Source organism: Scomber scombrus, chromosome 5 (assembly GCF_963691925.1).
Source record: "Scomber scombrus chromosome 5, fScoSco1.1, whole genome shotgun sequence".
Taxonomy (NCBI): Eukaryota; Metazoa; Chordata; class Actinopteri; order Scombriformes; family Scombridae; genus Scomber; species Scomber scombrus.
The window spans coordinates 33,314,909-33,386,997 of NC_084974.1; the positions used below are offsets into that span (position 1 = coordinate 33,314,909).

Here is a 72,089-nt window from a genome sequence, read left to right on the forward strand (position 1 = left end):
GAAGGAAGGGAGGAAGGAAGGGAGGAAAGAAGAGAGGGTGGAAGAAGGAAGGAAGGAAGGATGGAAGGGAGGAAGAAGGGAGGAAGGAAGGGGGGAAAGAAGAGAGGGAGGAAGAAGGAAGGAAGGGAGGAAGGAAAGGAGGAAGAAGGAAGGAAAGAAGAGAGGAAGAAGGAAGGAAGGAAGGGAGGAAAGAAGAGAAGATGGAAGGAAGGAAGGAAATACAGAGGCCCGGGAAAAGGAAGGAAGGAGGGAAGGAAGGAAGGAAGGAAGGAAGGAAAGAAGGGAGGAAGGAAGGAAGGAAGGGAGGAAGGAAGGAAGGAAGGAAGGAAGGAAGGAAGGAAGGAAGGAAGGAAGGAAGGAAGGAAGGAAGGAAGGAAGGAAGGAAGGAAGGAAGGAAAGAAAGAAAGAAGGAAGGGAGGAAGGAAGGAAGGGGTTCACATTGTTGACGACCTCACTTCAACCACCAACACCTCGGCAGTCCTCAAAAAAGCTCAGCAGCGAGTCAAGGAAGGAAGGGAGGAAGAAGGATGAGAGGAAGGGAGGAAGGAAGGAAGGAAAGGAGGAAGAAGGAAGGGAGGAACAAGGAATGAAAGAGGAAGAAAGGGAGGAAGGGAGGAAGGGAGCAAGAAGGAAGGAAAGTAAGAAGGAAGGAAGGAAGGAAGGAAGGGAGGAAGAAGGAAGGAAGGGAGGAAGGAAGGGAGGGAGGAAGGAAGGAAGGGAGGAAGAAGGAAGGAAGGGAGGAAGGAAGGAAGGATGGAAGGATGGAAGGGAGGAAGGGAGGAAGAAGGAAGGAAGGGATGAAGAAGGAAGGAAGGGAGGAAGGAAGGGAGGAAAGAAGAGAGGGAGGAAGGAAGGAAGGAAGGAAGGATGGAAGGAAGGATGGAAGGGAGGAAAGGAGGAAGGAAGGGAGGAAGAAAGAAGGGAGGAAGAAGGAAGGAAGGAAGGAAGGAAGGAAGGAAGGAAAAAAGGAAGGAAGGAAAGGAGGGAGGAAGGAAGGTGGGAAGGAAAGAAGGAAGGAAGGAAGGAAAGGAGGAAGGAAGGGAGGAAGAAGGAAGGGAGGAAGAAAGAAGGAAGGGAGGAAGGAAGGGAGGAAGGAAAGGAGGAAGAAGGAAGGAAGGAGGAAGGAAGGGAGGAAGAAGGAAAGTTTCCCACTGTTTGTCAGATATTATTGTATTCATCTCCAATTCCCATTGTTCTTTAATATCCAGGTTATTTTCTCCCAGATCTTCTTGTAGAGCCTTATATAAAAGGGTCAATGACGTATCAGGATGTTCAACAGGTCAATTTAAAAAAAGCTAAAATGAGAATATCTATTGCAGTAGTTCAAACATTAAGAATGTTGAGTTCACATAAATTCATATTAAAATAGTAAATTAGGTGTTTTATGTGTTTTTTCATCTCGATGAATTAGAACTGATCTTAAAAAAGTCATGTGGTGCCTAACCCTAACCCATGATCTATCTTAAAATAAATGAATTTATTTAACATGCTTAAATATCTTTTTACAAGTTTTGAGTAATATAAAGTGTTTAGAAACAAATGATTTGTTTGTCTTTTGAGTTTTTGTAAATAATAATCTGATATTTATGTTCTATGATGTCACAGTTGACTTCTTAAATGTATGTAAGACTTATTTTTCCTGTAAATTGCTTAAAAATGATTTTAAGAATTAAAAAATACATTTCAGTTAATCATACTGTATCAGTGGTTAATATTAAAAGTGATATTTAATACAGTTATTGGTATTATTGGTCGCACCACATGATGAATGGTTGCACCAAATGACATAAAGACCTCATATCATTAAAAATCTATTGAAAGAAATAAAAAAACAATGACTTTAATACAAAATAGAATTAAACCAGTGGTTTTATTACAATTTCACAGAATTTTAATAAACTCAAACATTTCATGAACATTGTTTAAAACATAAGTGCAGCACGCATTCATGGCTTTGTCATGAACAAACTTTTCATTTAACTTGACGATGGAATAAGTCAGTTTTGATTATTGAATCATTCTCTTCTCCTAGCAGGGTACACTGCTCCTGCTGCAGGCTCACAATTAACACACTGCCAATGGCAAGCAGTCTTTACCTTGCATGGGAGTCATTCTGGTAAAATAGATTAGAACAGTTAGAAATAAATAATGCATTACAAATAAATGCATCATTGCCAAAGTGACATTGCATTTTAATCATGATATTAAAAAGAAATTAAACATAAACTGTTGCTTCTGAAATCTTAGAAAAAATGACTCAAATTGCATAAAAATATATTCCAAATAAAACTAAAATAAAGGAATTAATTAAATAAATCATTGACTGAATATAAACGTTTCTAATCTAGGACATATCTTTCATTGAAAACACTCTGCAATGGTTACACCACATGATATTTTCAAGTTGAGTCAACATTTACAGGCACATAATTGACCACCAAAATAAAACAAGCTAGCTTGCCACAAAAGGTCACTATGAAATTTATAATCAAAATATATATTTGTAGAATAACGTAATATTTATTGTTTTCTTGAGGTCATACCACATGATATCCAAATATGGCAACTACATACCAGCCATTGAAAAGCTTCATTTGTTCCATATTTTAGAAAGAGTTACAAATACCTCACTGCTCCTCACTGCTCCTCTCTACTCCTCTCTGCTCCTCTCTGCTCCTCTCTGCTCCTCTCTGCTCCTCTCTGCTCCTCTCTGCTCCTCACTGCTCCTCTTTACTCCTCTTTACTCCTCACTGCTCCTCACTGCTCCTCCTACAGAGACACTGAGGAACCAGACCAGACTCTAAACCCAGCACACAGAGGTTGAGTGAATGTGGTGTTGAAGGTGTGGAGGTGGATCAGTGTGTCAGAGGAGACTCTGTAGAAGGACAGAGTGCCAGCAGGGCAGTCCACATACACTGCTACTCTGTTAGAGAAAGAGGAGGAGGAGGAGGAGGAGGAGGAGGAGGAGGAGGAGGAGGAGGGGGAGGAGGAGGAGGAGATGGGTGTTTCACTTTTATTGTACCAGACAGAGTAACCACCATCAGAGCAGAACAGACTCCAGGACTGATCGTTCCATCCAAACCTACAGTCTTCACTGTATCCTTTCCTTCTGATTCTTCTGTAACTCACTGATATATTAACTCTTCCTCTCCACTCGACCTCCCAGTAACATCGACCAGTCAGAACATTTCTACACAGCAGCTGAGGCCAGTAGTCAAATCTGTCTGGATGATCAGGATATGACTGATCCTCCTTCACACGTGTCACCTTCCTGTTGTTATCAGACAGTTTGAGGTTTGTGTTCATTGTGTTTGGATCCAGTTCCAGTTCACAGGCATCTGATGGAGAGAACGAGACACAATACAGCTGCAGTTTATCATCTGTTGATTTATTAACTACTTTACTGAAACCATTCAAACTTAAACCGTCTCCATGACAACTGAGACCCTCCATCACCGAGGAAGACCATGAGATGTGACTGAAAGCTTTGGACATACAGAGTAAGTGGACCTTTAGATGAGAATGTTTTTCAAAGTGAAACTTGATTCCAGCTGCGTCTGATGGTATTATTATATATGTATATTTATATGTATGTGTATTATATGTGATTTGGTTGTGTCCAAAAATGAGTGGATGACAATGGACTTGGTCCTTTGTGTACTATTATTTGTATCACTTTGAGTTAATGGTGATAACATTTATGAAAGTGACAATGGTGGCAATGATGATGATGATGATGATGATGATGGTAATAATAATAATGACAATAACGGTAATACTACGAGTAGATAATAATGGTGATATAGACGGTAATGATAGTGATAATAATATTAATGATAATATATTTCTATATACTACACAGGAACACAGGTACAGAAATGTAAGTTGTGAATTAGAGGCAGGAATTAAATAAGTGTAAACTTCATCCTGCTCCTTTTCAGGCTCAGTTACTGACAGAAGAATGTCATTGTTTGCTTCTTTTATTTGTTTCATTCTTGGTTGATTTGCTTTTTTCCTTTTGGATTTGAAATTGTTCGTTTATGTCTGAAAATAAACATTAACACAAAAAACAAAACATAAAATTATGAAATAAAACGTATTAGCTTGTAAAATGCAGCTGTTAGTCTCTCAGCACCTGTCAGCATTCATTATAAATTGATGCCAATGAGAGTCAATGTAAACCCTTCACAAGCACGTGACCTGAGGCTGCTCTCTGATTGGCTTCCTTCAGTCTTCCAGGACACGCCCACTTTTATTGGCAGCGAATTGTTGTTTTATGTTTTTAATCTACTGTGATTGGACAGATGTATGATTATTGTACATTATAGAAAAACTGGTAAAATTGTTACAAAAAGGGTCTCAGAAGAATCTAGAGTGGTAAAGTTATTTATAATTAAATAACAGTTGTATATTGAGATGTGGTGGAAATGACATTTGTTCAACACAGGTCAGAAAAATGTACAAAATTAACAATTTGTCTTGTAATCTAAGTTTGTCCTCTTACAGATCTTAAAACTAGACAAACTATTTAAACTTATGAGACTGTGTTAGGTGAGTTTTTAATAACTTTTTATTAGGCTTTCTATTAAGGCTAAAAGTGCACCTAGTTGATGACACAATAACTAAAATATATCTGGTGGTGTCTCTTTTTAAGCACATTAACTTATTAGTAACTTTGCTTTAACTGTTGGTAACTTTAGGTGATGTGAGTGAAATGGACATTTTGTCATGTCTGATTATAATGTTTTATTCCTGTCTCTGTGGGTCAGAGATACCATACTGGGACAAGCTGAGAAGTGCTTCTCAACCATGAAAAGAATTCAAACTTTTCTCAGAAACACGATGACCCAGGAGAGGCACTGGCCATGCTGTCAATGGAAAAGAGACTGGTGACTGACTTTAACCAGAGAGTCATTGAGAAGTTATGTTAAAGTTGTACTACCGGCTGTGTTTAGGCACCATTACAGTGTGTTGTGTTGTTTTTAGATTGGCTTTCCTTTCTTTCTTTCTTTTTTAAATTTTTATTCTGCGGTATGAAGTGGTGCTACGGTTTGTTTGACACTAACCCTAGGACCACCCCACCAAACTGCGCCCCCCCCCCCCAACAAAGTATTTCACCAGCCGCCACTGATTATTTTTATCTCAAACTGTCGTCTGTTACAAACACATTTTTGTCCAAATGCTCCAAACAGCTGAAGTCAGTATGAATGAATGAACTTTATCTGCAGGAGAGACATGAGGGAAATTTTGGAGCAGGTAGCGCCACCATGTGGACATTTATAAAACATTTTTCTTTTAACTCCTGAACTGTGACAAACTGTTTCATGGATTCATTGGTTCAAGATAAATGTCAGTTTAGGCCACGCCCATTTCTGACAAAACACATTTTCCATCATTTTGAACTTTTTTCACTTCTTTTACATATTTCATCCAGTTTTTCTCAAAGTTCTCATGAATCAAACTGAAAACACACTCACACTTCCTCAGACCAGGTTTCAGTCTCTGCAGTCCACCATGGTCCATCCTGGAGGAAGAGACAAAGACACAATGAGCTTCATATCCACCATTAAAAATGAACCAGAGTCCCTCAGCTAGTCAGAGTGTCTGTCCATTTGTCCATACCTGAGAGTGTCCACCTGTCTGTCCATACGTGAGAGTGTCCACCTGTCCATACCTGAGAGTGTCCACCTGTCTGTCCATACCTGAGACTGTCCACCTGTCCATGACTGAGTGTCCACCTGTCTGTCCATACCTGAGAGTGTCCACCTGTCTGTCCATACCTGAGAGTGTCCACCTGTCTGTCCATACCTGAGAGTGTCCACCTGTCTGTCCATACCTGAGAGTGTCCAGTCTCCAGTGTGGATCCTCCAGTCCAGCAGACAGAAGCTTCTCTCCTGAGTCTCCTGGATGATTGTAGCTCAGGTCCAGCTCTCTCAGATGGGAGGGGTTGGAGCGCAGAGCTGAGGCCAGAGAAGCACAGCCTTCCTCTGTGATCAGACATCCTGACAGACTGAACACACACAACACTTCATCTAATGAGATAAACAGTATTTTGTCTATCAGGCCTTTAGGTTTACACTCAGCGCCCCCTGCTGTATGTTGGTGTCATGCAGATACATTTTAGGTTAGTAGGAGAGAAAGCACATGTTCCTGCTGGAGGCTGCATTCTGATTTATGTTGGCAGAAGAAATGCCTTTAAAGTTAAATATTGTCCCACAGAATATCTAAAGAAGATTTCAGAGAAATGTACTGATGTTTTAACTTAGTTCTTATTTTGCATTCCAACAATGTTCACTGTGTGATCACACTCATTTAATTAGGCAACTTAATGTCTTCCGTCATATTATAATTAGGGCCGGGACTCGATTAAAAAATTAATCTAATTAATTAGAGGCTTTATAATTAATTAATCGAAATTAATCGTATTTTAACCGCATATAAATATTTGACCTGAGAACAGTGAGAAGTAATTTTTTTCACATGGATTTTTAGTATACCATTGAATAATGACTGAATACATAAGCTTAAGCAACACAAATATTGTTTATTTTTGTTCAAGTCCAACAGACCAGTGCAATTTTTGCCATTAAGTGTAGCAATAGCATATTTAGAAATATAGTACATTTCAGAAATTAGCTAGCTACCACACTAGCTTCCATGCTAGCTGCTATATGTTTTGCATTGAGGTGATACTTGAGGCTCGATGTGCTGCGGTGATATGTGAATTCCTTGTTGCATAGCTTGCACACAACCATGCTCTTTTCCACACTCCCATCCACGGGGCCAACCAAAGCAGTCTCATCAGCTACTTTCATGTTCACTGTGGTTTGTTGTTGTCTGAACTACGCTTGTTAGAAAGCCCACATTGTTTTGAGTGATATTTACCTGTTTATAGTCTGTTTGCATTTTAGGTTTCATTTGTCCTACGTTATTGAATGCAGCTGAGTTTTACCGACGTTCTTGAACGCACCACACCTATGCAATTCTCCTTCTCCATGCGCTAGAGAGCTGACGTTTTTTCCCTTGCCTTTTTGCATCTTGCATCCTTATTGCCCTGATTTCCTGCTGTGTGTGAATGTATAAGGACCACAGCTGTAATAAAGCAGATAACTCCGTACATCTGTATCCGTGTTCTTTAATCGGGACACACTCATCATACCTTGCCACTCTAAACCAGTTAACTTCCTGGAGACCCCCACTATCTCCTTTAACGCTAGTTGGTGCTCCAGTATAATCGGTCTGCCTGAAACTCATCCAGTGAGAAACGTTCCGCGGTGTAAAAATAAGTGTGATTAAAATGCGTCCATTTTTTAACGCAGTAATTATTGTGTAATTAATTAATCTTAATTAACTCGTTAAAGTCCCGGCCCTAATTATAATTTAATTTTATTCAGTGTTTAAACATTTAATTTGTATGTTACACGACAAAAGAAAATCTGAAACATTTTCTGAGCAGCAGATCTGCTTTTTAGTTTCACCTGCATGTAGAGAACATGACAGTAATTCTGTGTTGTATATTTTCTGTTATTAATTCCATTATATTAGACTTTCATGAATTAATGCAAGGAAATGGAAGGAGTTTTACTTACTGTATACTTGTTGTATTGATGTTACATCACTTCAGCTCAGACAGTACACTAAATCTTTTTTATCATAAACTCTTCATTTAAACTAGAAACTGAGGAGAAGCCAAAAATATGACTTTATATAAACAGTAATAAAACTGACCTGAGAGTTTCCAGTCCACAGTGTGGACTCTCCAGTCCAGCAGAAAGCTGCTTCACTCCTGAATCCTGCAGGTTGTTGTTACTCAGGTCCAGATCTCTCAGACTAGAGGACTGGGAGCTGAGAACTGAGGACAGAGCTGCACAGCTTCTCTCTGAGAGGTTACAGTCACTCAACCTGGAGAAGAATCAGCAGAACAAAAGAATCACAAACATTACTTTTCTTCATTGAGCAAAGATGAATCTACATTAATCTGGATAGTTCTGTGTGCACCTACAGAGCTTTGTTGGAGGCTTTGACCACTGGCAGCAGCCTCAGAAGAGCCTCCTCTGAAGCAGAGTATTTCTTAAGGTCAAACACATCCAGATCTTTTTCTGATGACAGTAAGATGAAGACCAGAGCTGACCACTGAGCAGGAGACAGTTTATCTGTGGAGAGACTTCCTGATCTCAGGGACTGTTGGATTTCCTCCACTAGAGAATGATCATTCAGTTCATTCAGACAGTGGAACAGATTGATGCTTCTCTCTGCAGACAGATTCTCATTGATTTTCTTCTTGATGTACTTGACTGTTTTCTGATTGGTCTGTGAGCTACTTGCTGTCTGTGTCAGCAGACCTCGTAGGAGAGTCTGATTGGTCTGCAGTGAAAGACCCAGGAGGAAGCGGAGGAACAAGTCCAGGTGTCCATTTGGACTCTTTAAGGCGTCGTCTACAGCACTCTGGTAGAAACGTGCTGACTGGCCTCCGAACACTTCAGACCAAGATGTTGTTTGTTGTTCTGCCAGCAGATTGACTCCAGACTTGATGAATGTCAGATGGACATGAAGAGCAGCCAGAAACTCCTGAAGGCTCAGATGGATGAAGCAGAACACCTTGTCCTGGTACAGCCCTCTCTCCTCTTTAAAGACCTGTGTGAACACTCCTGAGCACACTGAAGCTGCTCTGATATCGATGCCACACTCTGTCAGGTCTGATTCATAGAAGATCAGGTTGCCTTTCTGCAGCTGCTCAAAAGCCAGTTTTCCCAGAGACTCAATCATCTTCCTGCTCTCTGGACTCCAGTGTGGATCTGTCTCAGCTCCTCCATCATACTTGACGTTCTTCAGTTTGGACTGAACCACCAGGAAGTGGATGTACATCTCAGTCAGGGTCTTGGGTAGCTCTCCTCCCTCTCTGCTTTTCAACACATCCTCCAGAACTGTAGCAGTGATCCAGCAGAAGACTGGGATGTGGCACATGATGTGGAGGCTTCGTGATGTCTTGATGTGGGAGATGATGGTGCTGGCCTGCTTCTCATCTTCGAATCTCTTCCTGAAGTACTCCTCCTTCTGTGGGTCAGTGAACCCTCTGACCTCTGTCACCATGCCGACACACTCAGGAGGGATCTGATTGGCTGCTGCAGGTCGTGTGGTTATCCAGAGGTGAGCAGAGGGAAGCAGTTTCCCCCTGATGAGGTTTGTCAGCAGCACATCCACTGAGGTGGACTCTGTAACATCAGTCAGGATCTCAGTGTTGTGGAAGTCCAGAGGAAGTCGACACTCATCCAGACCGTCAAAGATGAACACAACCTGGAACTCTTCAAACCTGCAGATTCCTGCTTCTTTGGTTTCAGTAAAGAAGTGATGAACAAGTTCCACCAAGCTGTACTTTTTCTCTTTCAGCACATTCAGCTCTCTGAAAGTGAATGGAAATGTGAAGTGTATGTCCTGGTTGGCTTTGTCTTCAGCCCAGTCCAGAGTGAACTTCTGTGTTAAGACTGTTTTCCCAATGCCAGCCACTCCCTTTGTCATCACTGTTCTGATTGGTTCATCTCTTCCAGGTGAGGCTTTAAAGAAGTCTTCTTGTCTGATTGTTGTTTCTAGTCTGTCTGGTTTCCTGGATGCTGTTTCAATCTGTCTGATCTCATGTTCATCATTGACCTCTGCAGTCCCTCCCTCTGTGATGTAGAGCGGTGTGTAGATCTGATTCAGAAGGGTTGGGTTTCCTGCTTTAGCGATCCCCTCAAACACACACTGGAACTTCTTCTCCAGGTTAGACTTGAGTTTACGTCGACACTTTGCAGTAAGAGTTCCTGAATGAACAAACAACAAATGAAATCAGTGAGTGGATCCTACAGAAAGTCTAGAAATCTGAACATGTAAGTGTGTCTGTGTAGTTTTTCCTCTTCCATCAGTTAGGGCTGGGGCTAAGCGTCAACATCATGGATTACGTTGACGCAAAAAATAAGTCGACGCAAAAACTGTGCGTCGGTGCATTGTTTGAAAAAAAAAAATGGCGGCAGCGAGTAGCGGTAGCAGCAGCAGCAACACCAGTGAGTCAGTTGACTCAGATCAATGTAAAAAACGAACTCGTAATTCAAAGGTATGGGACTATTTTTCCGTAAAAGGAGGCCATTCTGTCATTTGTCAGCTGTGTAAAATGGAGATGGCTTATCATAAAACTACGATGGCGATGCTGTTGTATTTTGGGGAAAACCCTATCCCAAGGGACAGTGACCCCCTTAAATGGTGGAAGGATAATGCAACAAGATTCCCCACACTGTCTGCTTTAGACAAATCGTATTTGGCTGTATCTGCCACATCAACACCATCTGAAAGGCTTTTTTCAGTTGCTGGAAACATTGTCACCAAAAAAATGGCAAGCCTGACAGCTGAGCATGTTGAAATGCTAACATTCCTCCACTCCAATGCATGACTACATAATGTCTTGGATTAAACACACACACTACACACAGTATTCTTGAGTGAAAAGGCAGAGTCTATGTTACTGTGAATGAAGAGCACTTTATATTTTATTTATTTTATGTTGATAACATGTTCTTGATTCTTGCACAACAGTTTTATTTATTGAAAGTATTTTATTTTATTTCATTTTATTTTTTGTCAAATGTTACCTGTGGCGTCAGATTGTACTATTGTTTTCATCAGTTGAATTTTATTTTGGAATTTGGTAATTTTTGGTAACCACAATAAAATTTGGATTGAAGTTGGAATGAAGAAATTTGTGTTTTTTTCAGTGAGATACATAAATTAGCATATATAAAATTGCTATATAAGTCAAATAATGGGAAAATAATCGAATCAAATTCGAATCGAAAAAATTAATCGTTAGATTAATCGATTACAAAAATAATCGTTTTGCCCAGCCCTATCATCAGTTTCATTCAGCTCATCAGTGGAGGACAAACAGCCTCTGATCTGATGCAGATGTGTGCAGCATATTTACAGCAGAGTTTTAAATATAAACCTCTCCCATGTTGCCTCCATTTCCTCTCCATCATGTTAAATCTGTTAAAATCCTCTTACTCTGCAGACGCTCAGCCAGCTCCTCCTGCTTCATTCTCCTCAGGTAGTGCACTGTGATCTTCAGAAATGCCTCGCTGCTGCTCCTCCTGTGCTCTTCCTCCTCACCATCCAACACCTCCTCATCCTCACTCTGACTCTCTAAGCATTCTGGGTAATCTAGATTCAGACCCCTCTGGACTCTCTTCAGCTCGTTCTTCACAAAAGTGACGATGTTCTCCTCCAGCAGCTGGAACAGAAAAATAAAGTGAACATATTTAAACTGGTAGAACACAACATGTGATTCATGTGTCAGTCTGAAGGCCTGCTGGTCTAAACAGAGCAGCATGGACACTGTTAGGACCTGAATGCTACTTTAGTATTTCATCTGTGGTTGATGGAGTTAATAGTAAAAGGTGTGTTTGTACATGTACACACCATAAATATGGAGTCCAGCTGTGTTTGATGCTGCTGTGCAGACTGATCACTGGGAACCTCTGAGCTCTGCTGCTGAACTCTGTGGAGAAAACGTCACGTTTAAGGACATTTAATGACTCAAATCTGCACTCAGCTTATTAAAGATGTTCTGTCATGATGACAAAATGAACTCCTGTAAATGCTGCTCTGATTACTGGATGTTGAATTCTTACCTTCCATCAGCAGGTTGTCCATCTTTAAAGCTAATAGGATTATCCATAGACCAGTCACTCTTCATGGACACACAGCTGGGTTCAGGAGAGTCTGCTCTCTGCTGCTGCATCCTGATATGAATAAAGAAGTGAAAATAGCATGTAGTTAACACCAAAGAACTGCTGCCCAGCTTCACTGAGTCTCTGCTGCCCAGCTTCACTGAGTCTCTGCTGCCCAGCTTCACCGAGTCCCTGCTGCCCAGCTTCACCGAGTCTCTGCTGTCCAGCTTCACTGAGTCTCTGCTCCCCGGCTTCACTGAGTCTCAGCCTGGAGGGACATTAAATAATAATAATAATGCATTTTATTTAAAGGCGCCTTTCAAAGCACTCAAGGACACCTTACAAGGCACAAAACACGACAACAGTACATCAAACAATAAAAAATTAGGTAAATATTAGTGCAAAGATAAAGAAATAAATATGAATGTGACTATAAAGTGCATCAGTGCAAAAAATAAGCAAGAACATGATTGCATAGTTAGTGTGAGACAGAGTATGCCACTCTGAATAACTGCGTTTTCAGGTGGGATTTAAAGGTGGAAACAGAGTCCGAAGTGCAAATGTCTGGTGGGAGAGAGTTCCAAAGGCGGGGGGCAGATCGGCTGAAAGCTCTTGACCCCATGGTAGTTAAGTTGGCAGATGGGGCAGAGAGCTGGTTGGCGGAGGAGGATCGGAGAGTTCGGGAGGGTATGTAGATGTGAATAAGTTCAGAGAGATATGATGGTGCCAGGTTGTGAAGGATCTTGTAAGTGAGGAGTAGAATCTTAAAGTCAATGCGGGATTTGATAGGGAGCTGCAGGGCAGGAGTGATGTGTTCAATAGAGGGAGTTCTGGTAATGATACGGGCGGCTGCGTTCTGGACCAGCTGGAGTTTGTGAAGAGATTTCCACGGAAGACCAAAGAGGAGAGCGTTACAGTAGTCCAGACGGGATGTGATCAGGGTGTTTACCAGGATAGCGGTGCAGGTTGGTGAAAGTGAGGGACGGAGGCGGTTGATGTTCCGTAGATGGAAGTATGCAGTCCGAGTAACGTTATTGATGTGGGCTTCGAAAGATAATGTGCTGTCCAGGATAACACCCAGGCTCTTTACCTGAGGGGATGTAGGAACAGTGGAATTGTCAATGGACATGGAGAAAGTGTTGAGTGTTGCTAGGGTAGATCTGGTACCAATGAGGAGGACCTCAGTTTTTTCGCCGTTGAGTTTAAGAAAGTTGAGTGAGAGCCATGATTTAATTTCCAGTAAGCAATCCGATAGGGCGATGGGTGGCAGAGTGGAAGAAGGCTTAGTGGAAAGATAGAGTTGGGTATCATCAGCGTAACAATGGAATTGAATGTCAAATTTCCTGAGAATATGACCAAGAGGCAGAAGATAAATAATGAACAGGAGGGGCCAAGGACAGAGCCCTGGGGATCACCACTAGAGACTGGGGAGGAGCCGGATCTCAGGTTCTTAAGTTGAACAAACTGTGTGCGGCCAGAGAGATATGATCGGAACCAGGCCAGAGGGATGTCAGTGATTCTAATGGAGGATAACCTGTCCAGGAGGATTTCGTGGGAGACAGTGTCAAAAGCTGCGCTCAGGTCGAGGAGAACCAGAATGGAGAGAAGTCCAGAGTCAGATGCCATCAGGAGGTCATTGGTGATTTTCACTAGTGCTGTCTCGGTGCTGTGAAGGGGACGGAAGCCAGACTGAAATTGTTCATAGAGTTTATTGTCGGATAGGTGGGTGTGGAGCTGGGCTGCAACAGTTCTTTCTAGAATTTTGGAGAGAAATGGCAGGTTTGAGATCGGTCGGAAGTTGTTCAAATGATTCGGATCAGCGCCAGGTTTCTTGAGTGTTGGTGTTATTGCAGCAGTCTTTAGTGATGCTGGGACAACACCAGTAGTCAGTGAGGAATGAATGATGTCGGTTATTAACGCGGATAGGGCAGGTAGGCAGATTTTTACCAGGTGGGTAGGTAGGGGGTCTAACTCGCAGGTAGATGGCTTGGATTTATGAATGAGACCAGTTATTTCAGAGACAGTTGGCAGTGTGAAGCTGGCGAGCGGAAAGCTAAAGGACGATGTAGGCCAAGAGTGCGGAGAGGATGCAGAGTTATTTGAAGCAGTCAGTGTCTGGTGGATATTTTCAATTTTGGCATTGAAGAAGGTCATGAAGGCATCACACTGTGCGACTGTGAGTAAGTGAGATGGCAGAGCGTCAGGAGGTTTCAGAATATTGTTGAGAGTTGAAAATAAGGCTCTAGTGTTCCCATCAGCTGTCCTGATTAAGGTTGAGTAGTATGTGGTCTTGGCTGAAGAAAGAGCATCCTTGTATTGAAGTATGTGATTATAATACATTTCTTTGTGAACTGCAAGGCCGGTTTTTGCATAGAGGCGCTCCAATCGAGGGCCTTTAGTTTTGAGCTGGCGTAGTGCTGGTGTGAACCAAGGAGCAGAGTGGGTTAAAGAAACAGATCTGGTTTTCAGAGGTGCAAGAGTATTTAGCAGTCCATGAAGTCCATCATTGTAGTGAGATACTGGTTCATCTGTGGTGGCTCCATTTTCTCTGCTAGGGAAGTCATCAATTCCATTGGAGAGGGCCGGCAAGTCAATATTCTCAATAACATTTGGGAGCTGTTCCTTGAGGGGGCGACTGTCATGATTCCTGTTTAAGCTCTGTTTGTGTTGTCCTGTCTGTTTCTGTCCCGCCTTCAGTTTCAAACCCACCTGCTCACCTGCTGCCACTGTGTAATTCCCTCATCAGCTCCTCACTACATATACTGCTCTCACTCATTTTCTTTCATTCTAGACACTAGATTATGATGTAATCACACCCTTCAAATCGCGCAGTCTGTCCCTCAGGAAAGGGATCAGAAGCGATCAGACCATCTTTGTCGTAGGCGGTGAGGAGATCCCGTTGTTGCCTGGGCCGAACTTATACAGCAGAGCTCTCTGACAGGCAGATGGGGGAGACGGTGAGGAAGAAAATTGCAAACGGCCTGGCTAAGATCAACCAGAGCCAGCTCCCCGGCAAGTAAAAGTAAAGTATGGAGTTACCTGTTCATACTGTACCCAAGGGTGATGTGGCCTCTGAAGATGAGCGACATCCCCTCCTCAGTGGCAAGCAAGATAGACGGGTTTGCAAACTTGTTCATCAGGAAGTGGCTGGGGCTGCCGAGATGCCTCTCAGATGTAGGCCTTTTTGGCAGGAACACGCTGCAACTGCCACTTCGATCCATCAGCTTGCGATACAAGCAGGAGAAGGCCCGGATGGTGCTGGAGCTGAGGGAATCCACTGACCAGCTGGTGAGAGCAGCGGGCACCCAAATAAGGAAGAGGTCGATATGGCAATCGGCAGGCTGAAGCACCTTGAGGTAGTCAGCAGATTCCAGGAGAATCGAACAGGCCTCGGGAAGGGCGAGACCCCCTTGTTCTGGTCGAAGGCATCCAAGGAGAGGCGGAAAGCCATGGTGGTGGCAGGAGTGGCAAAGACTGAGCAGGAACGCCTGAACATCAAGGTGGTGTCTCAGAGCCGGCAAGGAGGTTGGACGTCACAGACAGGCTCATGTCTTGGTCTGACCTGTGGAAGATCCCCCAAGCGAGGCTCAGTTTCCTGATCAGATCCACATACGACACCCTACCTTGTCCCCGAAACCTCCACCAATTGTTCTTTGCAGAACAAACCTGTCCCCTGTGCAACAAGATCAATGTTAGCCTCCAGCACATCCTGTCGGGATGCAGGACAGCGTAGTCCCAAGGCCGATACAGGTGGCGACACGATCTTGTGCTGAGGAAATTGGCAGAGGTGGCAGAGTCGTGCAGACAGGAGGCAAACAGCAGACCTTCTGCTCCAGTGAGACATCCCATCCTGTTCGCGAGGGCTGGAGAGAACAGTATTTCTCTGCCCCCCCCCCGGCAGAGAAATACAGCAAAACTCCTCTCACCCGGAAGTGAGTGGACCATGAGGGCCGACCTGGGGAAACAGCTGCAGTTCCCCAGGGAGATTGTTGAAACATCGCTCCGGCCGGACCTAGTCGTGTGGTCAGAGGCTCGCAGACGGTCCTGCTGGTGGAGCTCACTGTCCCGTGGGAGGAGGGTATAGAGGCTGCCAACGAGCGGAAGCGGTCCAAGTATGCAGGTCTGGTGGCGGAGTTCAGGGAGGCAGGCTGGGAGGCCATTACGTGCCCTGTCGACGTGGGGTGTCGGGGATTTGTCGACTCCTCAACTGTTCGCCTACTCCGTGACATGGGATGCACAGGAGGGGGGCATCGGAAAGCCATCAAAGAACTGGCTGAGGAGGCGGAGAAAGGCAGCTTCTGGCTGTGGCTAATGAGGAAGCATAGGAGTTGGGGGCTGGACAACACCTAGGGCATCAGCAGGGGGAGATCCCTGCCATTGCTCCGCCACCAGGAGATGTACTGGGGTTAAAGGAGCGAAACATCCATGACTGGTGGTCCCCAGCTGATGACCCGCTTAGGCCCTCAGAGGTGTTCTTAGGAGCAGACCAGCATAAAAGGCACCGGAGGAGGTGCGTCAGGCAGCAATGCCCAGCAGGTAGACCATCAACCTGTATCATGATGAGATGCTGTTCCTCTTGTTACCTGTTCCTCTTGTTACCTGTTCCTGCTGGTTTCAACCTTATTTGAACTGCTTTCCCTTTATGGTCTGTAAGCCTGTCTGTTGGTTTCTGAGCATTAAAACTGTTTCCATTGAACCTGTCTGTGGTGTTTGTGCCTGGTTCACCTGCTCCGCCCCACATAACACAGGAGGTTTATTCAGCCCAAATAGCCAACCAACCATTATTGCATTCTTACCTTCCATCAGCAGGTTGTCCATCTTTAAAGTTAATAGGACGAGGCATAGACCAGTCACTCTTCATGGACACACAGCTGGGTTCAGGAGAGTCTGCTCTCTGCTGCTGCATCCTGATACAAACAAACAACAAATCAAAGAGTTTAAAAAGATGAATTTTGAGCAGACTGTCAGCAGCTGAAGTTTTAGAAGCAGAATGAAAATCAGTAAGAAGACAGTGGATGAGAAACGTTCTCCTGTTCATCAAAATGTCATCTGATGAAAGATGCTGTCTCATCTTAGTTGATTAGTTGACTAATCAGTGGTTGAGCTCTTTGTTAACTCACAAAGTTAGTAGTTCATTCTGAGTTATTGTGACTTATTATTCAGTAGTTGAGTGTCAGATGTGACAGTGAGTGTGAATAATGATAGTGGAGTGATGTGAGTGGAGAACAGTGATGGACAGTTAGAGATCCTCATCTCACCTCTGAGCTTTGGTCTGGCTGTCATGTTCCCCACACAGAGAGCTTTTAGAGGGAGGGACTCCCTCCTCTCTGTCCTCACACTGATCCATAGCAGAGAAACACCTTCACACAAACACAACAACATGCTCATTCATTACAACCAGCAGGGTGCTGTGATGAAAATGACCCAAAAGATGATTCTAATCTTTATATTATATGGAGTACATAGAGGAGACTGGGGTAAGATGAGCCATTTTTCATATTTAGGATCACTACATCAAGGCAATCATAGTTGCATATATTTCAGGATGTTGTGCATCCGTTCAATCAGAATGAGTATAAAAATAACTGTTTCGATAATATAGCATGTCCAAAAAAAGTGGTTAAAAATTATTATTGCATATTATTGCTAAACGGCTGTTTTGTAAAAAAAACATTTAACCATGAGAATGCCTTAAAGTGCGCTTGGGAAGAGAACATTAACAGCTGTGGTCAGTTATGGACTAGTAACACATTTGAACAATCTGAACTGAAACTCTCATCCTCTCATCTTATTTCCTTTCTTCCTCTATCTATCCTCTCTTCTATCCATCTTCGTTAAACTCCTCCCTCCATCTTCCTCTTGTTCCATCTATCCCCAACCCACCGGCTCAACTTACCCCAGAGCTACCATTGTGACTTTATTAGTCCCCACAGCTAACACGGTGCACTGTTATGCTAGGTTTATGACCTCATGTTGTAGCTCATAGATACCACAATTAATTTAAAATTATCTATTTTGGTTTAAACACATGGTTCTCATGAAACTTATGATAGACTAAATTCACTTTCAAGAGTGAAAAATGTTTTTTTGGAAATAAAGATCTAACCTCTTTACCCATGTGGTTCTTACCTTCACAGACTCCATGAAATGATGCCTTCCTCCTAAATATTTGGTCACATGATCAATGTTTTTTACCGTTTCCTAGCAACAAGGGGTGGCTCAATGACTCTTTGGCTCAACTTACCCCAGTCTCCCCTACTGTATATTACATGTTCATACTCATATAACTCATTTTATAGTATTAGCAGTCAGTGAAAGTTTACATAGTGCTGTCATAGTGGAACAATGGGCAGTACAGTAGTAATATTAATATCAATGTACATTATTATTATTAATAGTGTGACAGAGTTCACATGAACAGCTAACTGCTCAGTAACACTTTAAAAACATGCAGCACTGACTAAATCACTTGATACTTGCAGCTGAAATACACAGGCAGGAATGGAGGCTCCTAATAAAGCTTTGAACACAAAAAATATAGAAAAGAAAACAGCAGTACACTCTCAGAAGATCACACATCATAAGCAAGTATCCACTGAAATACAGGCAACCAGTGTTATACTAGAAACACACAAAAAGGACAACTCTGAATTTATATGGAGCTCATAACTCCTGATGATTTAGATAGAGCTCAAGAACTGCACCAAGCCCGCTTTAAATAATGACAAGAAAAGACAAAGAAAGTGAAAGTAAAGAAAAAGGATCAGAAACAAAGGCCCGTACTCTAACCAAACTGTGACAAACTATATTCCACTTGGAGATGGTCCTATAACAATAAATATAAAATGAGGCTAGAATCAGTGAGTTTAGTGTCCTGATACCGATATGGATGCGTTTTTAAAATTTTAAATCATACCAAAAAAAGAAACAATAATACTTGTCAGTGTTGAGCCTGAACGCGTTCAATGAACCCAGTGTTAAAACGGATAAAATAATGGCTGTCTGTGGTTCTATATGAGCTGTGGCAATATCTTGTGTTTTAAATGTAGTTTAGTCAGCTGCAGCACTGTGAGAAGAGTTCTTTGTGTGTTTCTAATGTTAATCTAACAGCAGCTGTAGTGTTGTTGTAGTTACTGCAAGGCTCCAGCAGGGGGAGCGGTGGTGTAGTTACTGCAGGGCTCCAGCAGGGGGAGCGTAGAGCTGTCAGTCACACGAGACCACAGGAAAGGTTCTCTCTTCATCTTTCACATTAATACTAAATAAATACTATCTAAGTTACACTAAAATTAAATAGTGTTCAGAAGACTCATTCACCTCCTAACGTTTCTTATAATGTGAGAAAGTCACCAGTTAAACAGAAACACCGGATGGACTGATGCTGTTGTGTTAGCTGTGGTGGAGCGAGCTAGAGAGTGAATGAAGAGAGTCAGAAAGCCTGAATCAGATCAATAAAACGTTATTTTCTGATAATTTCACAGCGGTTACGTTCAACAGCACTAATAAACTTCCCCACACACCTCCACTCAACCCTGCAGCTCTCTCACACACACACACACACACACACACACACACACACACACACACACACACACACACACACACACACACACACACACACACACACACACACACACACACACACACACACACACACACACACACACACACACACACACGAACTCGTTCATATTTTGTGTGAACGTGAACTGATCGTTCTGTATTTCTGCCTGATGAACGTTATTGTGAACGCGTTCATTCTGGCGTTAGTGAACGGCTCTCTCTCACAGTTTAACTTGGTTCAAGAGAGAAAACCCGGCTAAAACACACCGTAAACAGCCTTAACATGTAGCGGGAATAAAACCCAATCTGGCAACATCAGCCAGCACAGAGTCGCACCGCCGCATGCGCCATCACAATGCGAAGCATGGAGGCAAAAACACATGAAGGCAGCAGAGCAGCTCTACCTCAGACCATTAATACAGCATCTTCGTATGATTACTGACAACTATTTACAAATCAGACGCATAGTTTCAGTGTTAAAACTGATCAAATAATTGCTGTCTGTGGTTCTATATGAGCTGTGGCAATCATTTAGAAAAATAATAGCTCGCAGCAACAGATTGGAAACAAAAGAACTATGAACTAGTTCAACATGTTGAATTATGAACTATGAACTGAACTAGTTCATTTTAAAATGTGTGAACTGAACTTTGAACTAGTTCATGTAGGAAGTGAACTTTCCATCACTGTCCGTCGCACATTTCTGCAACCAGCAGCTGAGTTTGTTCCTGTGTGTCTAACTACAGCCGGTCTCTGAACATTATATTAGATTTAATAATCTGATGAAATGATTATTTAAAGATGAACTATTAGGATGGAAACATGTATATTTAGGTATCGATCCGCCATCACTAATAACTAGCAGCCAAACCAGCGGCCTGCTTAATGTCGTGATGACTGATCATTATATCTGCAATCAGTTCTCTGGAAAGCTTCATTACAGTGTGCATATACGGAGAGATGTCTCTGCTTTCTACAGGGTTAAATACATTTCTCACTTTACATCATATTCATCATATTGTTATTAATACACTGCCTACCTCTTCCTCGCGCTGCTTCTCTTCCGTGTTTGCAGACAGGTGAAAGTAAGCACTCACCTGTATTCTACCTGAGGAAACCACCTGAGGAAGGAGGAGCTTTGATTTGAGAGAAATGACTCGTCCTTTCCTCCGCAGTGTCACGTGAACCTGATCACAGCTGGATCAGCTGCTGCGACTAGACGGAGTTTGTGTCTCCACAATGTGTGAATTGATTCTAAATTAATTTTAATTTATTTTATGTTATTTCACTTTAGATTTTTTTTTTTACTTCATTGATTCTAAATTAATTTTGATTTATTTCATGTTATTTCACTGTGTTTCTAATGTTAATCTAACAGCAGCTGTAGTGTTGTTGTAGTTACTGCAGGGCTCCAGCAGGGGGAGCGATGGTGTAGTTACTGCAGGGCTCCAGCAGGGGGAGGGGTGGTGTAGTTACTGCAGGGCTCCAGCAGGGGGAGCGGTGGTGTAGTTACTGCAGGGCTCCAGCAGAGGGAGCGGTGGTGTAGTTACTGCAGGGCTCCAGCAGGGGGAGCGGTGGTGTAGTTACTGCAGGGCTCCAGCAGGGGGAGCGGTGGTGTAGTTACTGCAGGGCTCCATCAGGAGGAGCGGTGGTGTAGTTACTGCAGGGCTCCAGCAGGGGGAGCGGTGGTGTAGTTACTGCAGGGCTCCAGCAGGGGGAGCGGTAGTGTAGTTACTGCAGGGCTCCAGCAGGGGGAGCGTGGTGTAGTTACTGCAGGGCTCCAGCAGGGGGAGTGTAGAGCTGTCAGTCACACGTGAGACAGAGCTGAGGGCGAGAGGCTAATGTTAGTCTCTGTTATAGTCTGCTGTCATTTCTCATCGCTGCTCTCCGGCCAAGAGTGAGTGGACAACAGGAGTAAATATGGGAAACACTCAGCTATTATTGTTTGTTTTTAACACTTACAGGACTCAAAGTAAAGTTCAGATCCTCCAACGGGCCTCTGGTCTGAGCCTCTTACCAGCGTAGTAGTGAAAGGAGTCTATAAGCAGGAGGCTCCTACAGGGAACCTAAACACAACCACAGTTAGCCCTCACTAACTCCAACTTCTAGCAGTTCAATATCAGCCACCTCTGTCCAGAGCTCATGGCAGCAAGAGGAAGGACCTTCAATCATCTAGCCCTGATTATGGGATGTTTAGAGGAGGGGCCAAGTATTATATTATATTTATTTTATATTATACTTTATTATATTATATATCTCTTTTGACAAACTGGAGAAGGCCAGCAGTGTGAAGTACTTGGAGGGAGGAAGGAAATGAGGGAAGGAAAGAAGGAAGGAAGGAAGGAAAGGAGGAAGGAAGGGAGGAAGAAAGAAGGGAGGAAGAAAGAAGGGAGGAAGAAGGAAGGAAGGAAGCCTTATATAAAAGGGTCAATGACGTATCAGGATTTTCAACAGGTCAATTTAAAAAAAGCTAAAATGAGAATATCTATTGCAGTAGTTCAAACATTAAGAATGTTGAGTTCACATAAATTCATATTAAAATAGTAAATTAGGTGTTTTATGTGTTTTTTCATCTCGATGAATTAGAACTGACCTTAAAAAAGTCATGTGGTGCCTAACCCTAACCCATGATCTATCTTAAAATAAATGAATTTATTTAACATGCTTAAATATCTTTTTACAAGTTTTGAGTAATTTAAAGTGTTTAGAAACAAATTATTTGTTTGTCTTTTGAGTTTTTGTAAATAATAATCTCATATTTATGTTCTATGATGTCACAGTTGACTTCTTAAATGTATGTAAGACTTATTTTTCCTGTAAATTGCTTTTAAATGATTTTAAGAATTAAAAAATACATTTCAGTTAATCATACTGTATCAGTGGTTAATATTAAAAGTGATATTTAATACAGTTATTGGTATTATTGGTCACACCACATGATGAATGGTTGCACCAAATGACATAAAGACCTCATATCATTAAAAATCGATTGAAAGAAATAAAAAAACAATGACTTTAATACAAAATAGAATTAAACCAGTGGTTTTATTACAATTTCACAGAATTTTAATAAACTCAAACATTTCATGAACATTGTTTAAAACATAAGTGCAGCACGCATTCATGGCTTTGTCATGAACAAACTTTTCATTTAACTTGACGATGGAATAAGTCAGTTTTGATTATTGAATGATTCTCTTCTCCTAGCAGGGTACACTGCTCCTGCTGCAGGCTCAGAATTAACACACTGCCAATGGCAAGCAGTCTTTACCTTGCATGGGAGTCATTCTGGTCAAATAGATTAGAACAGTTAGAAATAAATAATGCATTACTGTCAAGTTATGTGCTGTTGAAGTGTGTATTTGTTGACCACAGCTCTGCCCAAACTTGAAAACGGCTGATCAACTGCTGAAGGACACGATGGACTCAATTCTGTTCAATCTTGAGTTTTTTATTTTGGGGCAGAAGGGGATGAATGGGGTGTAACAGAATAGGTTAATAACCTAGGATAAACAGAAAGACAAAGGCATTAATAGCAAATAATTTCAGTTCACACTTCTTAATATAAAGAATAAATGAATTAATAAATGTTAATGTTACTTGATAAATGAAATGAAATTAAACTTATTCAGATTAATTCAACTCAAATCATTTCAAAAAGGTTAACAATTAAAGTAACAAGCTACACCAAAGGTCACTATTAGAGTACTAGAAACAAAGCACGAGTACCAAAGTACTTCTATAAAATCATAATAAAGTTTCCAATTTACTCAACAAAAATAACCATTGCAACCACAAACACACAATCAAAGCATTTGGGAAGCATGGCCTCCAAACTTAAACATCTACTGTTCTGTACCAGTGGTGTCTTCAATGGTCGATCAGGAGCTGTGGTTGTGAGGTGTCTCCAGGAGCAGGCAAGAGAGCTGACTGAGCCAGCTCCAAACATTTCAGACCATGCTTCCTGTATGGGTGCGCAGGTGAATGTGCTCCCTCAGGCACTTCCTTCCTCTTACCTGGGGTTCCACCACTGATGTGGTTGCCATCAGAGAATGTTATTCCCCAGGGTCCTCCAATTCTTTTGACTGGTGTGAGGCTTCTGTGGAAGGTGATTTGGTTGAGCCGTGTGTATTCCTCAAACAGGTGGATTTTATAAAATATCACAAATGTTTTTAACTTTTAGCGTTATTTAAAAAAACATTCAAATATATTTGATTGTAAAAATGATGAAATGTTTCTGTAATGTTTGAAAAATAATGAGAATATTTAAAATGTTTGTTTTGAGTTTGTTGAATAAAAACATGAAAACAACAAAGTTCAAAATAGTTTGAATTTATTTTGCTGAAAATGTAAAAACTGTAAAATGTGAAATAAAAACATTTATTAATAAAACCAGTTTCTGCTCCTCTTTACTCCTCTTTACTCCTCTTTATTCCTCTCTACTCCTCTCTGCTCCTCCTACAGAGACACTGAGGAACCAGACCACCAGACTGCAAACCCAGCACACAGAGGATCAGTGAATGTGGTGTTGAAGGTGTGGAGGTGGATCAGTGTGTCAGAGGAGACTCTGTAGAAGGACAGAGTGCCAGCAGGACAGTCCACATACACTGCTACTCTGTTAGAGACAGAGGAGGAGGAGGAGGAGGAGGAGGAGGAGGAGGAGGAGGAGGAGGAGGAGGAGGAGGAGGAGGAGGAGGAGGAGGAGGAGGAGGAGATGGATGTTTCTCTCTTATTGTGACGGACAGAGTAACCACCATCAGAGCACTCCAGACTCCAGGACTGATCATTATATCCAAACACACAGTCATCACTGCCTCCTTTCCTTCTGATTCTTCTGTAACTCACTGATATATAAACTCTTCCTCTCCACTCGACCTCCCAGTAACATCGACCAGTCAGAACATTTCTACACAGCAGCTGAGACCAGTAGTCAAATCTGTCTGGATGATCAGGATATGACTGATGCTCCTCCACATGTGTCACCTTCCTGTTGTTATCAGACAGTTTGAGGTTTGTGTTCATTGTGTTTGGATCCAGTTCCAGTTCACAGGCATCTGATGGAGAGAACGAGACACAATACAGCTGCAGTTTATCATCTGTTGATTTATTAACTACTTTACTGAAACCATTCAAACTTAAACCATCTCCATGACAACTGAGACCCTCCATCACTGAGGAAGACCATGAGATGTGACTGAAAGCTTTGGACATACAGAGTAAGTGGACCTTTAGATGAGAATGTTTTTCAAAGTGAAACTTGATTCCAGCTGCGTCTGATGTTTGTCTGAATGTAAATTCAACAGTTCAGGTCATTATATAATATAAACTGTCCAATAAAACAATATACTAAACAAATAAAACATGCTGAATGTCCATGGCTAACTAAGGGTTTAATAAATGAGTTCATAAAATATAAAACTCAAAAGTCAGAAAATAAATATAAGAAGTATAAAAATAAGTGAACTAACATGTTGAGGGCAAGAAAGAAGGAGTACTATAGGACACTATTAGAAACAAACAGGCAATATGAAGGAAATATGGAGCTTTCTGAACAGTATTATTAAAAATGGATCTCAGAAAATGAGTTATCCTCTTATTAAATACATAGGAACGTTATGGGATTAGGGGAGAAGTCTTGGTTTGGATTCAAAGTTATTAAAGTAACAGACAGCAGTTTGTGAGGTTAGGTGACAGTTGCTCTAAATGTTTGGACCTGCGGTCCCACAGGGGTCAGTATTGGGACCAACATGTTTTATGACATATGTCACATATCAAAGGTATTGAAGCTTGTTCTTTCTGCGGATCACACTCATAGTTTTTGTTCGGGTGATGATTAACTACAAGATATGGTAACCATGGAAATGATCAAACTAAAAACCTGGTTTGATAAAAATAAATTGTCACTAAATTTGAATAAAACTAAAGTAATGTTGTTTCACTGCAGAAGAAACAAACAAGTAAAAATACAGATAGATGGTGTGAATATTGAACAGGTTACTGAAAATAGATTTGTTGGGGTCATAATTGATGAAAAGCTTTGTTGGAAGGCAAACATTAAACATATACATCCCAAAAGGAGCATTGCAGTATTAAGTGAAGCCAAACAGGTCCTGGATTATAAAGCGCTTCACATTTTGTACTGTTCACTGGTCTCACCATACTTAAGTTACTGCGCTGAAGTTTGGGCCAATAATTACAAATCTAATGTACAGTCATTGTTTATTCTTCAGAAAAGAGCAATTTGCAACATCCATCATGCAGAGTACAGGGATCATTCAAATCCATTATTCTTACTGTCTCATTTACTGAAGTTTGCTGATCTGGTGGAATTTCAAATAGCTCAAACAATGTACGAAGCAAAAAACAACCAACTGCCTGCAAATATCCAAAACATGTTCAGTGTAAGAGAGGAGGGCTACAATCTAAGAGGTCAGACTTATTTCTAAACTGTTAGCGTGCGAACGATGAGGAGGAACTTTTGTATTTGTGTTTGTGGTGTGAGGCTATGCAGCAGTCTAAATGTGGAACTGAGGGAATGTCCAAACATTAAGATTTTTATAAAGAGGTACAAAGAAATGATCTTCAGTAGGTATAGGAATTAAGATGCTATTATTATATATGTATATTTATATGTATGTGTATTATATGTGATTTGGTTGTGTCCAAAAATGAGTGGATGACAATGGACTTGGTCCTTTGTGTACTATTATTTATATTACTTTGAGTTAATGGTGATAATATTTATGAAAGTGATGATGATGATGATGATGATGATGATGATGATGATGATGATGATGATGATGATGGTAATAATAATAATGATACTAGGACTAGATAATAATGGTGATATAGACGGTAATGATAGTGATAATAATATTAATAATAATATATTTCTATATACTACACAGGAACACAGGTACAGAAATGTAAGTTGTGAATTAGAGGCAGGAATTAAATAAGTGTAAACTTCATCCTGCTCCTTTTCAGGCTCAGTTACTGACAGAAGAATGTCATTGTCTGCTTCTTTTATTTGTTTCATTCTTGGTTGATTTTTTTTTTTCCTTTTGGATTTGAAATTTTTCGTTTATGTCTGAAAATAAACATTAACACAAAAGACATAACATAAAATTATGAAATAAAACATATTAGCTTGTAAAATGCAGCTGTAAGTCTCTCAGCACCTGTCAGCATTCATTATAAATTGATTCCAATGAGAGTCAATGTAAACCCTTCACAAGCACGTGACCTGAGGCTGCTCTCTTATTGGCTTACTTCAGTTTTCCAGGACACGCCCACTTTTATTGGCAGCAAATTGTTGTTTTATGTTTTTAATCTACTGTGATTGGACAGATGTATGATTATTGCACATTATAGAAAAACTGGTAAAATAGTTATAAAAAGGGTCTCAGAAGATTCTACAGTGGTAAAGTTATTTATAATTAAATAACAGTTGTATATTGAGATGTGGTGGAAATGACTTTTGTTCAACGCAGGTCAGAAAAATGTACAAAATTAACAATTTGTCTTGTAATCTAAGTTTGTCCTCTTACAGATCTTAAACACTAGACAAACTATTTAAACTTATGAGACTGTGTTAGGTGAGTTTTTTAATAACCTTTTTAATTCAAGTTCACAAGGCTAAAAGTGCACCTAGTTGATGACACAATAACTACAATATATATGGTGGTGTCTCTTTTTAAGCACATTGACTTATTGGTAACTTTACTTTAACTGTTGGTAACTTTAGGTGATGTGAGTGAAATGGACATTTTGTCATGTCTGATTATGTTTTATTCCTGTCTCTGTGGGTCAGAGATACCATACTGGGACACACCAGGGAACACTTCTCATTTATAAACTACCTAGTTAGTGCCACCTTGCTGCTGGGGGACAGGTTTGAACATTTCCTGAGGATGCACTGAGCAACACCTTGAAGGAAGAAAGAAGTCTTCTCAGAGACTGTCACTTTCCTAAAGATCCTCATCACCCATGACCACAGCGGAAGCTGAGAAGTGCTTCTCAACCATGAAAAGAATTCAAACTTTTCTCAGAAACACCATCATGACCCAGGAGAGGCACTGGCCATGCTGTCAATGGTAAAGAGACTGGTGACTGACTTTAACCAGAGAGTCATTGAGAAGTTATGTTCAAGTAGTACTACCGGCTGTGTTTAGGCACCATTACAGTGTGTTGTGTTGTTTTTAGATTGTCTTTCCTTTCCTTCTTTTTTAAATTTGATGAAGTGGTGCTACGGTTTGTTTGACACTAACTCTAGGACCCCCCTCCCCAACAAACTGCCCCCCCCAAAAAAAATGTTCACCAGCCGCCACTGATTATTTTCATCTCAAACTGTCGTCTGTTACAAACACATTTTTGTCCAAATGCTCCAAACAGCTGAAGTCAGTATGAATGAATGAACTTTATCTGCAGGAGAGACATGAGGGACATTTTGGAGCAGGTAGCGCCACCATGTGGACATTTATAAAACATTTCTCTTTTAACTCCTGAACTGTGAAGGAACAGAAGGAAATTTCTGTTTCATGGATTCATTGGTTCAAGATAAATGTCAGTTTAGGCCACGCCCATTTCTGACAAAACACATTTTCCATCATTTTGAACTTTTTTCACTTCTTTTACATATTTCATCCAGTTTTTCTCAAAGTTCTCATGAATCAAACTGAAAACACACTCACAGTTCATTCTCTGCGGTCCACCATGGTCCATCCTGGAGGAAGAGACAAAGACACAATCAGCTTCATACACCTTCACTCATATCCACCATTAAACATGAACCATAGTCCCTCAGTTAGTCAGAGTGTCTGTCCATCTGTCCATACCTGAGAGTGTCCACCTGTCTGTCCATACCTGAGAGTGTCCACCTGTCTGTCCATACCTGAGAGTGTCCAACTGTCTGTCCATACCTGAGAGTGTCCATCTGTCCATACCTGAGAGTGTCCACCTGTCTGTCCATACCTGAGAGTGTCCACCTGTCTGTCCATACCTGAGAGTGTCCACCTGTTTGTCCATACCTGAGAGTGTCCACCTGTCTGTCCATACCTGGGAGTGTCCACCTGTCTGTCCATACCTGAGAGTGTCCACCTGTCTGTCCATACCTGACAGTGTCCACCTGTCTGTCCATACCTGAGAGTGTCCAGTCTCCAGTGTGGATCCTCCAGTCCAGCAGACAGAAGCTTCTCTCCTGAGTCTCCTGGATGATTGTAGCTCAGGTCCAGCTCTCTCAGATGGGAGGGGTTGGAGCGCAGAGCTGAGGCCAGGGAAGCACAGCCTTCCTCTGTGATCAGACATCCTGACAGACTGAACACACAGAACAGTTCATCTAATGAGATAAACAGGATTTTGTCTTTCAGGCCTTTATGCTGACACTCAGCGCCCCCTGCTGTATGTTGGTGTCATGCAGATACATTTTAGGTTAGTAGTAGGAGAGAAAGCACATGTTCCTGCTGGAGGCTGCATTCTGATTTATGTTGAAGAAGAAATGTCGTTAAAGTTAAACATTGTTCCACAGAATATCTAAAGAAGATTTCAGAGAAATTTACTGATGTTTTAACTTAGTTCTTATTTTTCATTCCAACAATGTTCACTGTGTGATCACAATCATTTAATTAGGCAACTTAGTGTCTTCCATAATATTCTAACTTAATTTCATTCAGTGTTCAAACGTTTAAAAAGTTAAATGATGAGATTAAATCTTTTTATCATAAACTCTTCATGTAAACTACAAACTGAGGAGAAGCCAAAAATATGACTTTATATACACAGTAATAAAACTGACCTGAGAGTTTCCAGTCCACAGTGTGGACTCTCCAGTCCAGCTGAAAGCTGCTTCACTCCTGAATCCTGCAGGTTGTTGTGACTCAGGTCCAGATCTCTCAGACTAGAGGACTGGGAGCTGAGAACTGAGGACAGAGCTACACAGCTTCTCTCTGAGAGGTTACAGTCACTCAACCTGGAGAAGAATCAGCAGAACAAAAGAATTGCAAACATTACTTTTCTTCATTGAGCAAAGATGAAACTACATTAATCTGGATAGTTCTGTGTGCACCTACAGAGCTTTGTTGGAGGCTTTGACCACTGGCAGCAGCCTCAGAAGAGCCTCCTCTGAAGCAGAGTATTTCTTCAGGTCGAACACGTCCAGATCTTTTTCTGATGACAGTAAGATGAAGACCAGAGCTGACCACTGAGCAGGAGACAGTTTATCTGTGGAGAGACTTCCTGATCTCAGGGACTGTTGGATCTCCTCCACTAGAGAACGATCATTCAGTTCATTCAGACAGTGGAACAGATTGATGCTTCTCTCTACAGACACATTCTCACTGATCTTCTTCTTGATGTAATCAACTGTTTTCTGATTGGTCTTTGAGCTACTTCCTGTCTGTGTCAGCAGACCTCGTAGGAGAGTCTGATTGGTCTGCAGTGAAAGACCCAGGAGGAAGCGGAGGAACAAGTCCAGGTGTCCATTTGGGCTGTTTAAGGCCTCGTCCACAGCTCTCTGGTAGAAACGTGGTGATTTGCCTCCGAACACTTCAGACCAGGAAGTTGTTTGTTCTTCTTCCAGCAGATTGACTCCAGACTTGATGAATTTCAGATGGACATGAAGAGCAGCCAGAAACTCCTGAAGGCTCAGATGGACGAAGCAGAACACCTTGTCCTGGTACAGCCCTCTCTCCTCTTTAAAGACCTGTGTGAACACTCCTGAATACACTGAGGCTGCTCTGATATCGATGCCACACTCTGTCAGGTCTGATTCATAGAAGATCAGGTTGCCTTTCTGCAGCTGCTCAAAAGCCAGTTTTCCCAGAGACTTAATCATCTTCCTGCTCTTCTTACTCCAGTGTGGATCTGTCTCAGCTCCTCCATCATATTTGACGTTCTTCAGTTTGGACTGAAGCACCAGGAAGTGGATGTACATCTCAGTCAGGGTCTTGGGCAGCTCTCCTCTCTCTCTGCTTTTCAACACATCCTCCAGAACTGTAGCAGTGATCCAGCAGAAGACTGGGATGTGGCACATGATGTGGAGGCTTCGTGATGTCTTGATGTGGGAGATGATGGTGCTGGCCTGCTCCTCATCTCTGAATCTCTTCCTGAAGTACTCCTCCTTCTGTGGGTCAGTGAACCCTCTGACCTCTGTCACCATGCCGACACACTCAGGAGGGATCTGATTGGCTGCTGCAGGTCGTGTGGTTATCCAGAGGCGAGCAGAGGGAAGCAGTTTCCCCCTGATGAGGTTTGTCAGCAGCACATCCACTGAGGTGGACTCTGTAACATCAGTCAGGATCTCATTGTTGTGGAAGTCCAGAGGAAGTCGACACTCATCCAGACCGTCAAAGATGAACACAACCTGGAACTCTTCAAACCTGCAGATTCCTGCTTCTTTGGTTTCAGTAAAGAAGTGATGAACAAGTTCCACCAAGCTGTACTTTTTCTCTTTCAGCACATTCAGCTCTCTGAAAGTGAATGGAAATGTGAAGTGTATGTCCTGGTTGGCTTTGTCTTCAGCCCAGTCCAGAGTGAACTTCTGTGTTAAGACTGTTTTCCCAATGCCAGCCACTCCCTTTGTCATCACTGTTCTGATTGCTTCATCTCTTCCAGGTGAGGCTTTAAAGAAGTCTTCTTGTCTGATTGTTGTTTCTGGTCTGTCTGGTTTCCTGGATGCTGTTTCAATCTGTCTGATCTCATGTTCATCATTGACCTCTGCAGTCCCTCCCTCTGTGATGTAGAGCGGTGTGTAGATCTGATTCAGAAGGGTTGGGTTTCCTGCTTTAGCGATCCCCTCAAACAGACACTGGAACTTCTTCTCCAGGTTAGACTTGAGTTTACGTCGACACTTTGCAGCCCGAGTTCCTGAATGAACAAACAACAAATGAAATCAGTGAGTGGATCCTAAAGAAAGTCTAGAAATCTGAACATGTAAGTGTGTCTGTGTAGTTTTTCCTCCTCCATCAGTTTTATTCAGCTCATCAGTGGAGGACAAACAGCCTCTGATCTGATGCAGATGTGTGCAGCATATTTACAGCAGAGTTTGAAATATAAACCTCTCCCATGTTGCCTCCATTTCCTCTCCATCATGTTAAATCTGTTAAAATCCTCTTACTGCTCTGCAGACGCTCAGCCAGCTCCTCCTGCTTCATTCTCCTCAGGAAGTGCAGTGTGATCTTCAGAAATGCCTCTCTGCTGCTCCTCCTCTGCTCTTCCTCCTCACCGTCCAACACCTCCTCATCCTCACTCTGACTCTCTAAGCATTCTGGGTCATCTGGACTCAGACCCCTCTGGACTCTCTTCAGCTCGTTCTTCACAAAAGTGACGATGTTCTCCTCCAGCAGCTGGAACAGAAAGATAAAGTGAACATTTCATTTAAACTGGTAGAACACAACATGTGATTCATGTGTCAGTCTGAAGGCCTGCTGGTCTAAACAGAGCAGCATGGACACTGTTAGGACCTGAATGCTACTTTAGTATTTCATCTGTGGTTGATGGAGTTAATAGTAAAAGGTGTGTTTGTACATGTACACACCATAAATATGGAGTCCAGCTGTGTTTGATGCTGCTGTGCAGACTGATCACTGGGAACCTCTGAGCTCTGCTGCTGAACTCTGTGGAGAAAACATCACGTTTAAGGACATTTAATGACTCAAATCTGCACTCAGCTTATTAAAGATGTTCTGTCATGATGACTTAATGAACTCCTGTAAATGCTGCTCTGATTATTGGATGTTAAATTCTTACCTTCCATCATCAGGTTGTCCATCTTTAAAGTTAACAGGACAACCCATAGACCGGTCACTCTTTATGGACACACAGCTGGGTTCAGGAGAGTCTGCTCTCTGCTGCTGCATCCTGATATGAATAAAGAAGTGAAAAAAGCATGTAGTTAACACCAAAGAACTGCAGTCCAGCTTCACTGAGTCTCTGCTGCCTCCATAGACACCCAGCCAGCTCCCAAAACATCAGCCCCCCCCTGCTAAGTTCCTCCTGTCTCTTGGTCTGCTTTCTACGTGGTTTTGTTGACACCTTGGTCTCCAAAGTTTCTGCCCTGAGCAGATCTTTCAACCTCCAGAGTGGTCCTGCCCATCAGCCCTGCCTTCTTTCTCCTCTTTGTTTTCTCCCTCCTGACCAGCCTGGAGGGACATTTGGGAGCTGTCCCTTGAGGGGCGACTGTCATGATTCCTGTTGAAGCTCTGTTTGTGTTGTCCTGTCTGTTTCTGTCCCTGCCTTCGGTTTCAAACCCACCTGCTCACTTGCTGCCACTGTGTAATTCCATCATCAGCTCCTCACTACATATACTGCTCTCACTCATTTTCTTTCACCTGTCTGTGGTGTTTGTGCCTGGTTCACCTGTTCCGCCCCACATAACACAGGAGGTATATTCAGCCTAAACAGCCAACCAACCATTTTTAACTTCTTACCTTCCATCAGCAGGTTGTCCATCTTTAAACTTAATAGGCTCATCCATAGACCAGTCACTCTTCATGGACACACAGCTGGGTTCAGGAGAGTCTGCTCTCTGCTGCTGCATCGTGATACTATCAAACAACAAATCAAAGAGTTTAAAAAGATGAATGTTGAGCAGACTGTCAGCAGCTGAAGTTTTAGAAGCAGAATGAAAATCAGTAAGAAGACAGTGGATGAGAAACGTTCTCCTGTTCATCAAAATGTCATCTGATGAAAGATGCTGTCTCATCTTAGTTGATTAGTTGACTAATCAGTGGTTGAGCTCTTTGTTAACTCACAAAGTTTGTAGTTCATTCTGAGTTATTGTGACTTATTATTCAGTAGTTGAGTGTCAGATGTGACAGTGAGTGTGAATAATGATGGTGGAGTGATGTGAGTGGAGAACAGTGATGGACAGTTAGAGATCCTCATCTCACCTCTGAGCTTTGGTCTGGCTGTCATGTTCCCCACACAGAGAGCTTTTAGAGGGAGGGACTCCCTCCTCTCTGTCCTCACACTGATCCATAGCAGAGAAACACCTACACACAAACACAACAACATGCTCATTCATTACAACCAGCAGGGTGCTGTGATGAAAATGACCCAAAAGATGAGTCTAATCTTTATATTATATGGAGTACATAGAGGAGACTGGGGTAAGATGAGCCATTTTTCATATTTAGGATCACTACATCAAGGAAATCATAGTTTTATCGCTACATATATATCAAATAGAATGAGTGTAAACATAACTGTTTCCATAATATAGCATGTCCAAAAAAAAACACAACTTCCCCTTTGTATGGGGTAAGATGAGCCTACTAAATATTTGGTCACATGATCAATGTTTTTTTACCATTTCCTAGCAACAAGGGGTGGCTCAATGACTCTTTGGCTCAACTTACCCTAGTCTCCCCTACTGTATATTACATTCATACTCATATAAATGATTTTATAGTATTAGCAGTCAGTGAAAGTTTACATAGTGCTGTCATAGTGGAACAATGGGCAGTACAATAGCAATATTAATATCAATGTACATTATTATTAGTAATAGTGTGACAGAGTTCACACATGAACAGCTAACTGCTCAGTAACACTTTAAAAACATGCAGCACTGACTATATTACTTGATACTTGCAGCTGAAATACACAGGCAGGAATGGAGGCTCCTAATAAAGCTTTGAACCCAAAAATAGAGAAAAGAAAACAGCAGTACACTCTCAGAAGATCACACATCATAAGCAAGTATCCACTGAAATACAGGCAACCAGTGTTATACTAGAAACACACAAAAAGGACCTCTCTGAATTTATATGGAGCTCATAACTCCTGGATGATTTAGATAGAGCTCAAGAACTGCACCAAGCTTTAAATAATGACAAGAAAAAGAAAAAGGATTAGAAACAAAGGCCCGTACTCTAACCAAACTGTGACAAACTATATTCCACTTGGAGATGGTCTTATAACTTTTCTTGTCTTTTAACACTGAGATGTAATAATGTACATTGTTAGCATTGTAAGGTTATAGTTTTATCTTGTGTTTTAAATGTAGTTTAGTCAGCTGCAGCACTGTGAGAAGAGTTCTTTGTGTGTTTCTAATGTTAATCTAACAGCAGCTGTAGTGTTGTTGTAATTACTGCAAGGCTCCAGCAGGGGGAGCGGTGGTGTAGTTACTGCAGGGCTCCAGCAGGGGGAGTGTAGAGCTGTCAGTCACACGAGACCACAGGAAAGGTTCCCTCTTCATCTTTCACATTAATACTCATAAATAAATACTATCTAAGTTACACTAAAATTAAATAGTGTTCAGAAGACTCATTCACCACCTAACGTTTCTTATAATGTGAGAAAGTCACCAGTTAAACAGAAACACCGGATGGACTGATGCTGTTGTGTTAGCTGTGGTGGAGCGAGCTAGAGAGTGAATGAAGAGAGTCAGAAAGCCTGAATCAGATCAATAAAACGTTATTTTCTGATAATTTCACAGCGGTTACGTTCAACAGCACTAATAAACTTCCCCACACACCTCCACTCAACCCTGCAGCTCACACGCACACGCACACGCACACGCGCACACACACACACACACACCTCCACTCAACCCTGCAGCGCGCACACACACACACACATACACACACACATGTCTTGTTCATCTTTTAAAATGAATAGTCTTTTGTCTTTCATGTGAGCTAACTAGCTCACAACGTTTATTTACTTCCTCATCCCAGTACTGAATAACCTCTACCTCTCATTCACAATCAACAGCCCCCTCTATTGGTCACCACTGGTAATGACACATTAATATCAACACAACACACACCTCCACTCAACCCTGCAGCTCACACACACACACACACACACACACACACACACACACACACACACACACACACACACACACACACACACACACACACACACACACACACACACACACACACACACACACACACACACACACACACACTCGTTCATATTTTGTGTGAACGTGAACTGATCGTTCTGTATTTCTGCCTGATGAACGTTATTGTGAACGCGTTCATTCTGGCGTTAGTGAACGGCTCTCTCTCACAGTTTAACTTGGTTCAAGAGAGAAAACCCGGCTAAAACACACCGTAAACAGCCTTAACATGTAGCGGGAATAAAACCCAATCTGGCAACAGCAGCCAGCACAGAGTCGCACCGCCGCATGCGCCATCACAATGCGAAGCATGGAGGCAAAAACACATGAAGGCAGCAGAGCAGCTCTACCTCAGACCATTAATACAGCATCTTCGTGTGATTACTGACAACTATTTACAAATCAGACGCATAGTTTCAGTGTTAAAACTGATCTGTGGTTCTATATGAGCTGTGGCAATCATTTAGAAAAATAATAGCTCGCAGCAACAGATTGGAAAAAAAGACATATGAACTAGTTCAACATGTTGAATTATGAACTATGAACTGAACTAGTTCATTTTAAAATGTGTGAACTGAACTTTGAACTAGTTCATGTAGGAAGTGAACTTTCCATCACATGCACACGCACATTTCTGCAACCAGCAGCTGAGTTTGTTCCTGTGTGTCTAACTACAGCCGGTCTCTGAACATTATATTAGATTTAATAATCTGATGAAATGATTATTTAAAGATGAACTATTAGGATGGAAACATGTATATTTAGGTATCGATCCGCCATCACTAATAACTAGCAGCCAAACCAGCGGCCTGCTTAATGTCGTGATGACTGATCATTATATCTGCAATCAGTTCTCTGGAAAGCTTCATTACAGTGTGCATATACGGAGAGATGTCTCTGCTTTCTACAGGGTTAAATACATTTCTCACTTTACATCATATTCATCATATTGTTATTAATACACTGCCTACCTCTTCCTCGCGCTGCTTCTCTTCCGTGTTTGCAGACAGGTGAAAGTAAGCACTCACCTGTATTCTACCTGAGGAAACCACCTGAGGAAGGAGGAGCTTTGATTTGAGAGAAATGACTCGTCCTTTCCTCCGCAGTGTCACGTGAACCTGATCACAGCTGGATCAGCTGCTGCGACTAGACGGAGTTTGTGTCACACATTCACACATTGTGGAGCAATGTGTGAATTGATTCTAAATTAATTTTGATTTATTTCATGTTATTTCACTGTGTTTCTAATGTTAATCTAACAGCAGCTGTAGTGTTGTTGTAGTTACTGCAGGGCTCCAGCAGGGGGAGCGGTGGTGAAGTTACTGCAGGGCTCCAGCAGGGTGAGTGGTGGTGTAGTTACTGCAGGGCTCCAGCAGGGGGAGCGGTGGTGTAGTTACTGCAGGGCTCCAGCAGGGGGAGCGGTGGTGTAGTTACTGCAGGGCTCCAGCAGGGGGAGCGGTGGTGTAGTTACTGCAGGGCTCCAGCAGGGGGAGCGGTGGTGTAGTTACTGCAGGGCTCCAGCAGGGGGAGGGGTGGTGTAGTTACTGCAGGGCTCCAGCAGGGGGAGTGTAGAGCTGTCAGTCACACGTGAGACAGAGCAGAGGACGAGAGGCCAATATTAGTCTCTGTTATAGTCTGCTGTCATTTCTCATCGCTGCTCTCCGGCCAAGAGTGAGTGGACAACAGGAGTAAATATGGGAAACACTCAGCTATTATTGTTTGTTTTTAACACTTACAGGACTCAAAGTAAAGTTCAGATCCTCCAACGGGCCTCTGGTCTGAGCCTCTTACCAGCGTAGTAGTGAAAGGAGTCTATAAGCAGGAGGCTCCTACAGGGAACCTAAACACAACCACAGTTAGCCCTCACTAACTACAACTTCTAGCAGTTCAATATCAGCCACCTCTGTCCAGAGCTCATGGCAGCAAGAGGAAGGACCTTCAATCATCTAGCCCTGATTATGGGATGTTTAGAGGAGGGGCCAAGTATTATATTATATTTATTTTATATTATACTTTATTATATTATAAATCTCTTTTGACAAACACGTGGATAAAAAGCTGCATTCCTGCTGTGTATCTGTTTCCTGCTCACAGACTTATGAAACATTATGTTGTGATAGACTTCAGGAGGGCTGGCAAACAGGATCGTGCACCACTGCTCATCGACGGGACTGCTGTGGAGAAGACCAGCAGTGTGAAGTACTTGGGGGTTCACACTGCTGACGACCTCACTTCAACCACCAACACCACGGCAGTCCTCTAAAAAGCTCAGCAGCGAGTCAAGGAAGGAAGGGAGGGAGGAAGGAAGGGAGGAAGGAAGGGAGGGAGGAAGGAAGGGAGGGAGGAAGGAAGGAAGGGAGGGAGGAAGGAAGGAAGGAAGGAAGGGTGGAAGGATGGAAGGAATGAAGGGAGGAAGAAGGAAGGGAGGGAGGAACGATGGAAGCGAGGAAGGAAGGAAGGAAGGAAGGAAGGAAGGAAGGAGGGAGGAAGAAGGAAGGAAGGAAGGGGTTCACACTGCTGACGACCTCACTTCAACCACCAACACCACAGCAGTACTCTAAAAAGCTCAGCAGCGAGTCAAGGAAGGAAGGGAGGGAGGAAGGAAGGGAGGAAGGAAGGGAGGGAGGAAGGAAGGGAGGGAGGAAGGAAGGAAGGGAGGGAGGAAGGAAGGAAGGAAGGAAGGGTGGAAGGATGGAAGGAATGAAGGGAGGAAGAAGGAAGGGAGGGAGGAACGATGGAAGCGAGGAAGGAAGGAAGGAAGGAAGGAAGGAAGGAAGGAAGGAGGGAGGAAGAAGGAAGGAAGGAAGGGGTTCACACTGCTGACGACCTCACTTCAACCACCAACACCACAGCAGTCCTCTAAAAAGCTCAGCAGCGAGTCAAGGAAGGAAGGGAGGGAGGAAGGAAGGGAGGATGGAAGGAAGGAAGGATGGAAGGGAGGAAAGGAGGAAGGAAGGGAGGAAGAAAGAAGGGAGGGAGGAAGGAAGGAAGGAAGGGTGGAAGGATGGAAGGAAGGAAGGGAGGAAGAAGGAAGGGAGGGAGGAAGGAAGGAAGGAAGGAAGGAAGGGTGGAAGAAGGAAGGGAGGGAGGAAGGATGGAAGGAAGGAAGGATGGAAGGGAGGAAAGGAGGAAGGAAGGGAGGAAGAAAGAAGGGAGGAAGAAGGAAGGAAGGAAGGAAAGAAGGAAGGAAGGAAAGGAGGGATGAAGGAAGGAGGGAAGGAAAGAAGGAAGGAAGGAAGGAAAGGAGAATTTTTTTACAAGTTTTGAGTAATATAAAGTGTTTAGAAACAAATGATTTGTTTGTCTTTTGAGTTTTTGTAAATAATAATCTCATATTTATGTTCTATGATGTCACAGTTGACTTCTTAAATGTATGTAAGACTTATTTTTCCTGTAAATTGCTTTTAAATGATTTTAAGAATTAAAAAATACATTTCAGTTAATCATACTGTATCAGTGGTTAATATTAAAAGTGATATTTAATACAGTTATTGGTATTATTGGTCACACCACATGATGAATGGTTGCACCAAATGACATAAAGACCTCATATCATTAAAAATCTATTGAAAGAAATAAAAAAACAATGACTTTAATACAAAATAGAATTAAACCAGTGGTTTTATTACAACAAAGTTAAACATAGTTTGAATTTATTTTGCTGAAAATGTAAAAACTGTAAAATGTGAAATAAAAAACATTTATTAATAAAACCAGTTTCTGCTCCTCACTGCTCCTCTTTACTCCTCACTGCTCCTCTTTACTCCTCACTGCTCCTCTCTGCTCATCACTGCTCCTCTTTACTCCTGACTGCTCCTCTCTGCTCATCACTGCTCCTCTTTACTCCTCACTGCTCCTCACTGCTCCTCTCTGCTCCTCTTTACTCCTCTCTGCTCCTCACTGCTCCCCTCTGCTCCTCTTTGCTCCTCACTGCTCCTCTCTGCTCCTCACTGCTCCCCTCTGCTCCTCTTTGCTCCTCACTGCTCCTCTCTGCTCCTCACTTCTCCTCTCTGCTCCTCTTTACTCCTCTTTGCTCCTCTTTGCTCCTCTCTGCTCCTCACTGCTCCTCACTGCTCCTCTCTGCTCCTCGCTGCTCCTCTCTGCTCCTCACTGCTCCTCACTGCTCCTCTTTACTCCTCTTTGCTCCTCTTTGCTCCTCTCTGCTCCTCTCTGCTCCTCACTGCTCCTCACTGCTCCTCTCTGCTCCTCGCTGCTCCTCTCTGCTCCTCACTGCTCCTCTCTGCTCCTCACTGCTCCTCTCTGCTCCTCTCTGCTCCTCACTGCTCCTCTTTACTCCTCACTTCTCCACTCTGCTCCTCTTTACTCCTCACTGCTCCTCCTACAGAGACACGGAGGAACCATATGACCAGACTGCAAACCCAGCACACAGAGGATCAGTGAATGTGGTGTTGAAGGTGTGGAAGTGGATCAGTGAGTCAGAGGAGACTCTGTAGAAGGACAGAGTGCCAGCAGGACAGTCCACATACACTGCTACTCTGTTAGAGACAGAGGAGGAGGAGGAGGAGGAGGAGGAGGAGGAGGAGGAGGAGGAGGAGGAGGAGGAGGAGGAGGAGATGGGTGTTTTTATCTTATTGTGACAGACAGAGTAACCATCATCAGAGCAGTCCAGACTCCAGGACTGATCATTCCTTCCAAACACACAGTCAGCACTGTCTCCTTTCCTGCTGATTCTTCTGTAACTCACTGATATATAAACTCTTCCTCTCCACTCGACCTCCCAGTAACAGCGACCAGTCAGAACATTTCTACACAGCAGCTGATCCCAGACATCAAATCTGTCTGGATGATCAGGATATGACTGATCCTCCACATGTGTCACCTTCCTGTTGTTATCAGACAGTTTGAGGTTTGTGTTCATTGTGTTTGGATCCAGTTCCAGTTCACAGGCATCTGATGGAGAGAACGAGACACAATACAGCTGCAGTTTATCATCTGTTGATTTATTAACTACTTTACTGAAACCATTCAAACTTAAACCATCTCCATGACAACTGAGACCCTCCATCACTGAGGAAGACCATGAGATGTGACTGAAAGCTTTGGACATACAGAGTAAGTGGACCTTTAGATGAGAATGTTTTTCAAAGTGAAACTTGATTCCAGCTGCGTCTGATGTTTGTCTGAATGTAAATTCAACAGTTCAGGTCATTATATAATATAAACTGTCCAATAAAACAATATACTAAACAAATAAAACATGCTGAATGTCCATGGCTAACTAAGGGTTTAATAAATGAGAGTTCATAAAATATAAAACTCAAAAGTCAGAAAATAAATATAAGAAGTATAAAAATAAGTGAACTAACATGTTGAGGGCAAGAAAGAAGGAGTACTATAGGACACTATTAGAAACAAACAGGCAATATGAAGGAAATATGGAGCTTTCTGAACAGTATTATTAAAAATGGATCTCAGAAAATGAGTTATCCTCTTATTAAATACATAGGAACGTTATGGGATTAGGGGAGAAGTCTTGGTTTGGATTCAAAGTTATTAAAGTAACAGACAGCAGTTTGTGAGGTTAGGTGACAGTTGCTCTAAATGTTTGGACCTGCGGTCCCACAGGGGTCAGTATTGGGACCAACATGTTTTATGACATATGTCACATATCAAAGGTATTGAAGCTTGTTCTTTCTGCGGATCACACTCATAGTTTTTGTTCTGGTGATGATTAACTACAAGATATGGTAACCATGGAAATGATCAAACTAAAAACCTGGTTTGATAAAAAATAAATTGTCACTAAATTTGAATAAAACTAAAGTAATGTTGTTTCACTGCAGAAGAAACAAACAAGTAAAAATACAGATAGATGGTGTGAATATTGAACAGGTTACTGAAAATAGATTTGTTGGGGTCATAATTGATGAAAAGCTTTGTTGGAAGGCAAACATTAAACATATACATCCCAAAAGGAGCATTGCAGTATTAAGTGAAGCCAAACAGGTCCTGGATTATAAAGCGCTTCACATTTTGTACTGTTCACTGGTCTCACCATACTTAAGTTACTGCGCTGAAGTTTGGGCCAATAATTACAAATCTAATGTACAGTCATTGTTTATTCTTCAGAAAAGAGCAATTTGCAACATCCATCATGCAGAGTACAGGGATCATTCAAATCCATTATTCTTACTGTCTCATTTACTGAAGTTTGCTGATCTGGTGGAATTTCAAATAGCTCAAACAATGTACGAAGCAAAAAACAACCAACTGCCTGCAAATATCCAAAACATGTTCAGTGTAAGAGAGGAGGGCTACAATCTAAGAGGTCAGACTTATTTCTAAACTGTTAGCGTGCGAACGATGAGGAGGAACTTTTGTATTTGTGTTTGTGGTGTGAGGCTATGCAGCAGTCTAAATGTGGAACTGAGGGAATGTCCAAACATTAAGATTTTTATAAAGAGGTACAAAGAAATGATCTTCAGTAGGTATAGGAATTAAGATGCTATTATTATATATGTATATTTATATGTATGTGTATTATATGTGATTTGGTTGTGTCCAAAAATGAGTGGATGACAATGGACTTGGTCCTTTGTGTACTATTATTTATATTACTTTGAGTTAATGGTGATAATATTTATAAAAGTGTCAATGGTGGCAATGTGGTGATGATGATGACGATGACGATGATGGTAATAATAATAATGACAATAACAGTAATACTAGGACTAGATAATAATGGTGATATAGACGGTAATGATAGTGATAATAATATTAATGATAATATATTTCTATATACTACACAGGAACACAGGTACAGAAATGTAAGTTGTGAATTAGAGGCAGGAATTAAATAAGTGTAAACTTCATCCTGCTCCTTTTCAGGCTCAGTTACTGACAGAAGAATGTCATTGTTTGCTTCTTTTATTTGTTTCATTCTTGGTTGATTTGCTTTTTTCCTTTTGGATTTGAAATTGTTCGTTTCTGTCTGAAAATAAACATTAACACAAAAAACATAACATAAAATTATGAAATAAAACGTATTAGCTTGTAAAATGCAGCTGTTAGTCTCTCAGCACCTGTCAGCATTCATTATAAATTGATTCCAATGAGAGTCAATGTAAACCCTTCACAAGCACGTGACCTGAGGCTGCTCCCTGATTGGCTTCCTTCAGTTTTCCAGGACACGCCCACTTTTATTGGCAGCGAACTGTTGTAGTTTTATGTTTTTAATCTACTGTGATTGGACAGTTCTGGCTGTCATTCAAACCCTCCCGTCAGCTACTGTCACTCAAACTCCTGCTGACGGTAGTTTCAGGAGATGATGTTAAAGTGGAGCCGCAGAAATTGAAGATTATTCTGTTATTTCTCTGTAAAAACATCATTTCACAAGACTTTCACTAGAATAGAGAAAGCAGCTTGAAGTTTTTTTAGCAGGCTTAGCATTGCTGAGCTCTGTCTGCAGCTGTTTCACCACATCTGGTCACATGTGGACCATAGATTCAGTCCATATCAGTGGCTGCATCCAGAAGCTCCAACAGGACTAAACATCAGGTAGTAGCTGCATTCCTGTTATTAATATTGTAAAGGCCTAAAACGACTTTATAAAAGACATAAATATGAATAAAGTGTAGGATAAGAAATGATGGAATATGTTTACAAGTAATGTTGACTATTACAGTTGATTTGGGGAACAGTTCATTATTAAAATAACATTGGTAACTGACGCTTCCTGTCACAAACTGCGAGGGAGAACGGTCATTTTCTCAAATGGCCAGGATAAAAAATGAACTTCGGACAAAAATGACCCAGAGACGCCTTAACAGAGAGTTGGACTTCAATGACCATATCAAGGACTTTTCCTCGAAGGAGGCCAGGAAAAAGCCGGTGGTTAAGTGATTTTCACTGTGGTTTTGTGTTCTGTCATGTTGCCTTTATTACTTTCACGATTTGTTTAGTTGGTTATATTTTAATCAAGGTGTGTTTTAGTCCATAATACTGCAAGGGCTGGCTATTTGAGCTTGCTTTCTCTCCCATAATATGTATGTTGTCCTGTACATGGCAGGTGCCAAACAACACAGACCTAAAATGACATTTTGTGTGGTTGTGTGTTGTTCGGTGTTGTTATGTGCATAATGGAAAGAGCGCCTTTGCGCGCGCACTGTTTGCGTGTGTAAGCAGGGGCCCGTGGCGAGTTTGTGTCCAGGGCCCGTGGTCATGATAATCCGTCTATGACTGGGACACACCAGGGAACACTTCTCCTTTATAAACTACCTAGTTAGTGCCACCTTGCTGCTGGGAGACAGGTTTGAACATTTCCTGAGGATGCACTGAGCAACACCTTGAAGGCCGACCCGATGCTCAATGGAAGCAAGCTGAAGACAGAGTTTAGTCTCATCTACAGCAGGACGAGTTCAGAGCCTGTTGTGGTGCTGTGGATCTATTCCAGTTGTTTATGGAGAGAACAATGTTGAAGAAGTCTTCTCAGAGACTGTCACTTTCCTAAAGATCCTCATCACCCATGACCACAGCGGAAGCTGAGAAGTGCTTCTCAACCATGAAAAGAATTCAATCTTTTCTCAGAAACACCATCATGACCCAGGAGAGGCACTGGCCATGCTGTCAATGGAAAAAAGACTGGTGACTGACTTTAACCAGAGAGTCATTGAGAAGTTATGTTCAAGTAGTACTACCGGCTGTGTTTAGGCACCATTACAGTGTGTTGTGTTGTTTTTAGATTGGCTTTCCTTTCCTCCTATTTAAATTTTTTTTTGCTGCAGTATGAAGTGGTGCTACGGTTTGTTTGACAATAACCTTAGGACCCCCGCGACCCCCACCAAACTGCGCCCCCCCCCCAAAAAAAAATGTCACCAGCCGCCACTGATTATTTTAATCTCAAACTGTCGTCTGTTACAAACACATTTTTGTCCAAATGCTCCAAACAGCTGAAGTCAGTATGAATGAATGAACTTTATCTGCAGGAGAGACATGAGGGACATTTTGGAGCAGGTAGCGCCACCATGTGGACATTTATAAAACATTTCTCTTTTCACTCCTGAACTGTGACGAACAGAAGGAAATTTCTGTTTCATGGATTCATTGGTTCAAGATAAATGTCAGTTTAGGCCACGCCCATTTCTGCCAAAACGCATTTTCCATCATTTTGAACTTTTTTCACTTCTTTTACATATTTCATCCAGTTTTTCCTCAAAGTTCTCATGAATCAAACTGAAAACACACTCACAATTCATTCTGTGCGGTCCACCATGGTCCATCCTGGAGGAAGAGACAGTCACAATCAGCTTCATACACCTTCACTCATATCCACCATTAAACATGAACCAGAGTCCCTCACTTAGTCAGAGTGTCTGTCCATCTGTCCATACCTGAGAGTGTCCACCTGTCTGTCCATACCTGAGTGTCCATCTGTCTGTCCATACCTGAGAGTGTCCACCTGTCCATACCTGAGTGTCCACCTGTCTGTCCATACCTGAGAGTGTCCATCTGTCTGTCCATACCTGAGAGTGTCCATCTGTCTGTCCATACCTGAGAGTGTCCACCTGTCTGTCCATACCTGAGAGTGTCCACCTGTCTGTCCATAACTGAGAGTCTCCACCTGTCTATCCATACCTGAGAGTGTCCACCTGTCTGTCCATACCTGAGAGTGTCCAGTCTCCAGTGTGGATCCTTCAGTCCAGCAGACAGAAGCTTCTTTCCTGAGTCTCCTGGATGATTGTAGCTCAGGTCCAGCTCTCTCAGATGGGAGGGGTTGGAGCTCAGTGCTGACGCCAAAGAAGCACAGCCTTCCTCTGTGATCAGACATGCTGACAGACTGAATAGAATAGAATAGACTTCTGAACACACACAACAGTTCAGCTAATGAGTAGTATTTTGTCTTTCAGGCCTTTATGTTCACACTCAGCGCCCCCTGCTGTATGTTGGTGTCATGCAGATGCATTTTAGGTCATTAGTAGGAGAGAAAGCACATGTTCCTGCTAGAGGCTGCATTCTGATTTATGTTGGCAGAAGAAATGCCTTTAAAGTTAAATATTGTTCCACAGAATATCTAAAGAAGATTTCAGAGAAATTTACTGATGTTTTAACTTAGTTCTTATTTTTCATTCCACCAATATTAACTATTTGATCACAATCATTTAATTAGGCAACTTAATGTCTTCCATCATATTCTAATTTAATTACATTCAGTGTTCAAACGTTTAAAAAGTTAAATGATGTTACATCACTTCAGCTCAGACAGTACACTAAATCTTTTTATCATAAACTCTTCATGTAAACTAGAAACTGAGGAGAAGCCAAAAATATGACTTTATATACACAGTAATAAAACTGACCTGAGAGTTTCCAGTCCACAGTGTGGACTCTCCAGTCCAGCAGAAAGCTGCTTCACTCCTGAATCCTGTAGGTCGTTGTTACTCAGGTCCAGATCTCTCAGATTAGAGGACCGGGAGCTGAGAACTGAGGACAGAGCTGCACAGCTTCTCTCTGAGAGGTTACAGTCACTCAACCTGGAGAAGAATCAGCAGAACAAAAGAATTGCAAACATTACTTTTCTCCATTGAGCAAAGATGAAACTACATTAATCTGGATAGTTCTGTGTGCACCTACAGAGCTTTGTTGGAGGCTTTGACCACTGGCAGCAGCCTCAGAAGAGCCTCCTCTGAAGCAGAGTATTTCTTCAGGTCAAACACGTCCAGATCTTTTCCTGATGACAGTAAGATGAAGACCAGAGCTGACCACTGAGCAGGAGACAGTTCTTCTGTGGAGAGTCTTCCTGATCTCAGGGACTGTTGGATCTCCTCCACTAGAGAATGATCATTCAGTTCATTCAGACAGTGGAACAGATTGATGCTTCTCTCTGCAGACACATTCTCACTGATCTTCTTCTTGATGTACTCCACTGTTTTCTGATTGGTCTGTGAGCTACTTCCTCTCTGCTTCAGCAGACCTCGTAGGAGAGTCTGATTGGTCTGCAGTGAAAGACCCAGGAGGAAGCGGAGGAACAAGTCCAGGTGTCCATTTTGACTCTTTAAGGCCTCGTCCACAACACTCTGGTAGAAACGTGTTGATTTTTCTCTGAACACTTCAGACCAGGGTGTTTTTTGTTGTTCTGCCAGCAGATTGACTCCAGACTTGATGAATGTCAGATGGACATGAAGAGCAGCCAGAAACTCCTGAAGGCTCAGATGGACGAAGCAGAACACCTTGTCCTGGTACAGCCCTCTCTCCTCTTTAAAGACCTGTGTGAACACTCCTGAGTACACTGAGGCTGCTCTGATATCGATGCCACACTCTGTCAGGTCTGATTCATAGAAGATCAGGTTGCCTTTCTGCAGCTGCTCAAAAGCCAGTTTTCCCAGAGACTCAATTACCTTCTTGCTCTCTGGACTCCAGTGTGGATCTGTCTCAGCTCCTCCATCATACTTGACGTTCTTCAGTTTGGACTGAAGCACCAGGAAGTGGATGTACATCTCAGTCAGGGTCTTGGGCAGCTCTCCTCCCTCTCTGCTTTTCAACACATCCTCCAGAACTGTAGCAGTGATCCAGCAGAAGACTGGGATGTGGCACATGATGTGGAGGCTTCGTGATGTCTTGATGTGGGAGATGATGGTGCTGGCCTGCTCCTGATCTCTGAATCTCTTCCTGAAGTACTCCTCCTTCTGTGGGTCAGTGAACCCTCTGACCTCTGTCACCATGCCGACACACTCAGGAGGGATCTGATTGGCTGCTGCAGGTCGTGTGGTTATCCAGAGGCGAGCAGAGGGAAGCAGTTTCCCCCTGATGAGGTTTGTCAGCAGCACATCCACTGAGGTGGACTCTGTAACATCAGTCAGGATCTCAGTGTTGTGGAAGTCCAGAGGAAGTCGACACTCATCCAGACCGTCAAAGATGAACACAACCTGGAATTCTTCAAACCTGCAGATTCCTGCTTCTTTGGTTTCAGTAAAGAAGTGATGAACAAGTTCCACCAAGCTGTACTTTTTCTCTTTCAGCACATTCAGCTCTCTGAAAGTGAATGGAAATGTGAAGTGTATGTCCTGGTTGGCTTTGTCTTCAGCCCAGTCCAGAGTGAACTTCTGTGTTAAGACTGTTTTCCCAATGCCAGCCACTCCCTTTGTCATCACTGTTCTGATTGGTTCATCTCTTCCAGGTGAGGCTTTAAAGAAGTCTTCTTGTCTGATTGTTGTTTCTGGTCTGTCTAGTTTCCTGGATGCTGTTTCAATCTGTCTGATCTCATGTTCATCATTGACCTCTGCAGTCCCTCCCTCTGTGATGTAGAGCGGTGTGTAGATCTGATTCAGAAGGGTTGGGTTTCCTGCTTTAGCGATCCCCTCAAACAGACACTCGAACTTCTCCTGCAGGTTAGACTTGAGTTTACGTCGACACTTCGCAGCACGAGTTCCTGAATGAACAAACAACAAATGAAATCAGTGAGTGGATCCTACAGAAAGTCTAGAAATCTGAACATGTAAGTGTGTCTGTGTAGTTTTTCCTCCTCCATCAGTTTTATTCAGCTCATCAGTGGACGACAAACAGCCTCTGATCTGATGCAGATGTGTGCAGCATATTTACAGCAGAGTTTGAAATATAAACCTCTCCCATGTTGCCTCCATTTCCTTTCCATCATGTTAAATCTGTTAAAATCCTCTTACTGCTCTGCAGACGCTCAGCCAGCTCCTCCTGCTTCATTCTCCTCAGGAAGTGCACTGTGATCTTCAGAAATGCCTCTCTGCTGCTCTTCCTCTGCTCTTCCTCCTCACCGTCCAACACTTCCTCATCCTCACTCTGACTCTCTAAGCATTCTGGGTCATCTGGACTCAGACCCCTCTGGACTCTCTTCAGCTCGTTCTTCACAAAAGTGACGATGTTCTCCTCCAGCAGCTGGAACAGAAAGATAAAGTGAACATTTCATTTAAACTGGTAGAACACAACATGTGATTCATGTGTCAGTCTGAAGGCCTGCTGGTCTAAACAGAGCAGCATGGACACTGTTAGGACCTGAATGCTACTTTAGTATTTCATCTGTGGTTGATGGAGTTAATAGTAAAAGGTGTGTTTGTACATGTACACACCATAAATATGGAGTCCAGCTGTGTTTGATGCTGCTGTGCAGACTGATCACTGGGAACCTTTGAGCTCTGCTGCTGAACTCTGTGGACAAAACATCACGTTTAAGGACATTTAATGACTCAAATCTGCACTCAGCTTATTAAAGATGTTCTGTCATGATGACTAAATGAACTCCTGTAAATGCTGCTCTGATTACTGGATGTTAAATTCTTACCTTCCATCAGCAGGTTGTCCATCTTTAAACGTAATAGGATGAGACATAGACCAGTCACTCTTCATGGACACACAGCTGGGTTCAGGAGAGTCTGCTCTCTGCTGCTGCACCCTGATATGAATAAAGAAGTGAAAAAGCATGTAGTTAACACCAAAGAACTGCTGCCCAGCTTCACTGAGTCTCTGCTGTCCAGCTTCACTGAGTCTCTGCTGCCCAGCTTCACTGAGTCTCTGCTGTCCAGCTTCACTGAGTCTCTGCTGCCTCCACAGACACCCAACCAGCTCCCAAAACATCAGCCCCCCTGCTGAGGTCCTCCTGTCTCTTGGTCTCCTTTCTACGTGGTTTTGTTGACACCTTGGTCTCCAAAGTTTCTGTCCTGAGCAGCTCTTTCAGCCTCCAGAGTGGTCCTGCCCATCTGTCCTGCCTTCTTTCTCCTCTTTGTTTTCTCCCTCCTGACCAGCCTGGAGGGACATTTGGGAGCTGTCCCTTGAGGGGCGACTGTCATGATTCCTGTTGAAGCTCTGTTTGTGTTGTCCTGTCTGTTTCTGTCCCTGCCTTCAGTTTCAAACCCACCTGCTCACCTGCTGCCACTGTGTAATTCCCTCATCAGCTCCTCACTACATATACTGCTCTCACTCATTTTCTTTCATTCTAGACACTAGATTGTGATGCTGTTCCTGTCTGTTCCTGTTCCTCTTGTTACCTGTTCCTGCTGGTTTCAACCTTATTTGAACTGCTTTCCCTTTATGGTCTGTAAGCCTGTTTGTTGGTTTCTGAGCATTAAAGCTGTTTCCATTCAACCTGTTTGTGGTGTTTGTGCTTGGTTCACCTGGGGGGTATTCCAGGTAGGAGGTTCAACAAACTCTGAGTCTAACCCAGAACTTTGAGTTGACATACTCTGAGATGGGAAACTCTGAGTATCCGGTTCCAGAACAGCTGATCTGAATTAGGTAAATCAACTCTGAGTATGTTAACCTTGAGTTTGGCACGTGCGCGACCACTATACAAAGCCATCATCAATGGAGCCCCGATACCTTGATTCACCATGGCAACTAATGAGAAAAAAAGCTCGAGTTACGTCACCTCACTGTAACTGGAGCTCCCCCCGCAGGCCTGTGGTGAATATGATCATATATTTCACAAAAAGTAACACCGCTGCAGATACTGAGGAGAAGTAGCATGGGAGAAAACTGCTGCCCGAGTCAATTCTTAAGTTTTAATGCACCACTCCACTGACTGAAAAGTGGTGTAACGTGTTTGGAAGCAGCTAAAAATTAAATAAAAAAACAATTCAGAAAAGTAAGGCACATTTTGCTGGGCTATGATTGTACCTCGCTTTGATTTTATTCATAGTTGACGTAGGCTATTAAACAAGTAAATATTAATTCAGTGGCTATTTCAACATGTAGTAATTTAAACCTCAAACAGAAAACTGCTTAACACATATGTCCTCTCATCTAATATTCTGCTTAGTAGATAAACATTGTACACTATTTTAACACTTTTATTTAACACAATTTTACATATAATACATATTGGAGTCATTGATTTTAAGACTAACATGTGACGATGTGTACATGAATATTAAATAAAATACTTCCTAAAAATTACATTAACAAGAAGGCAGATATGGCCGGACAATGTTAAGAAATGATTGATTGTAATGAACAGTGATAAAGTTCTAACAGATATTCATCTCGGAATGAAAGCACATTGAGCCCTGAGTACATCTCCCGACATAAGGCATTGCGAATTAATTCTGCCTCGATATCTATCGGATTGCGAAGAAACGGACAACCCATGTCTGGCAGCTTGCTTCAGGTGGGAGGAGACAGGTAGAAACTCAGGGTTTCTTACAGAAAACCTGCCAGCGAGCAGGTTATGTTCACAGAGTCAGTTACCATGGTGACTGACTCAGAGTTTCAGTTACCTCTCTTTCTGGAACTGATAACACAGAGTTTCCCTCATCTCAGGGTTAATTTACTCTGAGTTTTCACATAACCCGCTATCTGGAATACCCCCCTGCTCCACCCCACATAACACAGGAGGTTTATTCAGCCCAAACAGCCAACCAACCATTTTAAATTCTTACCTTCCATCAGCAGGTTGTCCATCTTTAAACTTCATAGGAGGATCCATAGACCGGTCACTCTTCATGGACGCACAGCTGGGTTCAGGAGAGTCTGCTCTCTGCTGCTGCATCCTGATACTAACAAACAACAAATCAAAGAGTTTAAAAAGATGAATTTTGAGCAGACTGTCAGCAGCTGAAGTTTTAGAAGCAGAATGAAAATCAGTAAGAAGACAGTGGATGAGAAACGTTCTCCTGTTCATCAAAATGTCATCTGATGAAAGATGCTGTCTCATCTTAGTTGATTAGTTGACTAATCAGTGGTTGAGCTCTTTGTTAACTCACAAAGTTAGTAGTTCATTCTGAGTTATTGTGACTTATTATTCAGTAGTTGAGTGTCAGATGTGACAGTGAGTGTGAATAATGATGGAGGAGTGATGTGAGTGGAGAACAGTGATGGACAGTTAGAGATCCTCATCTCACCTCTGAGCTTTGGTCTGGCTGTCATGTTCCCCACACAGAGAGCTTTTAGAGGGAGGGACTCCCTCCTCTCTGTCCTCACACTGATCCATAGCAGAGAAACACCTTCACACAAACACAACAACATGCTCATTCATTACAACCAGCTGCACATCACACAGGTCTGCACTGCTGTCTAACATCCTGTCATTTTTCATTCCACCACCAGATGGAGCCAAAGTAACAAACTATTTAAAGACTTTCACTGAGCTTTAATGTTTAATAACTTAGTTTCTGAATGTTCCACTGACTTTTCATTTGCCTGATTAAATAACTGAATATCATGAATGAAAAGATGTTTTCAACAGTATTTCTGTCACCTTCTTTTAACACATTTCATAGTATATTATTATATGGCTTTTATTACCTGTTCATCACTAACCGTCCCACCTGTGAAATAAACTCTTTCTGTTGTAACTGTGGATTAGTTATTATAATAACTGTCATAATGTTTGTCAGGTTCAAGATGACTGAATGAGGTGACCTTTGATACGACCAATTAAATGAATCAAACACACAATTACTGACTTCAAGAAACAGTTTTACACAAACAACAGTCAATCACTTTAGTCTATTTATCTAAAGTTTAGTACAATGAATGTCATCGTACCCAAACCCTTTAACAGCCAGGTTCAGTTGTTGGGCAGGGTGCTGAACCATTTGAGAATGACCCAAAAGATGAGTCTAATCTTTATATTATATGGAGTACATACTGTATATTACATGTTCATACTCCTATTACTTATTTCATCATTATATATATATATAACTATAACTACCATCTCTACTGTTATCAGATCATTTTAACACCTGCTGACACAAACATGATGAAAACTGTCGGCTACGTTTCCTTTAGATGCTGAAAATCATCTGAATGAAGCTGATGAGTGAAGGTGAAATATATCAGCAGCTTCAACCAGCCAGCGATAGTGCCGTCAACATTTAAACAAGCAGAAGAAGAAGAAACATGTAACTCACAGCAGGAGGTTTTTAAGGTCTCATCTCTCTGTGTTCATCTTTAATCTGAAGTCTTCTTTAAGGAAATGTGATCACAGAACAGCAGCTCTGAACTTTGGAACAACTGAAGTCAAACATTAACAGACAGTATAAATCTTTATCAGCTGAATCATAAAGTCTGATCATAGTTTTATTATTTGTGTCTTTTATATTCCAACAACACAAAAAGCGGCAAGATGGTATAAAATGTGTGAAATTAGAATATCTTCATTATGAATGTTTACTATTATAACACGTGTCCTCATAAACATACTGTCCTCATTAATGCTGCTAAAACCTCACAGTCATCAAACACACTGCAGATTAACACCCCGCCCTCATTGGTCGATCTACAGTGTGACTGAAGACATCAGACATTACATCATTAGAGTCATCAGCTGCTAATAGATTTAAATGTGTAAAAACATGAGGATGAAACAAACATATTAGTGTAAATATGTGCTCACTGACTCTAAACTTGTATTGAACTAAATGACATCAGCACTGCAGCCACTAACAGCTACTAGATGCTAATAAAACCATCTTAAAAAACTTGTGTAGGATTTGTTCTAACTTTGCAGCATCGTTAGCCTTTAATATCATGTTTTACTCTCATCCAACACTCAGACCTCCAACAGTTAATAATGAAAATTAAGTTTTAAAATATGAGTTATTCAAAAACGTTTAATGTACGTGAATAAGGTAATGTTCAAATAGTCAAAAAAACGTTTAGTTTAGTTTATTGTGAGCTGTCCCACAGTGTCACCATCGTTTCCATGGATACATTAAAATTATGATTCAGTGCATGTATCAGAATTAGTTAAATACTGTAAAATAAATGATGTACTGCTACTATAAATAAGTAGTATTTGTTATGTGTTTTTAATGTGAAGCTAATGTCTGAATCTTAATGATCTTAACGAGGTTTTAATTAACGAGTTAAATTGACAGATAAAATAATAATGAAGCAGACAGTATTGATAACTGATGATTGATGTATGTGTCTATCAGAACACTGTTTTGCCCCCCGGGACTCGGGCCCCTGCCGCGCCGCCTTCTAGTACAACGCAGACACCGCCAGCTGCCTGCCGTTCCTCTACGGCGGTTGTCAGGGCAACGGCAATCGTTTTTCGCCACCGCGGACGAGTGCATGGCTAGCTGCGGCGGAGAAGGTGACGAAGCCGATTGATTTTTATAACTAACAATATTAAATACGATGATGCAAACATCTGATCATGTGACCTTCATGTTCTCCCTGCAGGATCCTTCGAGGGTCGCGGCCAAATTCGCAACCGCTGGACTGCAGGTGAGTTTACTGTCTGATAGAGAATCGTTCACGGAGTCTAACTGTGACCTCCATGATGTTTTACTGCAATGAGTCACTGATAGGGGAGTGACGATACACTCAGCTCACGAGATCGAGACGAGATTTTAACTCTATTTTTGAAATTCACAAAATGGAAATAATGTAGGTGCATTTTGAAATGTCTTAACTAATCATCTTGTAATGAATCACTTCAGTTCTACTTTCTAAATATATAATTATCATATGCAGTATGCAGCACTGTAAAAGGTTTCCCCGTATAGACATTTTATAGATGCATCATTTTGGTATTTATGGAAATAACCATAAATACAGAAGTTAGGTACAATCACAAATACCAAAATGTAAATTATAAAGATTAGAAACAATTCTAGTATATAAATATACATTAAATAAAGAATCCAATTATCACAAATTATAACATATTGCTATTAAAAAAACACACAAATCAAAGTAAATTGCAGCTGCAGCCACTAACAGCTACTAGATGCTGCTCCAACATTTAGGTGAATATCAGAGAGTCACAAAGACTGAAAATGTTTTATTGTAAATTAAACAACATAACTATTTACTAAAGGCTGTAACTCATTGGGCTCCTAAAACCAGAGTGGGGAAAAGGAAAGATGAGGTCAAGTTGTTGAGGTTCAGACTCGGACTGCGGATTAAAGAGTGGGCTGGCCCTGATCAAAAAGCATCCTGATGGGAAGTGTCAGGTTGGACAGATGGAGACAGTCAAACATGTTATCTTCAAGTGGAATATCTATTCTGAGCAAAGAAAGAAAGTGTACAGAGATCTATCAGACATTGGAGAAACTATGTTTAATATGTCAACCCTACTAACTAAAGGAGATCCAGAGAGAACAGAAAACTGTTGGACTTTCTGCATTTCACTGGTCTGTATCAGAGGATATTAGGACTAAATGAATGATGACTTCTGACTGAGGGGGGCAGCAATACACCGTTGCTGTGACAAGCCTGCCGAAGAAGAAGAAGAATAAAAAAGGAAGAAGAACCAATCGAGGGGAGAGGAGCTATGATTTTAGAGCAGTGGTCTCCAACCCTGCTCCCAGAGAGCTACTGCCCTGCATGTTTTAGGTTCCTCCCCACTCTAACACACCTGATTCTAATTATTAACTTATTAAACCTCTTAACAAGCTTCAGCTGCTTGATAACGAGTTAATAATTACAATCAGGTGTGTCAGAGTGGAGAGATACCTAAAACAGAATATGATCTGATGCCCTGCCAAGTATTTATAACCTGTGTGTCGCCATTTTCCAGTAATCTTAGAAAGTCCGGCGACAGAACATGATCCACTCACCATAGCAGGTATCCAATATGGACAGTAGATATGAAAAACATACTAACAGTAATGGATATATTTATTGTTTTAACTGCTTTTTTATTGCAATGTACTGCTCCAGTTCTGCCTTGAACATCAAGAAATGAGGCTTCTTGTTTGATAATTTGCATTTATGAATGTGAAATTTGTCAAAAAAGTAAGATCAGACTGATGACGAGAAAATGCATTATTGTCCTGTTACCTGTAATTACTGTTACCATAACAACCAAATATTACATTTCTGTAGTAAAGAACAAAGTCAGAGAAAACATTGTTAACATTAAAGTAGCCGTTGCTGCATCAAGCCTGCTGAAGAAGGAGGAGGAGGAAGAGGAAGAGAAGAAGAAGAAGAAGAAGAAGAAGAAGAAGAAGAAGAAGAAGAAGGAGAACCACTGAGGAGAGAGGAGTTATGATGTTAGTCCTTTGTTCTCCAACAGCAAACCAAACAAATGTTAGGGCCCCTAAACTTGGGACCGGTGCCCCCTACTGGCTGATAATGGCAAATACAATAATCCCCCATAAACCCTCCATACACTACAGTGCACCAACACTAACCTAATACCTCCCTTCACTGGCTCCCTGTATGTTTTAGGATTGATTTTTATATTTTACTCTTTGACTATAAATCAGTAAATCAGCTCCAACATTCCTCTCTGATGTTTTACTGGAACATGAACCATCCGGCACTCTGCTGACCAGTCGCCTGCTTTTAAATCCCTTAAAACACTTTTTTATTCTTTCTCTTTTAACTCAATATGAGAATTCGTCTTTTTTTTCAGCACTTAGTTTTAAATGTGCTTCATCAATACATTTGATTTTAAGTTTATTTCTCCTTTCAGTTCAACTGTGTAACTCAGGTATCACCAAACATCAGTATTACTTATTTACATTATGTTTCTATTATTTACTATATTTATATTACTGTTGTTTTTTATTGCTTTTGTACTTATTTGGAGTAAGTGGGTATACTCTCAATTTTTGCCCTTTTTTAAACTAAAAAAAGCTAAACAGCTGTTTTGTAAAAAAAAACATTTAAACATGACAATGCCTTAAAGTGCGCTCGGGAAGAGAACATTAACAGCTGTGGTCAGTTATGGACTAGTAACAGATTTGAACAATCTGAACTGAAACTCTCATCCTCTCATCTTATTTCCTTTCTTCCTCTATCTATCCTCTCTTCTATCCAAGTCACTTCTCTATTTTTATTTATTATACACAATTCAACAGGTACTATTATTAGCATTATTGCATTTTACTGCTAAACAGCATTTAAACATGACAATGCCTTGAAGTGCGCTTGGGAAGACAACATTAACAGCTGTGGTCAATTATGGACTAGTAACCTCTCATCATCCTTCCTTTCTTCCTCTATCTATCCTCTCTTCTATCCATCTTTGTTAAACTCCTCCCTCCATCTTCCTTTCGTTCCATCTATCCCCAACCCAGCGGCTCAACTTACCCCAGAGCTACCATTGTGACTTTATTAGTCCCTACAGCTAACATGGTGCACTTTTATGCTAGGTTTATGACCTCATGTTGTAGCTCATAGATACCACAATTGATTTATAATACAAATTTAAAATGATCTATTTTGGTCTAAACACAATTCTCATCAAACTTATGATAGACTAAATTCACTTTCAAGAGTGAAAAATGTTTATTTGGAAATACAGATCTAACCTCTTTACCCATGTGGTTCTTACCTTCACAGACTCCATGAAATGATGCCTTCCTCCTAAATATTTGGTCACATGATCAATGTTTTTTACCGTTTCCTAGCAACAAGGGGTGGCTCAATGACCCTTTGTCTCAACTTACCCCAGTCTCCCCTACTGTATATTACATGTTCATACTCATATAACTCATTTTATAGTATTAGCAGTCAGTGAAAGTTTACATAGTGCTGTCATAGAGGAACAATGGGCAGTACAGTAGTAATATTAATATCAATGTACATTATTATTAGTAATAGTGTGACAGAGTTCACACATGAACAGCTAACTGCTCAGTAACACTTTAAAAACATGCAGCACTGACTAAATCACTTGATACTTGCAGCTGAAATACACAGGCAGGAATGGAGGCTCCTAATAAAGCTTTGAACCCAAAAATAGAGAAAAGAAAACAGCAGTACACTCTCAGAAGATCACACATCATAAGCAAGTATCCACTGAAATACAGGCAACCAGTGTTATACTAGAAACATACAAAAAGGACATCTCTGAATTTATATGGAGCTCCTGGATGATTTAGATAGAGCTCAAGAACTGCACCAAGCTTTAAATAATGACAAGAAAAGAAAAAGAAAGTGAAAGTAAAGAAAAAGGATTAGAAACAAAGGCCCGTACTCTAACCAAACTGTGACAAACTATATTCCACTTGGAGATGGTCCTATAACAATAAATATAAAATGAGGCTAGAATCAGTGAGTTTAGTGTCCTGATACCGATATGGATGCGTTTCTTAAATTTTAAATCCTACCCCCCAAAAAAAGAAACAATAATACTCGTCAGTGTTGAGCCTGAACGTGTTCAATGAACCCAGTGTTAAAACTGATAAAATAATTGCTGTCTGTGGTTCTATATGAGCTGTGGCAATATCTTGTGTTTTAAATGTAGTTTAGTCAGTTGCAGCACTGTGAGAAGAGTTCTTTGTGTGTTTCTAATGTTAATCTAACAGCAGCTGTAGTGTTGTTGTAGTTACTGCAGGGCTCCAGCAGGGGGAGCGGTGGTGTAGTTACTGCAGGGCTCCAGCAGAGGGAGCAGTGGTGTAGCTACTGCAGGGCTCCAGCAGGGGGAGTGTAGAGCTGTCAGTCACACGAGACCACAGGAAAGGTTCTCTCTTCATCTTTCACATTAATACTCATAAATAAATACTATCTAAGTTACACTAAAATTAAATATTGTTCAGAAGACTCATTCACCTCCTAACGTTTCTTATAATGTGAGAAAGTCACCAGTTAAACAGAAACACCGGATGGACTGATGCTGTTGTGTTAGCTGTGGTGGAGCGAGCAAGAGAGTGAATGAAGAGAGTCAGAAAGCCTGAATCAGATCAATAAAACGTTATTTTCTGATAATTTCACAGCGGTTACGTTCAACAGCACTAATAAACTTCCCCACATACCTCCACTCAACCCTGCAGCTCTCTCACACACACACACACACACACACACACACACACACACACACACACACACACACACACACACACACACACACACACACACACACACACACATCCACTCAACCCTGACACACACACACACACACACACACACACACACACACACACACACACACACACACACACACACACACACACACACACACACACACACACACACGTTCATATTTTGTGTGAACGTGAACTGATCGTTCTGTATTTCTGCCTGATGAACGTTATTGTGAACGCGTTCATTCTGGCGTTAGTGAACGGCTCTCTCTCACAGTTTAACTTGGTTCAAGAGAGAAAACCCGGCTAAAACACACCGTAAACAGCCTTAACATGTAGCGGGAATAAAACCCAATCTGGCAACAGCAGCCAGCACAGAGTCGCACCGCCATCACAATGCGAAGAGAGATGTCTCTGCTTTCTACAGGGTTAAATACATTTCTCACTTTACATCATATTCATCATATTGTTATTAATACACTGCCTACCTCTTCCTCGCGCTGCTTCTCTTCCGTGTTTGCAGACAGGCGAAAGTAAGCACTCACCTGTATTCTACCTGAGGAAACCACCTGAGGAAGGAGGAGCTTTGATTTGAGAGAAATGACTCGTCCTTTCCTCCGCAGTGTCACGTGAACCTGATCACAGCTGGATCAGCTGCTGCGACTAGACGGAGTCTGTGTCTCCACAATGTGTGAATTGATTCTAAATTAATTTGAATTTATTTTATGTTATTTCACTTTAGATTTTTTTTTTTACTTCATTGATTCTAAATTAATTTTGATTTATTTCATGTTATTTCACTGTGTTTCTAATGTTAATCTAACAGCAGCTGTAGTGTTGTTGTAGTTACTGCAGGGCTCCAGCAGGGGGAGCGGTGGTGAAGTTACTGCAGGGCTCCAGCAGGGGGAGCGGTGGTGAAGTTACTGCAGGGCTCCAGCAGGGGGAGTGGTGGTGTAGTTACTGCAGGGCTCCAGCAGGGGGAGCGGTGGTGTAGTTACTGCAGGGCTCCAGCAGGGGGAGAGGTGGTGTAGTTACTGCAGGGGGAGCGGTGGTGTAGTTACTGCAGGGCTCCAGCAGGGGGAGAGGCGGTGTAGTTACTGCAGGGCTCCAGCAGGGGGAGAGGTGGTGTAGTTACTGCAGGGCTCCAGCAGGGGGAGAGGCGGTGTAGTTACTGCAGGGCTCCAGCAGGGGGAGCGGTGGTGTAGTTACTGCAGGGCTCCAGCAGGGGGAGGGGTGGTGTAGTTACTGCAGGGCTCCAGCAGGGGGAGCGGTGGTGTAGTTACTGCAGGGCTCCAGCAGGGGGAGAGGTGGTGTAGTTACTGCAGGGCTCCAGCAGGGGGAGCGGTGGTGTAGTTACTGCAGGGCTCCAGCAGGGGGAGTGTAGAGCTGTCAGTTACACGTGAGACAGAGCAGAGGACGAGAGGCTAATGTTAGTCTCTGTTATAGTCTGCTGTCATTTCTCATCGCTGCTCTCCGGCCAAGAGTGAGTGGACAACAGGAGTAAATATGGGAAACACTCAGCTATTATTGTTTGTTTTTAACACTTACAGGACTCAAAGTAAAGTTCAGATCCTCCAACGGGCCTCTGGTCTGAGCCTCTTACCAGCGTAGTAGTGAAAGGAGTCTATAAGCAGGAGGCTCCTACAGGGAACCTAAACACAACCACAGTTAGCCCTCACTAACTACAACTTCTAGCAGTTCAATATCAGCCACCTCTGTCCAGAGCTCATGGCAGCAAGAGGAAGGACCTTCAATCATCTAGCCCTGATTATGGGATGTTTAGAGGAGGGGCCAAGTATTATATTATATTTTATTATATTATATATCTCTTTTGACAAACACGTGGATAAAAAGCTGCATTCCTGCTGTGTATCTGTTTCCTGCTCACAGACTTATGAAACATTATGTTGTGATAGACTTCAGGAGGGCTGGCAAACAGGATCGTGCACCACTGCTCATCGACGGGACTGCTGTGGAGAAGACCAGCAGTGTGAAGTACTTGGGGGTTCACACTGCTGACGACCTCACTTCAACCACCAACACCACGGCAGTCCTCTAAAAAGCTCAGCAGCGAGTCAAGGAAGGAAGGGAGGGAGGAAGGAAGGAAGGAAGGGAGGGAGGAAGGAAGGGAGTGAGGAAGGAAGGAAGGAAGGATGGAAGGAAGGAAGGATGGAAGGGAGGAAAGGAGGAAGGAAGGGAGGAAGAAAGAAGGAAGGAAGAAGGAAGGAAGGAAGGAAAGAAGGAAGGAAGGAAAGGAGGGAGGAAGGAAGGAGGGAAGGAAAGAAGGAAGGAAGGAAGGAAAGGAGAAAGGAAGGGAGGAAGAAAGAAGGGAGGGAGGAAGGGGTTCACATTGCTGACGACCTCACTTCAAACACCAACACCACGGCAGTCCTCTAAAAAGCTCAGCAGCGAGTCAAGGAAGGAAGGGAGGGAGGAAGGAAAGAAGGGAGGGAGGAAGGAAGGAAGGATAGAAGGGAGGAAAGGAGGAAGGGAGGGAGGAAGGAAGGAAGGATGGAAGGAAGGAAGGATGGAAGGGAGGAAAGGAGGAAGGAAGGGAGGAAGAAAGAAGGGAGGAAGAAGGAAGGAAGGAAGGAAAGAAGGAAGGAAGGAAAGGAGGGAGGAAGGAGGGAAGGAAAGAAGGAAGGAAGGGAGGAAGAAGGAAGGAAGGGAGGAAGGAAGGGAGGGAGGAAGGAAGAAAGGGAATAAGAAGGAAGGGAGGGAGGAAGGAAGGAAGGAAGGAAGGATGGACGGATGGAAGGAAGGAAAGGAGGGAGGAAGGAGGGAAGGAAGGGAGGAAGAAGGAAGGAAGGGAGGAAGGAAGGAAGAAAGGGAATAAGAAGGAAGGAAGGGAGGAAGGAAGGGAGGGAGGAAGGAAGAAAGGGAATAAGAAGGGAGGGAGGGAGGAAGGAAGGAAGGAAGGAAGGAAGGATGGAAGGAAGGATGGAAGGGAGGAAGAAGGAAGGGAGGAAGGAAGGGAGGGAGGAAGGAAGAAAGGGAATAAGAAGGAAGGGAGGGAGGAAGGAAGGAAGGAAGGAAGGAAGGATGGAAGGATGGAAGGAAGGAAGGGAGGAAGGAAGGAAAGGAGAAAGGAAGGGAGGAAGGAAGGGAGGAAGAAGGAAGGGAGGGAGGAAGAAAGGAAGGATGGAAGGAAGGATGGAAGGGAGGAAAGGAGGAAGGAAGGGAGGAAGAAAAAAGGGAGGAAGAAGGAAAGAAGGAAGGAAAGAAGGAAGGAAGGAAAGGAGGTAGGAAGGAAGGAGGGAAGGAAAGAAGGAAGGAAGGAAGGAAAGGAGGAAGGGAGGAAGAAAGAAGGAAGGGAGGAAGGAAGGGAGGAAAGAAGAGGGGGAGGAAGGAAGGAAGGAAGAAGGAAGGAAGGGAAGAAAGAAGGGAGGGAGGAAGGCAGGATGGAAGGAAGGAAGGAAGGAAAGGAGGAAGAAGGAAGGAAAGGAGAAAGGAAGGGAGGAAGGAAGGGAGGAAGAAGGAAAGTTTCCCACTGTTTGTCAGATATTATTGTATTCATCTCCAATTCCCATTGTTCTTTAATATCCAAATAAATACAAATGGTTTGCACTGTTGTACAGTTCTATAAAACACTCTGGAAATCATGCCAAACAGGGCAGAACATACATTTGAATAGATTTGGAGTCATTTCAAATAAGTTTTCATAACAGCAGTCATGGCCAGACGGTCGCACCACATGACATTTAGTCACTTTAAATAACAGAAACATGACTAATAACTAGTGAGTACATATAAAGGAAAGCTACTACATATGTATGGGATTTTTTATCCATTTAAACCTTTTTCAAACTGAATAAAATGCAGTCGGACTGAAAATGTAGGCGTCACGTCATTGACCCAAATGTGATATACATGTTTGTGTCACTGTTCCCTGTATAGTTGAAATGAAAATATACTTTATTTTAGATGGTAGGGAACAAAGCAGTAAATCATTTTTAATAAAAGTTTGTGTCAATATATTTAAAATGTCTTCTTCTACTTTAAAACTTTACTTTGATAGTCTTATTTATTTAAATCTTTGGTGCAGTTATATTTATGCTTTTATATCAGACTCTTTACGCTTTGTTGACTTTAAACTTTTTATAAAATATCACAAATGTTTTTAACTTTTAGCGTTATTTAAAAAAACATTCAAATATATTTGATGGTAAAAATGATGAAATGTTTCTGTAATGTTTGAAAAATAATGAGAATATTTAAAATGTTTGTTTTGAGTTTGTTGAATAAAAACATGAAAACAACAAAGTTCAAAATAGTTTGAATTTATTTTGCTGAAAATGTAAAAACTGTAAAATGTGAAATAAAAACATTTATTAATAAAACCAGTTTCTGCTCCTCACTGCTCCTCTTTACTCCTCTCTTCTCCTCTTTACTCCTCTTTGCTCCTCTCTGCTCCTCTTTACTCCTCACTGCTCCTCTCTGCTCCTCTCTTCTCCTCTTTACTCCTCTTTGCTCCTCACTGCTCCTCTTTACTCCTCACTGCTCCTCACTGCTCCTCTTTGTTGCTCTTTACTCCTCTTTACTCCTCACTGCTCCTCTTTACTCCTCACTGCTCCTCACTGCTCCTCTTTACTCCTCTTTACTCCTCACTGCTCCTCTTTACTCCTCTTTACTCCTCACTGCTCCTCACTGCTCCTCTTTACTCCTCTTTACTCCTCACTACTCCTCACTGCTCCTCTCTTCTCCTCTTTACTCCTCACTGCTCCTCTTTACTCCTCACTGCTCCTCACTGCTCCTCTTTACTCCTCTTTACTCCTCACTGCTCCTCACTGCTCCTCTTTGTTCCTCACTGCTCCTCTCTGCTCCTCTTTACTCCTCACTGCTCCTCTCTACTCCTCACTGCTCCTCACTGCTCCTCTTTGTTCCTCACTGCTCCTCTTTACTCCTCACTGCTCCTCACTGCTCCTCTTTACTCCTCTTTACTCCTCACTGCTTCTCACTGCTCCTCTCTGCTCCTCACTGCTCCTATCTACTCCTCACTGCTCCTCTTTACTCCTCTCTGCTCCTCTCTGTTCCTCACTGCTCCTCTCTGCTCCTCTCTGCTCCTCTTTACTCCTCACTGCTCCTCACTGCTCCTCTTTACTCCTCACTGCTCCTCACTGCTCCTCTTTACTCCTCTTTACTCCTCACTGCTCCTCACTGCTCCTCTTTACTCCTCTTTACTCCTCACTGCTCCTCACTGCTCCTCTCTGCTCCTCCCTGCTCCTCTCTGCTCCTCTTTACTCCTCTCTGCTCCTCACTGCTCCTCTTTACTCCTCGCTGCTCCTCTTTACTCCTCTCTGCTCCTCGGTGCTCCTCTCTGCTCCTCTTTACTCCTCTCTGCTCCTCTCTGCTCCTCTTTACTCCTCTCTGCTCCTCGCTGCTCCTCTCTGCTCCTCGCTGCTCCTCTCTGCTCCTCTCTGTTCCTCACTGCTCCTCCCTGCTCCTCTCTACTCCTCTCTGCTCTTCTCTGCTCCTCACTGCTCCTCACTGCTCCTCTCTGCTCCTCTTTACTCCTCTCTACTCTTCTCTGCTCCTCTCTGCTCCTCTATGCTCCTCTCTGCTCCTCACTGCTCCTCTTTACTCCTCTTTACTCCTCTTAACTCCTCTCTACTCTTCTCTGCTCCTCTCTGCTCCTCTATGCTCCTCACTGCTCCTCACTGCTCCTCCTACAGAGACACTGAGGAACCAGAGCAGACCATAAACCCAGCACACAGAGGATCAGTGAATGTGGTGTTGAAGGTGTGGAGGTGGATCAGTGAGTCAGAGGAGACTCTGTAGAAGGACAGAGTGCCAGCAGGACAGTCCACATACACTGCTACTCTGTTAGAGACAGAGGAGGAGGAGGAGGAGGAGGAGGAGGAGGAGGAGGAGGAGGAGATGGGTGTTTTTATCTTATTGTGACAGACAGAGTAACCATCATCAGAGCAGTCCAGACTCCAGGACTGATCATTCCTTCCAAACAAACAGTCAGCACTGGTTCCTTTCCTTCTGATTTTTCTGTAACTCACTGATATTTCAACGTCTCCTCTCCACTCGACCTCCCAGTAACATCGACCAGTCAGAACATTTCTACACAGCAGCTGAAGATAGTAGTCAAATCTGTCTGGATGATCAGGATATGACTGATACCCCTCATGTGTCACCTTCCTGTTGTTATCAGACAGTTTGAGGTTTGTGTTCATTGTGTTTGGATCCAGTTCCAGTTCACAGGCATCTGATGGAGAGAACGAGACACAATACAGCTGCAGTTTATCATCTGTTGATTTATTAACTACTTTACTGAAACCATTCAAACTTAAACCATCTCCATGACAACTGAGACCCTCCATCACTGAGGAAGACCATGAGATGTGACTGAAAGCTTTGGACATACAGAGTAAGTGGACCTTTAGATGAGAATGTTTTTCAAAGTGAAACTTGATTCCAGCTGCGTCTGATGTTTGTCTGAATGTAAATTCAACAGTTCAGGTCATTATATAATATAAACTGTCCAATAAAACAATATACTAAACAAATAAAACATGCTGAATGTCCATGGCTAACTAAGGGTTTAATAAATGAGACTTCATAACATATAAAACTCAAAAGTCAGAAAATAAATATAAGAAGTATAAAAATAAGTGAACTAACATGTTGAGGGCAAGAAAGAAGGAGTACTATAGGACACTATTAGAAACAAACAGGCAATATGAAGGAAATATGGAGCTTTCTGAACAGTATTATTAAAAATGGATCTCAGAAAATGAGTTATCCTCTTATTAAATACATAGGAACGTTATGGGATTAGGGGAGAGGTCTTGGTTTGGATTCAAAGTTATTAAAGTAACAGACAGCAGTTTGTGAGGTTAGGTGACAGTTGCTCTAAATGTTTGGACCTGCGGTCCCACAGGGGTCAGTATTGGGACCAACATGTTTTATGACATATGTCACATATCAAAGGTATTGAAGCTTGTTCTTTCTGCGGATCACACTCATAGTTGTTGTTCGGGTGATGATTAACTACAAGATATGGTAACCATGGAAATGATCAAACTAAAAACCTGGTTTGATAAAAAATAAATTGTCACTAAATTTGAATAAAACTAAAGTAATGTTGTTTCACTGCAGAAGAAACAAACAAGTAAAAATACAGATAGATGGTGTGAATATTGAACAGGTTACTGAAAATAGATTTGTTGGGGTCATAATTGATGAAAAGCTTTGTTGGAAGGCAAACATTAAACATATACATCCCAAAAGGAGCATTGCAGTATTAAGTGAAGCCAAACAGGTCCTGGATTATAAAGCGCTTCACATTTTGTACTGTTCACTGGTCTCACCATACTTAAGTTACTGCGCTGAAGTTTGGGCCAATAATTACAAATCTAATGTACAGTCATTGTTTATTCTTCAGAAAAGAGCAATTTGCAACATCCATCATGCAGAGTACAGGGATCATTCAAATCCATTATTCTTACTGTCTCATTTACTGAAGTTTGCTGATCTGGTGGAATTTCAAATAGCTCAAACAATGTACGAAGCAAAAAACAACCAACTGCCTGCAAATATCCAAAACATGTTCAGTGTAAGAGAGGAGGGCTACAATCTAAGAGGTCAGACTTATTTCTAAACTGTTAGCGTGCGAACGATGAGGAGGAACTTTTGTATTTGTGTTTGTGGTGTGAGGCTATGCAGCAGTCTAAATGTGGAACTGAGGGAATGTCCAAACATTAAGATTTTTATAAAGAGGTACAAAGAAATGATCTTCAGTAGGTATAGGAATTAAGATGCTATTATTATATATGTATATTTATATGTATGTGTATTATATGTGATTTGGTTGTGTCCAAAAATGAGTGGATGACAATGGACTTGATCCTTTGTGTACTATTATTTATATTACTTTGAGTTAATGGTGATAATATTTATGAAAGTGATGATGATGATGATGATGATGATGATGATGATGATGATGATGGTAATAATAATAATGACAATAACAGTAATACTACGACTAGATAATAATGGTGATGAAGACGGTAATGATAGTGATAATAATATTAATGATAATATATTTCTATATACTACACAGGAACACAGGTACAGAAATGTAAGTTGTGAATTAGAGGCAGGAATTAAATAAGTGTAAACTTCATCCTGCTCCTTTTCAGGCTCAGTTACTGACAGAAGAATGTCATTGTTTGCTTCTTTTATTTGTTTCATTCTTGGTTGATTTGCTTTTTTCCTTTTGGATTTGAAATTGTTCGTTTATGTGTGAAAATAAACATTAACACAAAAAACATAAAATTATGAAATAAAACGTATTAGCTTGTAAAATGCAGCTGTTAGTCTCTCAGCACCTGTCAGCATTCATTATAAATTGATTCCAATGAGAGTCATTGGGCCAGATGCAAGAATATGTTCGTATTTTTCTTCTTAAATCTGTCATACTTTTCTCGTGAGGTGGAATTTACAAGTGTGCCACGTCGGATTCATCAAACACTCGTATCAACAGGAAACAGTCGTAAATGACATTCGTAAACATGATGAATTCCACCTGTTCTAAATGAACCCGCGTTCCCGAGAATAGTAAATTAACATGAATGACGCCCCCAAAATACCAAATAAGGTCAGACGACCGGCAGGTTGTGGAGAAGCTCCATTCATGAAAATGGCACTAAAGACTAAGAATAAGAACTTTACGAGCTCTCAGACTGAGGTCCCGCTCTCAGAAATAGATCAACAGAAACACATTTTATTATTTAGTGTTAGTGGAATTAAAGGTCCTGAGAAAGACAAAGAACGAGGAAAAATGACCCGTGCTGTGAACACTGTCTCAGCTGTTGCACCGTCACAGAAATAAAAACTAAAATGACTGAACATGAATTATGTCATCAGCCAGGGAGTTAAACTATTACTAAGATAAGCAACAGTTATTAATAAATAGTCAGTTTATATTGTGGAAAAGTAACTGTGGACAAGTCGCTTTGTAGTTTCGGCCGCTAATATTTATATTGTACGCTTGCATTATATCATAGTTTCAATTGTCAATTTAAATGACTGATATATCTACCTAAATTGTTAAATAGCCTACTTCTTTATACTAAATAGCCTAATAATTTTACAAACAATAAGTAATGTCATCATGATTATGGATTCAGAAGTGCAATTTAATGAACATAGTATACACTCCCCCCCCCCCTTCTCTACATCCCCTGTAGTTCACACCCATTACTCAGGGGTCTCTAAAATACTGACAATATAATAATCGCTCAGCCTGCGGATCGACATTATTCATTTCTCTGTTAAGTGGTAGTCAGCATACAGTGATGTTAAAAAGAAAATCCAAGTCAGTTGACTCTGAAGCTCAACTGCTGATGTTACACCTGCTGCCGGACTGCTGTCAGCACAGACCTGCTAACACCCGGGATGACAACGCAGGGCAAGCCGGCAGAAGAAGTTGGAGATGAGGGTACCCGTGTGGAGGTGTTATGTGTTCATTAAGTGATTATCATATCTTTCTTATAGTATATAAGAAAGATAATTGTCTAATTGCCATTAGACAATTAGACAGTAACAGTCATGTTTTATTGCTTTGGAGGACTGCAGGTTGGTTGTGCGTGAGAGGTACGACAGGTCTGCACCACTCGTACATTTTGTTCGTACCTAAGAGAAAATCCAAATACGAGGAAATTGGTGAATGCGGCAAATCCTCGTAAATCACTCGTACGCATGCTTTAAGAACGAATCTGTGCGTACGAGTAGTTCTTGCATCTAACCCAATGTAAACCCTTCACAAGCACGTGACCTGAAGCTGCTCTCTGATTGGCTTCCTTCAGTTTTCCAGGACACGCCCACTTTTATTGGCAGCGAATTGTTGTTTTATGTTTTTAATCTACTGTGATTGGACAGATGTATGATTATTGTATATTATAGAAAAACTGGTAAAAATATTTACAAAAAGGGTCTCAGAAGAATCTAGAGTGGTAAAGTTATTTATAATTAAATAACAGTTGTATATTGAGATGTGGTGGAAATGACATTTGTTCAACGTAGGTCAGAAAAATGTATAAAATTAACAATTTGTCTTGTAATCTAAGTTTGTCCTCTTACAGATCTTAAAACTAGACAAACTATTTAAACTTATGAGACTGTGTTAGGTGAGTTTTTAATAACTTTTTATTAGGCTTTTTATTAAGGCTACAAGTGCACCTAGTTGATGACACAATAACTAAAATATATGTGGTGGTGTCTCTTTTTAAGCACATTAACTTATTGGTAACTTTACTTTAACTGTTGGTAACTTTAGGTGATGTGAGTGAAATGGATATTTTGTCATGTCTGATTATAATGTTTTATTCCTGTCTCTGTGGGTCAGAGATACCATACTGGGACACACCAGGGAACACTTCTCCTTTATAAACTACCTAGTTAGTGCCACCTTGCTGCTGGGGGACAGGTTTGAACATTTCCTGAGGATGCACTGAGCAACACCTTGAAGGCCGACCCGATGCTCAATGGAAGCAAGCTGAAGACAGAGTTTAGTCTCATCTACAGCAGGACAAGTTCAGAGCCTGTTGTGGTGCTGTGGATCTATTCCAGTTGTTTATGGAGAGAACAATGTTGAAGAAGTCTTCTCAGAGACTGTCACTTTCCTAAAGATCCTCATCACCCATGACCACAGCGGAAGCTGAGAAGTGCTTCTCAACCATGAAAAGAATTCAAACTTTTCTCAGAAACACTATGACCCAGGAGAGGCACTGGCCATGCTGTCAATGGAAAAGAGACTGGTGACTGACTTTAACCAGAGAGTCATTGAGGAGTTATGTTCAAGTAGTACTACCGGCTGTGTTTAGGCACCATTACAGTGTGTTGTGTTGTTTTTAGATTGGCTTTCCTTTCTTTCTTTTTTAATTTGATTGTCTGATTATTTTCATCTCAAACTGTCGTCTGTTACAAACACATTTTTGTGTTTGTAACATTTTTGTCCAAATGCTCCAAACAGCTGAAGTCAGTATGAATGAATGAACTTTATCTGCAGGAGAGACATGAGGGACATTTTGGAGCAGGTAGCGCCACCATGTGGACATTTATAAACATTTATAAAACTCCTGAACTATGACGAACAAAAGGAAATTTCTGTTTCATGGATTCATTGGTTCAAAATAAATGTCAGTTTAGGCCACGCCCATTTCTGGCAAAACACATTTTCCATCATTTTGAACTTTTTTCACTTCTTTTACATATTTCATCCAGTTTTTCTCAAAGTTCTCATGAATCAAACTGAAAACACACTCACAATTCATTCTGTGCGGTCCACCATGGTCCATCCTGGAGGAAGAGACAGTCACAATCAGCTTCATACACCTTCACTCATGAACCAGAGTCCCTCAGTTAGTCAGAGTGTCTGTCCATCTGTCCATACCTGAGAGTGTCCATCTGTCCATACCTGAGAGTGTCCACCTGTCTGTCCATACCTGAGAGTGTCCACCTGTCTTTCCATACCTGAGAGTGTCCAGTCTCCAGTGTGGATCCTTCAGTCCAGCAGACAGAAGTTTCTCTCCTGAGTCTCCTGGATGATTGTAGCTCAGGTCCAGCTCTCTCAGATGGGAGGGGTTGGAGCTCAGAGCTGAGGCCAGAGAAGCACAGCCTTCCTCTGTGATCAGACATCCTGACAGACTGAATAGAATAGACTTCTGAACACACACAACAGTTCATCTAATGAGATAAACAGGATTTTGTCTTTCAGTCCTTTATGTTCACACTCAGCGCCCCCTGCTGTATGTTGGTGTCATGTAGATACATTTTAGGTTAGTAGTAGGAGAGAAAGCACATGTTCCTGCTGGAGGCTGCATTCTGATTTATGTTGGCAGAAGAAATGCCTTTAAAGTTAAATATTGTTCCACAGAATATCTAAAGAAGATTTCAGAGAAATGTACTGATGTTTTATCTTAGTTCTTATTTTTCATTCCAACAATGTTCACTGTGTGATCACAATCATTTAATTTTTCATTAATTTCATTCAGTGTTCAAACGTTTAAAAAGTTAAGTCTCTCTCTGCAGGTACAGGCACGCAGTGAGCATGATGCATTCATGTGCACAGGACAGCGTCGGACATGAGAGATTTGAGCAAATGGTGCACAGGGGGACAGCCCTCCTGTTACAGAGACTTGAACATTCAGTTGGAATCAAAGGAACTGCATTAAACTGGTTTAGGTCTATCAGATCGATTTCAGTTTGTACGTTAATAGTAAATCCTCCATGCAAACATAAATTAGACACAGTGTTCCTCAGGGTTCAGTGCTCGGACCAATACTATTCACCTTATATATGCTTCATTTACCGTCATACTATGAGAAACAATCTATACAGTTTTCATTGTTATGCAGACGATACTCAATTATATCTTTCAATAAAGGCAGATGAATGCAACTAATTAACTAAACAACAAACATGCCTTAAGGACATAAAGGCCTGGATGACCTGCAACTTCCTGCTACTAAAAACTGAAGTCATTGTGCTTGGCCTGAAACACGTAAGACATCCTGAACTCCTGTTCTCTATTCACTGATGAATGGGCTCCTTAATTAAAAATCCACAACAACCTGCATGTAGAAAACATGACAGTAATTCTGTGTTGTATATTTTCTGTTATTAATTCAATTGTATTAGATGTTCATGACTTAGTAAAAGTCTTTATTGAAGATTAAATGACAGAAACATAAATCCTGCCTCACATATTGGTGTGGAAGGAGTTTTACTTACTGTATACTTGATGATACATCACTTCAGCTCAGACAGTACATTACATCTCTTTTGTATCATAAACTCTTCATGTAAACTAGAAACTGAGGAGAAGTCAAAAATATTACTTTATATACACAGTAATAAAACTGACCTGAGAGTTTCCAGTCCACAGTGTGGACTCTCCAGTCCAGCAGAAAGCTGCTTCACCCCTGAATCCTGCAGGTTGTTGTTAGTCAGGTCCAGATCTCTCAGACTAGAGGACTGGGAGCTGAGAACTGAGGACAGAGCTGCACAGCTTCTCACTGAGAGGTTACAGTCACTCAACCTGGAGAAGAATCAGCAGGATAAAAAAATTGCAAACATTACTTTTCTTCATTGAGCAAAGATTCAACTACATTAATCTGGATAGTTCTGTGTGAACCTACAGAGCTTTGTTGGAGGCTTTGACCACTGGCAGCAGCCTCAGAAGAGCCTCCTCTGAAGCAGAGTATTTCTTCAGGTCAAACACGTCCAGATCTTTTTTTGATGACAGTAAGATGAAGCCCAGAGCTGACCACTGAGCAGGAGACAGTTTATCTGTGGAGAGACTTCCTGATCTCAGGTACTGTTGGATCTCCTCCACTAGAGAACAATCATTCAGTTCATTCAGACAGTGGAACAGATTGATGCTTCTCTCTGCAGACACATTCTCACTGATCTTCTTCTTGATGTACTCGACTGTTTTCTGACTGGTCTGTGAGCTACTTCCTGTCTGTGTCAGCAGACCTTGTAGGAGAGTCTGATTGGTCTGCAGTGAAATACCCAGGAGGAAGCGGAGGAACAAGTCCAGGTGTCCATTTGGACTCTTTAAGGCCTCGTCCACAGCACTCTGGTAGAAACGTGTTGGTTCAGGTTTGTCTTTAAAGACTTTAGACCACCAGGATGTTGCCAGCAGATTGACTCCAGACTTGATGAATGTCAGATGTACATGAAGAGCAGCCAGAAACTCCTGAACACTCAGATGGACGAAGCAGAACACCTTGTCCTGGTACAGCCCTCTCTCCTCTTTAAAGACCTGTGTGAACACTCCTGAGTACACTGAGGCTGCTCTGATATCGATGCCACACTCTGTCAGGTCTGATTCATAGAAGATCAGGTTGCCTTTCTGCAGCTGCACAAAAGCCAGCTTTCCCAGACACTCAATCACCTTCTTGCTCTCTGGACTCCAGTGTGGATCTGTCTCAGCTCCTCCATCATACTTGACCTTCTTCAGTTTGGACTGAATCACCAGGAAGTGGATGTACATCTCAGTCAGGGTCTTGGGCAGCTCTCCTCCTTCTCTGCTTTTCAACACATCCTCCAGAACTGTAGCAGTGATCCAGCAGAAGACTGGGATGTGGCACATGATGTGGAGGCTTTGTGATGTCTTGATGTGGGAGATGATGGTGCTGGCCTGCTCCTCATCTCTGAATCTCTTCCTGAAGTACTCCTCCTTCTGTGGGTCAGTGAACCCTCTGACCTCTGTCACCATGCTGACACACTCAGGAGGGATCTGATTGGCTGCTGCAGGTCGTGTGGTTATCCAGA

The 72,089-nt window shown here is 41.9% G+C and overlaps 3 protein-coding genes across 3 annotated transcripts; all 3 read right to left on the reverse strand.

Moving 5' to 3' along the window:
• Positions 1 to 2,648: 2,648 nt before the first annotated feature.
• LOC133981086 (uncharacterized) lies at positions 2,649 to 17,606 on the reverse strand. Its single transcript, XM_062419972.1, has 11 exons — positions 17,593 to 17,606; positions 15,623 to 16,004; positions 15,320 to 15,465; positions 15,047 to 15,184; positions 14,736 to 14,981; positions 11,882 to 11,964; positions 8,003 to 8,120; positions 7,729 to 7,902; positions 5,837 to 6,010; positions 5,478 to 5,524; positions 2,649 to 3,338 (listed from the first exon to the last, which is right to left on the reverse strand). Exons 1-11 carry the CDS (start codon positions 17,604 to 17,606, stop codon positions 2,770 to 2,772), a joined length of 2,091 nt encoding a protein of 696 aa, XP_062275956.1. The 3' UTR covers positions 2,649 to 2,769.
• Positions 17,607 to 23,714: 6,108 nt separating this feature from the next.
• Positions 23,715 to 29,216, reverse strand: LOC133981087 (uncharacterized; the record flags this gene model as incomplete). The annotated part of the gene is made up of 5 exons (XM_062419973.1): positions 23,715 to 23,895; positions 23,971 to 24,540; positions 27,950 to 27,981; positions 28,412 to 28,571; positions 29,050 to 29,216. Coding segments are annotated over 5 exons (1,110 nt in total), but the record flags the coding sequence as incomplete, so codon positions are not given.
• A 34,247-nt stretch (positions 29,217 to 63,463) lies between these two features.
• On the reverse strand, positions 63,464 to 64,580 carry LOC133981088 (stonustoxin subunit beta-like). The gene has a single exon (XM_062419975.1). It carries the CDS (start codon positions 64,166 to 64,168, stop codon positions 63,464 to 63,466), a length of 705 nt encoding a protein of 234 aa, XP_062275959.1. The 5' UTR covers positions 64,169 to 64,580.
• Between the last annotated feature and the right edge of the window lie 7,509 nt (positions 64,581 to 72,089).

Excerpts from the sequence above, each read along its gene's own strand:
- LOC133981086 (XM_062419972.1), bottom strand. Across the intron at positions 15,466-15,622 it reads CATGGTCCACTCACTTCCGG|CACAAGATCGTGTCGCCACC; the intron begins GTGAGAGGAGTT and ends CAATTTCCTCAG. Across the intron at positions 8,121-11,881 it reads AGCTGGGCAGCAGGGACTCG|TCTTCATCTTACTGTCATCA; the intron begins GTGAAGCTGGGC and ends GGTCAGCTCTGG.
- LOC133981088 (XM_062419975.1), bottom strand. The coding sequence starts at position 64,168 with ATGTCCAAAGCTTTCAGTCACATCTCATGGTCTTCCTCAGTGATGGAG.